General features: G+C 51.4%; 1 long non-coding RNA gene across 3 annotated transcripts; it reads left to right on the top strand.

The window, feature by feature from the left end:
• The first annotated feature begins 16,507 nt into the window (after window positions 1-16,507).
• Window positions 16,508-40,657, top strand: LOC118584785. 3 transcript variants are annotated; one of them, XR_004945059.1, is made up of 3 exons: window positions 16,508-16,605; window positions 16,771-17,049; window positions 31,332-34,270. It is a non-coding gene; the product is annotated as an uncharacterized LOC118584785 (long non-coding RNA). The 3 variants fall into 3 exon arrangements; XR_004945058.1 differs by lacking the exon at window positions 16,508-16,605 and adding an exon at window positions 39,716-40,657 and having other exon boundaries at window positions 16,706-17,049; window positions 31,332-33,986; XR_004945057.1 differs by lacking the exon at window positions 16,508-16,605 and having other exon boundaries at window positions 16,706-17,049.
• The last annotated feature ends 30,671 nt before the right edge of the window (window positions 40,658-71,328 follow it).

The raw sequence follows: 71,328 nt of genomic DNA, 5'->3' as shown, positions 1-71,328 counted from the left end.
CAGCACCAGGACAGCAGGCAGAGCTGGCCTCTTCCACCTTCCTGTCCTTGACTTGGTGGATCCCAAAAGCTTTTCCTAGTTTTCAAGTCCTCGATGGACCAAGTGTGTACCTGCATCAGGAGCTCAGGTCGGTGGCACAGACTCTGCTCTAATCACTCCCACGTCAGGCACAAAGCCCAAAGGGCTTTCCAGGAGGGAGTGTAAGTGTCCCCTGGGAGACAATTCCCAGGAGCTCCAGGTGGGTGGGCTTCTGCTTGGAGACCAGCTCATAGCCTATCCAGACAGGATCTCAGTTTCAGGGAGACCTGGATTCTGGGTCCAGCTGCTGTTGGGACCCAGTCTTCCTTATGTTGAATACAGGATTGGATGGTTTACCTGTTTTTAGCACATTCATAAGTCCTCCTTCCTGAATGTCTTCCATGGAGGTCCAAAACTCATCTATTCCAAACCTGTAAACAGAACCACTCAAGTTCCTGGAGACAGGTTGGGAGTTTGCTATCCCCAGTGCATGAAGAGAGAGGTCACAGAACTACCATCTCTACGGAACCTATTTTGAGACAAGGAACAGACATTAGAGCCTCCCCAGATCACATGGTTCCCCAGGAGTGGAGGGGCTGAGTGGCCACTCAACGATGCCATGTGCAGGGTCCCAGAATATGACTGACCAGTGTTGCTATTTCAAAATCATGTGACCTTGGACAGGTGATCCTGAACCCTAGTGCACTTGTCCAGAGTCAGTGGCTTCCAGCCAAGGGCTAAATGACACCTATCACCTATTCAATAAATAAGGCCATACCTGCCAAAATCCCAGTGGCCACCCTGGGTGTGATGTAGGCTGATGGCTCTGGTCCCAGCCTCTGGTGTGCATGGTTGTGGTAGTTTACATGACAAATGTCCTTTATAAGCCAGGCATTTGGGTACTTGGTCCTCAGTGGATGGAGATGTTTGGAGAGGTCTGGGAGATATGGCCTTGCTAGAAGAATTACTTTACTTGTGGGGAGACGTTGAGAGTTCAAAGCTGTGCTCCACTTCCAGTTCACTCTCTGCTTCTTGCTTGTGGTAAAGATGTGATCTCTCAGCTTCCTGCTCCTGCCAACCGGCCTGCTGCTATGCATCCTCATCCTAGTGGACTTGTTATCCCTCTGGAACCATAACGAAGTCCTTTTTCCATAAGTCACTTTGGGCCATGGTGTTTTATCACAGTAACACCAAAGTAACTAATACAAGGGTATTTCATTTTCACCCCCTCAGCCATTGGCAGGGAGTGGAGGCTGGCCAGAGATAGGGGCCAAGTGCTGTGTATCCTAAGGGAGGGCTGTGTGGGGTTGAAGCCCCAGTGGGCTCTGCATAGCTGTCCTCGGCACCCAAAGGTTTCTAAATCAGGACACTTCCATTTCTACAAAGCTCTGATGGATGCTATGACTGGTCTTGTCTCTGCTTCTGGCTTCTAACCTGAGTCGGGTTGACAGTATTGCAGCCATTTCTCCATTCAGTGCTGAGCAAGTGTTCACTAGGTCCTGAGGACAGTGATAGTATCACATGCCCAGGCCAGTCGCCATGGTGCAGAAGCCAGTGTGGGAGAGTAACACCCTGTGTGTGTACTGTGACTGATGCCCATCTGATTGACTATTGTGCAGAAAATTGCTTCTCCTGAGACAACGAGGTGGCGCAGTGGGTACAGGTACTTGCCAACAAGTTTGACGACCCGAATTGGATCCTTAGGACCCAAAAGTGGAAGGAGAGAGCCAATTTCTGCAAATGACTGCCACATGCACACTAGAGCACATGCACACACACATAAACAAAAACACTTAAATAAAACTTCCTTCACCTCAAGGGCAGACAGCTATGCTGTGTGTGTCTATAGTGGGTAAGTGGGGAGAGGGTCTCAAATCAACCAGCTTCCAACATGTTTAAGAGGCAGTTTCTCCCTCTTCAGCTGACACCCAGTGCCCCCTCAGATGGAGTATCAAAAAAAACAAAAACAAAAACAAACAAACAAAAAAAAAAAAACAACCTCAAGATGAGGAGGATATCATGAAACATGAAACTCAGGCTGCCACACAGCCCTCTGGGTAAAGAGGCCCATAAGCTAGTACTAACACGTGTTCTCCACTCCAGAGTAAGATACCTAGGGCATAGTGATGTTTATATGTAACTCCAGGCAGATGGATCATGAGTTTGAGGCCAGCCTGGGCTACATAGCAAGACATTGTCTCAAAAAAAATTCAAAAGAAAAAGAAAATAGACTGGCCTTTTTACCTTGATAGTCTTCCGAGTGAACTCAAATACCCGAGCCAGCCACACCCAACGCAGACTGAGCAATTTCACTTCCCGGTCCCCGAAGTGGGTGGCAGCCGGCACTGCGGTGGAATGTTCCGACACCCACACACTGAACACTTCTGTTCTGGCACAGCTGTGCCGACCTCTGGGAACTGGAGGCCCCAGAGCCAGAAAAGTCTGGCTCTCAGCATGTCCTGGCTGGGGCCTGCAGCATGTCCTGGCTGGGGCCTGCAGCATGGCCTGGCTGGGGCCTGCAGCATGTCCTGGCTGGGGCCTGCAGCATGGCCTGGCTGGGGCCTGCAGCATGGCCTGGCTGGGAACAGCACCTCTGCTGTTGTGCACCTGGCTACAGCTGCAGCCCAGAAGTCTCAACCCTTCAGTGGATGAAGAACTACAGAGCCAGCTCACAGGCTCCTTGCTCACCTTGGTGCCATGGGGGTTCTATGCCAGCCCTGGCTCTGTGACACCCTCCTTTGGCACTAGATAGAAAAGGCCTTTCCATCCATGGGGGTAAAAAGGGGAAAAATATTTCTGGAAGGAGAGCCAGCGTGGTCTGGCAGAGGTAGAGCCTCTAGCAGGTTGTGTCCCTGGTTTTCCTTATACTTGAAGCTGTGGGTGCTTCCAGAAGAGGATTGTAAAGGCCACAGGATGGCCTCTGGGGGCAAGGCTGGTTCCTAGGCAAGGTTGGCCTGGACTTGCAGTGACAATCTGAGGCAGCTCTGGAAAGGGTGTCCCGGAGGAAATGTTGTACCATTGTGTTTTGCTTACAGCAGCAGATTTGTGTAGTTGAGAGAGCTGGGATGACAGAACACAGTGTTTTCCCCAGGAGTGTCCACACAGCTGGGCAGCTTGCTTCTGGGGAGAGGGCAGGATGGCTGCCTGCACTGGGAAAGGAACAGGAACCTGTAAATGTTCTCACTGGCAAATGAGAGGACTGAGGTTCAGCTGTACTAGGTAGCCATCCTCAGGAGCCATCTTGGGTCCCAGTATGTGATGCTCTACTGACTGTCTCTTGCTTAAGGCCAGCAGAGTCAGTAAATCAGGGGTGGCGTCTTGTATGCGGCATAAGTAGAGTAGACAGGTCTGAGCTATGCAAACTACAGGATGTGAGACGAGGTTAGAGCCAGAAGGTGGCCAGGGCTCTGAGGCTCAGCATATGGGCAGTCCTGTGTTCTCTTCCCCCACTGGGACATTGACACTTGGGTCAGGCTAATGGGTGCATGCCTTTCTGTAGACTAGCCCTAGGTGACCTGTGTCTCCCATGCCACACAGCTTTCTGTAGTCCCGTGATCTAGGATGGGTGGGCGGGGAAATGCAGGACAAAAGCTCAGCCAGCTCATGTGAAGTTCATCTCATTGTCCCCAGGCCACATCTCCAGGTCCCCCTGGGAGTCTTTCCTCGGCCTAGCTTGCTGGAGCACACCTGGGGTCAGGGTCTGTCTACTTTGATGTTATCTCTTACCACACCTCTGGTCTTCTACAGGGACTCTATGGCTGCCCCAGTTCCGTCAGAGTCCAGGAACTGTCATCTTCTTTTCAAAAAGCGGCCTCTGGTGTGGAAACCTCAGACCCTGATGCTCATGATGCATTAAGAAGAGCTCAAGGCCAGAGCAGAGAGGACAGCGGCCCTCAACTACACATGGGGTCACTAAGCTGCCAGCTTCTGATGTCTCCAGCCCACTCCCACCTGTGCCCTGGCAGGCGTGAGGCACTTTGTCACTTGGTGAAGAGTGTGGTTCTTGGAGAAGGTAGGATGTGACTTCAGAATCCAAGTCAATATCTTCTAAGATGGGCTGCTCTGAACAGGGGACACTTCTGGGAAAGAGGGGAGAAGGGAGAGACACCAGAGCTGAGCCATACTTGGTCCCCTCAATGACCAGAGGTTTTTTTTTTTGTTTGTTTGTTTGTTTTGGGGTTTTTTGTTTTTGTTTTTGTTTCTGGTTCGCGTGCGGGGGTGGGGGTGGGGGGTTGTTTCTTTGTGTAACAGTCCTGGCTGTCTTGGAACTCACTCTTTAGGCCAGGCTGGCCTTGAACTCACAGAGATCCGCCTGCCTCTGCCTCTCCAGTGCTGAGATTAAAGGTGTGCACCACCACTGCCCAGCTGTTCTGAGACTCTTGATTAGGAAGGTGAACATGGGTCCAGGGAAGGCCATGGACTAGGACTGGCTTGAAGCCAGGGATGTCACCCTCTATCCTTCCCAACACATCTAGCTTGAGGGAAATTGTTTTCAGACGAGCTCAAGAATAGCAAAGGGACATTTTGATGGGGACATTTGAATTCCAGCAGCTTTCACACTTTTCACCGTACGAACACCCTTAGGTGTCCATCCGCAGAAGCCTCCTGGGTGTCCCCTCTCTTTACCACCCACCAAGCTCATGTGCTTACTCCATTACAGCAGACCAGTCTGCCTTTGATTGGCTCTGCGGTTCACAGCACTTCCTGCTTTCCTGTCTTCTGGAGCCCAACAACCTCACTAAGTCCCCTTTAAGATTCTGCTCCACCCACTGCCATCTCTCCCAGCCTGATGATGGGACGCACCAGCAAGTGGCACCAGCCAGCATAAGCCACATGCATTACCACTGTCCTTGGCTCTGTGACTCTGGCTATGAAGAGCATATCCCGAGAGCAGCAGCCCTTAGAACCCATCACCATTCTCTCCAGAACAGACCTCACAAGCACACAACCTCCCTGAGCTGAGGGCATCCGTGCACTCAGGGCCCCAGAAAGGACTTGCTGAATGGTAAAGATCAAAATCTTGGTCATGGGACAAGAAAGTTGGGGCTTCTCTAGAAGGGCTGTGTCAGAGATGTGTTTTACTTCCTTGTTTTTAAAATCACAGAGTAGTTCTTCCTCTCTTAAACATTTCCCTAAGTGTTACCTGTACTTTCATGTAGGGAAAAGCACCAACAGTGAGGCAGCAGGGGACAGTGCCGACACCAGGCCCACAGTGAAGGAAATACTTGGTGTTTCCAAGCATGCATTTCCGGGGTACAGACTCTGCAGAGCCACGCTGATGTCTGTCCAGCACCTTCTGAGTACTGTGTGGGTGAAGACAGATTACGGAGGTGAGGGATCTTGAATGGGGGCACACAGGGCACTTCAGAGAAAGTTCCAGAACTCCAGGAAGGAGGAAGTGTCTGAACAGACTCTGGAGGCCTGTCCAGGGCTTCCCTGCTGGGCTGGAGTGGGGGCAGGGCAGCATGGCCAGGGATGGGGCTGGGCTTGGCTCTGCATATCTAATAGGCACACAGCAGCTACTCCTCACTGGGGGATCACTGGAGGTTTCAGAAATAGGGTCCATGTACCTAATTTTTTTTTTTTAAAGCACAGACAATCCTTTTAAATCTCTCCTTCACCACACAGGAGTAAGCAGGAGAAATGAGGTACCCTCCCCTAGACGGCTCATCACAACCCAGACTCCACATCTTCCTGTCTTCAAACTGTGCTCATGGTGCCTTCCTTCTTCATGCCTCTCAGGGGAACAGGACACAACCTTCAGATACAAGTCTCCAGGGGATCCATGAGAAGGCTCAAGGTAGGTGTGTGAGTGAGTGTGTGTGTGTGTGTGTGTGTGTGTGTGTGTGTGTGTGTGTGAGTGTGTGTGTGTGTGTATGTGAGTGTGTGAGTGAGTGAGTATATGTGAGTGTGTGTGTGTGTGAGTGAGTGTGTGTGAGTGTGTGTGTGAGTGTGTGTGTGAGTATGTGTGTGTGTGTGTGTGTGTGTGTGTGTGTGTGTGTGTAGGGGCTGACTTCTGCATACTCAAGACAGTCCTCCTGCCACAGAAGGTCAGCCTGATATGAGACTTCAATCAAAATGATTTATCTCCCCAAACCCTGAAAATATTTCTGTTACTTCCAGAATTTATTGTTTGAATAAATTGACATATTTAATGCACAATGCTTTAAATGTAACATTTAAACAAACTTATTAATCTAACATAATGCTTGAACCTTTTCTTCCTGCCTAGAAGTTAGTATAATTATTTCTTTATTCTCAATATTTTAAATATCTTTCTGATTTTTTGTTTTTATTTTTCATGACAGTGTTTCTCTATGTAACAGCTCTGCTGTCCCAGAGCTCACTTTGTAGACCAGGTTGGCCTGGAACTCACAGAGATCTGCCTGCCTCTGCCTCCTGAGTGCTGGGATCAAAGGCCTGTGCCACACACACACACACACACACACACACACACACACACAGCCTTCCTTTACTAATTATTTAAAAAATGAGTTCATTCTGATGTACATTTTCATACATGTGGTAGCATATTTTGTAGCATTGTTTTCCTCTCAGATCATCTAATTTCACCAGATGAACGATTTTCATATAAATGGAGGAAAGTTTTCCCAGGTTATATCTTAGGTCATTGCTCTGTCCCTCCAGGAACATCAGCTGCCTGGGATGGCCACTGGCTTCTCTGCTTTTCATTTCCTGTAGCCATTTCTACAGCTGTGGATTCTGATTTGCATTCCAGCATAGCTTTAGGTTCACTTGTTCAGCCACTGGCACAAAGATCCGCCTGCCTCCGTCTCCTGGGTCCTGGGGTTGAAGGTGTGTGTCACTCTACTCTGCCTGGCATCACTTCCTAATAGCTTGTTGGAGATGTGGCTGACATGTAACACAGAGCACGGATTTAAAGTGTGGAATCCAGGGCTAGTGAGATTGTTCAGAGGTAACCGTGCTTGTTATGCAAGTCTGAGGCTCTGAATTGGATTCCTGGACTCCACAGTGGAAGGAGAAGACTGACTCCTGAAAGTTGTCTTCTGACTTCCGTTTGTGCACAATGGTGCAATGCACTCCCCCCTTATCCATAAGAACAACAACAACAATAATAAATAAAAACAACTGAAAAATTAAAGTACAAATTCCAAAGTTTGACTTAGTGTTCAGCCACAAAGCCATAGCTGCCATCTGGTCCCTAGCAGAGCCAGCATCCAGGCTTTCTCCTAGTACTCTGTCCACTGTGCTAACTGTGCTGGCTAGTTTTCTGCCATCTTGACACAAGCTATAGTGATTGAAGAGGAGAGAGCCTCAACTGAGGAAATGCCTCCATAAGATCAGGCTGTAGACAAGCCTGCAGGGCATTTTCTTAATTAGTGATTGACGGAGGAGAGCCCAGCCACTGTGGATGATGCCACCCCTAGACGGGTGGTCCTAGATTCTATGAGAAAGCAGGCTGAGCAAGCCACGAGGAGCAAGCCAGTAAGCAGCACCCCTCCACTGCCCCTGCATCAGCTCCTGCCTCCAGGTTCCTGCCCTGTTTGAGTCCCTGTCCTGACTTTCTTCAATAATGAACAGCAATATGGAAGTGTAAGCCAGATACAACCTTTCCTCCCCAAGTTGTTTTGGTCATGGTGTTTCATCACAGCAATAGTGACACTAACTAAAACACTATACATCCTTGTCACTTTCTCCTGTTCAGATGCACAATAACCAGTAAGTGTATCTCCCTCCCCACCGTGTGTGTGCATGTGTGTTACAAGCACATGCACATTCCTGTGTATAAATGCAGATGTGTCCGTACTGCGGCAGGTGTGTGGAGGTCAGAAAACAATCTCAGGTATCAGATGTCAGTTGGCGTCAGTCCTTGTCTTTCACCTTGTTCGAGGCAGGGTTTCTGTGAGCTTTTCCATTGCATCCACCAGGCAAGTAGCCCTCGAGCTGCTGAGGATTCTCCTATCTATGTGTCAGCTTTTACATGGGTTATGGTGCATCAAAGTGTCAAGAGAGACCCACCTGTGGCTGTTTGGAATCACCTTTGGCTTTGGTCATGGAACGATGCTAGCTTCACAAAATCTGTCAGAAATTGTTCCTTCCAATTGCATTTTCTGGAAGAATTTCAGGGTGACTGGAGTTCAATGTCTCCAGAATGTGTGATAGAAGGTCCCAGTGAATGCATCTGGGATTGGAGATTTCTTTGTGGGGATCCCACAGGTGATGCATTCCACCTTCCAAATGGCTGTATGGTGTGTAGATGGGCCATTTCATCTTGGTTGAGACTTGGTATGTTGTGCTCTGGGGCAATCTACTCACCTTCCCCCAGTTGTGGAGCATGGGAGTGGGACGTGGACCGTGGCATGCCTCTGCTGCCTTTTCCTGCCAGCAGGATCCTCCAAGTCCGTCCTGATAGCCCTGATCTGTCTCTGCACATTGAGCTTTGTCAAGCCTTCAAGAAGTTTATTAGTTCTATAAAAATCTCCTAAATGAACAACCATTGCACTGAAATCTATATAAAGCTTATAAAGCTAAATGTCTCGAAAAACTGTGGATAAAATCGCCCAACTCAAGGTTGGAGGTGACAAACATTTCTTACATGCTTCTATCAGGCTTTGACTAATCAAATTAGCAAAAAAAAAAAAAAAATTAGAGGAACTGAGAACTATTGTTAGCTAAGTTAAATAAGTAGATCCAAATTTAAACTCTGTACCCTCCCTTCAGGAAACACCTTTTCGAATCCCCTTACAGCAAGCTTTATAACTGTTCACGTTTCAGGTGGCTTTGGGAGTTTTGGAAAATCTCCAAAAGCAGGATGAGATCATCAAGCCTGGTTTGCTTAGGACTTGTCCAGTAAGAGTAGCAGAGGACTCATGTCCTGGGAAACTAAGCCTGCATGACCATATGTGCCAGAATCAATCAGGTTACCTTCTCACACCCCAACATACTAAAATCAATGGTTAACAGTCTGCTATGAGCCGGGCAGAGGTGGCGCACACCTTTAATCTCAGCACTCAGGAGGCAGAGGCAGGCGGATCTCTGTGAGTTTGAGGCCAGCCTGGGCTACAGAGTGAGTTCCAAGAAAGGTGCCAAAACTACACAGAGAAACCCTGTTTTGAAAAATAAAACAAAAAACAAACAAACAAACAAAAGAGTTTTCTATGACCCCTAATTTGGAAGGAAAAGCACAATCTGGTTGGTGATTTTAATAAAAGGAAAACAAATACTTTAATTGCAAGCTATCCAGAAAGAATGCACAGGCATCTAGACCTTCATCTTGTACAAACTGCCAAAAGCTGTAGCTCACACAATGTCTTTGTTCTATGTGGGAAAAATAGTATCAAAATGGAAATTAAGCCAAAAGTAACAGGTAATGAATATAGGTGAAGCAGGAAAAGTCAACTAGGGTAAGGAGTTATGGCAGAGGTGTTGGGAGATTTCCTGATGAAAGAGCAGCCAGGACTGGAGAGATGGCTCAGAGGTAAGAGTCATCTCCCCAGCTGCTCTTCCAAAGGTCCTGAGTTCAATTCCCAACAACCACGTGGTGGCTTATAACCATCAATAATGAGATCCGGTGCCCTCTTCTGGCCTGCAGGTGCATGCATGCAGAACATTATATACACAATAAATAAATAAATCTTAAGGAAAAAACTCTTAGAAAAAAAGAAAGAAAGGAAGGAAGGAAGGAAGGAAAGAAGGAAGGAAGGAAGGAAGGAAGGGCAGCCAGCAGTGAACTAGTCCAACACTTCTCCTTAGTGTAACCCAGAAGAGAAGATCCCAGGACATAAAACAGAAGTAACCTGGGGGTCAGAGATAATAGCAAGCCATAGCAGAAGCTGGGCATTGGTGGCGCACACCTTTAATCCCAGCACTTGGGAGGCAGAGCTAGGCGGATCTCTATGTGTTCAAGGATACAGCCAGCATGGAGACACAGGCCTTTAATCTCAATACCAACCATAGAAGACCTGGAGGTCTGTATAGATGGGCAGTGGCGAGGAGGTCATGTGGTTGGGTTTACAACCAATGAGAAGGCAGAACAGAAAGTCAATAAAAAGGACAGGCACACAGGAAGTAGGTCTCTTGCGGAGAGGAAAGACAGCAGCGGCAGTGAAGGGTAAGGTTTTGAGCTCTCAGCTATTGCTCTGACTTCTTGGGCTATTAACTCTGCATTTGGCTCTGTGTTTCTTATTTTAAAAGGACTGTTACATCTACATAATCCCAAGCTTGCAGACAATTTGGAGGAAAGGAGTGAAGAATGGCCCCATTTCCCACCCAGATTCTCTCAGGATGTGCTACCGTCCTTTTGTATCTCCCTCTTCAGACACAGTGCTGGACATCAAGACTTTAAAATTACACTTATTTGTGTGTATGCATATGCCTAAAATAGCTCTGTACAGCTCCAGCTCTAACAGGGTCAATGCCCATCCATCAGCGGCTTTTTCTTTTCTTTTTCTTTTTTTTTTAAGCTGAGGATCAAACCCAGGGCCTTACGCTTGCTAGGCAAGCGCTCTACCACTAACTCCCCAACCCAGCAGCTTTCTCAAGAGTCCTCTAGCCTCAGTGTGTGCAGGGCCAGAGTTGGCATGGCACAGAACCTCCAGGAAGCTATCAACAAGGCTTGAATAGATAGGTACCAGATTTTCAGAGGAAGAAATCCCATAGTTTCTGGCAACCCCAGATGGCTGGGTACCTCAGACGTCAGTCAGGGCACCTCTAAAACCAAGTCATAAATGCAATGCTTTTCTGGTAAAACTTCCAAAGACATGTTTTAAATAAGTCTTCCAAGACATTCACATGATTCTGACATCTTCTCTAAGGTAGGGAAACCTGAGAGAGTCATGGTATACCAGATGAGCCAGTCACAAAAAGTATACTATGATTCCACACACTGAGGTCCCCAGAATAGTCTGATCCACAGAGACAAGTGGGACTGGGGTTCTGGTTGCTCACAGTGTGCTTAATTTGGGATGGCAAGAAGGTTCTTAGTAGTGATGGCTATGCAGCAGTGTGAATGGCTTAATATCACACTGAACATTCATAATCCACTAAGAGAGTATGCTTTATATAATGCATATTGTACCACAACACCATATTTTGGCCCTAGAGTGTCCCCCAAGACCCATGTGTTAAAAGGCTTGGTCCCCAATGTGGTACTATTGGGAGGTGATGAAAGCTTTATGAGATGGGGTCTAGAGGGAAGTCTCTGGTAGTGTGCCTGTGAAAGGGATAGGGAGCCCAGCCCTTCTCTCTTGCTCCCTTCATACTGCTTCACTTGAGGCAAACCCATCACGGTCATGAATCTCCAAAAGGTAAGGATAAATTACTTATCCTTATTAGTCAGTTCTCTAACATTTGTTACAGTAACAAAAACCCACACCTAAGAAAACAATGAATTAATGTCTATTTCTTTAATAATCATAATGGATCCTAATAATGGGGCTGGCAGAGTTGTTATGCAAGTAGCAAGTTATAAAATATCAAAGAGCAGAATGGCCGATGTGCAGACAGAGGGAGACCTTCAGATAAACAGAACAGAGGAAACGCCAGAAATGGGGTCAAGCTCTTGTTCTGCAGCAAAGAAAGAAGAAGATTCTCTCAGGAGGAAAAATCAAATAGGTGATTCTGGACCATTCTTTACCTGAGTCAGGCACCACTGTGATTTGAAACGTTTGCAGTAGAGACAAACATGAAATTGCACACAGGCTCCGGGTGGTGGTGGCACACGCCTTTAATCCCGGCACTCGGGAGGCAGAGGCAGGCGGTGTTGGTTAAGCGGTGGCCATGCCGACGGAGCAGAGTGCTGGATGTATCGGTCGGTCATGGAAGAAGCAATGCACCATAGTTACCTTTCTAGAGCTTTATTGAGAGAGGGAGGGAGGGAGGGAGGAGAGAGAGCGCGCATGGAGGGGGAGTACAGAAGGAGAGAGTGAAAAGAGAGAAAGCACAGAGGGCACGCCTGCTTTTTAGGCTGGGATACTGTTGCAGGCTGGTGACATAATTAGGGACATAATCCTTACAGGCAGATCTCTGTGAGTTTGAGGCCAGCCTGATCTACAGAGTGAGTTCCAGGAAAGGCACAAAGCTGCACAGAGAAAGCCTGTCTTGAAAAACAAAACAAAACAAAAATTTACCAAAAAAAAAAAAAAAATGCTGGAGAGATGGCTCAGAAGTTAAAAAAAACACTGGTTGTTCTTCTAGAGGTCCTGAGTTCAAATCCCAGCAACCACATGGTGACTCACAACCGTCTGTAATGAGATCTGGTGCTGCCTTCTGGCATGCAGGCATACATGCAGGCAGAACATGGTATACATAATAAATAAATACATCTTTTTAAAAAAGAAGTTAGAAATTGCACACAGGCCTGGGGATAACACAGATGGGTCCTGCATTAGCTGAGGCAGGCAAGGATGTGCAACACCTAGGGACAGTGGCAGGGGATAGCACTGAAGGAAAGGTGCTGTTCTCCACCCCAAGCAACAGAGTCGAGAAAAGGACAGAAATGGTTGGTTGTGTGATGGTGCTAATGCCTGGAACACACAAGGAATCCTCATCAATCAACAGCTAAACAAAAGGCCAGTAAGAAAATGAGTGAGAAATAAAATATGATTGTAAGATTATGTCCTTAATTATATCACCAGCCTGCAACTGCGTCCCAGACTGAAAAGTGGGTGTGCGAGTGTGTTCTCTCTCTTTCCACACTCTCCCCTCTCCCTCTCTCTCTCTCTCTCTCTCTCTCTCTCTCTCTCTCTCTCTCTCTCTCTCTCTCCCTCTCTCAATAAAGCTCTAGAAAGGAAGGTAGCCATGGCTTGCGATTCTTTTGCCAACCAGCACTCTCTCCAGGCCTCAGGCGGTGGCCAGCCACAAGTGCCAAACTGGCCAAAAATTGATACTTGGACGCTAAGAAGCGCTGAACTTCCCAGAACTAGGATTTAACATTGCTAACCTCACACCTACCCATTTGCCTGTTGATCAGGTGCATGAGAAAACTGTGACAAATAGAGACCAGTAGGTGGGGGAAGGGACAGCTATTTCCATAAAGGAGCACCACAGAAGGCGTGCAGGCCACATCCATGGGTCACACATGGCTCACACACATATATCACAAGCACTAATCACATGTATGGATTGTCGGGGCTGACCCACCAGGGGCATATTTTAGAAAGTTATCTTCAGGAAGTGTAGAAGGTTTACTTAAAGACCTACCTAGGAGCTAACTAAATAAACACAAATAGATGAGCAAGGCCTTGGGCCCAGCCCAGTCCCATGTCAGACCTAAGGCCATTTGGATACCCTAGTTGGTTCAGCCACCCCGCACTCTCCTACTTAGCTCTAATTGTCAACTTGGCATAGTCTAGAGTCAGCTGCAAGTTGAGCCTCAGTTGAGGAATGGCCTTGATCAAGCTGGCCCATGGACATGTCTGTGAGGATTGAGGTAGAAAGGCCCGCTGTAGGCGGAGCCATTCCCTAGGCTGTGTAAAAAAAAAAAAAAAAAAAAAAAAGCCCAGGGACAAACCAGGAAGTGGGCCAGTGAACAGCATTTCTGTTTTGGGCCCTGACTTTTCTCAGTGATAGACCCTAACCTGGGAGCTGTACAATATAACAAGCCCTTCCCTCTCATAAGTTGTTTTTGGTCACAGTGTTTATAGAAGCAACAGAAACTAGAATGCCCATCAAGGTCAGGGGTGGGTCCTCTCTCCTCCACTGTTCTGCATCAAGGTCAGGGGTGGGTCCTCTCTCCTCCACTGTCCTGCATCAAGGTCAGGGGTGGGCCCTCTCTCCTCCACTGTCCTGCATCAAGGTCAGGGGTGGGTCCTCTCTCCTCCACTGTCCTCCACCAATGTCATCACTTGGGTCACTTTTCTGGGAGCCATGCTGGTCCAGGCTTAGGTGCAACAATTCCCTTGAATGATCAAGGACACAGTATGGGCACAGCCAGGACTTTTCCTTCATTCTCTTGGTCCAAAGAACATCCATCTCAAGCTAGACGCACCCTCAGAAGCTGCTGGGTGCTAACTCTAGATGCCCCAGGCTTTGCAGGCCATTGAGGCCCCATAAGAATGATGGCCAGGTCAGTCCAGGAATCTTGAACATGGGGACCTCCAAAGGCAGAGAGACGGCCCCTGGAGCTCTGGACCCTTCTTCCTAAGACAGGAAGCCAACCTTCCTTCTGTATCCTGAACCCCAGGCTCGGGGTGACACCTGTGATACAGTCTCCTGGAGATGGCCCTGAAGCAGGGTGTACCCCAGCCTGTGTCCTGTTCTCTCATACTTAGGCTCTCTTGGGGTGACACATGCCTGACAGGACCACCACCTCAGAAAGCTCAGCCTAGGTCTACTTAAATGTCTGATGTTTCTCTTTGACAGTGGGGTTCCCAACCCATGCCCAGGACATGCTTATGTTCAGTCACAGGTTCAATGACAGTGGCTGCTTCGTCCTCTTCATGTTACTTGAAGGAACAGGAACTGTCAACACCACGAGGCAAGGTAGGAGATCCTGGGAAGCTTTTCCCACTTAGTTCTAAATGTGCACAGCCATTGTTTGTTTGTTTGTTTGTTTGGTTGGTTTTTCGAGATAGGGTTTCTCTGTGAAACAGTCCTGGCTGTCCTGGAACTCATTCTGTAGACCAGGCTGGCCTCGAACTCACAGAGATCCGCCTGCCTCTGCCTCCCAAGTGCTGGGATTAAAGGCATGTGCCACCACCGCCTGGCGTGCACAGCCATTCTTGCTGGTGCACAGACACCTAAGAAGATGCACATACTCTCTAGGCTGCTCCACTGTCAGAGGACAGAGAAAGCTTGGGAGCCAAGGGTCTTGGCGAGCTTGCAGGCATATACTGGAAGACTGAAATTGGTACCTACTTGGATTAGAGCACCCATTGCTGGACTTAGACTTGGAGGTGTGAGTATGAACCAAGATGGGATGGTTCCTGATCCTCATTTTGGGGGTGTTTCAAGGATTATTGAAGCTAAGTTTAGGTCAACTACTATTACTATAGTGAGTGAAGGAAAAACTTAACTCCTCCACCAAAAACCCCCAAAATAAGAAACCCACAATGCCTGAAAATGCAATTATGCTGAACAACTAGGTACAGACTGGTCTCCAAGTGAAAGGGCCTGGGATGACCGTTGACCCAGAGCCAGCCTGGTCAAACAGGCTGATGGCCAAGGCTAAGAAGACAAGGGTAAGAGAAGTAGATGGAGGGAAGAGGCTGCTTGTTGGCTGGCCTTGCCCCGCTGACCTGGGCTGGTGCTGTGTGCATGTCTTCCTGCCTTTGATGTCCTTACTGCCCAGGAGATCTGGTGAGGAGGCGCAAAGGTGAAAAATGGGTAGTCAAGGTTGGATGGTCACTGAGGAGGGACAGAGTCCAGTTCTTTCCTCTCCTTGCTCCCTCTGAGAGGGAGCAACTCTCACGACTGTTTGCAGTACTTACAAGTAAAGGGATTGGTTACCGGATCCGGGAGAGGTGAGGCGCAGTCCCTCGGTGTTCTCTGGAGAACTCTGCTTGGTCTACCATCCTGCATCCAGGATCACCAGGAACCAAGAGAGCCAGCATATCTGGATCTTGGGTCTTAAGGGCCCCTGTCTCGGCCCCACCTCAGGGGCAGGTCATAGGTAGGCATGACAGTTACTGGAAGCCTCACTGGGGGTAGTACTTCCAGGTCAAAGCTGGAGAAGCTACCCACTACAACTGGCCTCAATTCTGGGCTCCAGATCAGTTCTAAGAAAGGAACGGAGCAGGTCAAGGGAAGAAGACCATGTGACCAGAGTCTGCCTTTCATCACAGAAGCCACACTGTCCTGAGGCCCCACAGAGTCTCTACCACATCTCTCAGAAGCATGTTCTAGTGAGTGGACAAAACTGAAGTCCTTACCCACAACAAAGAAAACAAATGCCATCAAGAAGGCAGGAGTCGGGTTGGGGATTTAGCTCAGTGGTAGAGTGCTTGCCTAGCAAGGGTTCGATCCTCAGCTCACAAAAAAAAAAAAAAAAGGAGGCAAGAGGCTCTGATGGTCTCACTGCCCTGGGGTAGCTAGCTGGAGGTCTGGCCGCTTCCCTTTTTTTTCCATCTTCTGTCCCCAACCTGGGGTTGGCCTTGGCTCTCATATCCCCTGGGTATCTCTTCTGGCACCCAAGACTTAGTTCAGGACGTGAAGGTTCACCCAAAACACCCAGAAATCTCTGTCCTGTAGCTACTAGATTCTTGGCCAGTAAGCAGACCAAATCAGCGTATGTTCCAGAATTGGTCTCAAAAATCAATACCTTTCCAGGAATGGGCACCAGGGGTTGGATGTGGTCACTGTGGCACAGGCCAGTTGGGGGTATCCAGCTGTATTGGACAATGATGAGGGAGATGGGTAGCAAGGCAAGGTTCAGGATGGCTGAAGCCAGAGCATACTTGGAAGGACCAAGCCAGTTAAAAGGTGTGCCCAATCAGGAAGCTCCAAAATGTGACATGGGTTTGCGTTTCCCTTTGATTCCTTCCTGGTGGTTTACGTAAGCGGCAGCGTACTGGGGCCAGGAAGGGACGGAACCATGGGGCTGGGTTTACACCAGCTATGCGAAGCCCCTCCGCTCTGCCCCCGCCTGTGAGGGGCTTTCTTGGCTAGGTCTGTTCCTGACAGAAGGGATGCGTGTTGTTGGGGGTGGGGGGCTTGGCATGTGTGTGTGTGTGTGTGTGTGAGGAGAGAAAGAGTGTGTGTGTGTGTGTGTGTGTGTGTGTGTGTGTGTGTGTGTGTTTAAAACACAGAAAAAAGAAGCATGGCTTTCCTCAGCTGCAGAGGCGGGCCGGGCTCTGTCCGTGCCAACTCCCTCAGAGCGGGCACCATGGGGACACGGGAGGCACAGGAAGACTGCAGAGGTGAGGGACGGGTATGGAGAAAGATGGACGCTTGCCATCTCGAGTGCCGGCGGCTGCATGAGGCCAAACCCCATGAACAAAACCCACAGCAGATCGCTGGCAGCCCATGTTAGGAGGCAGAAGACAGTTGGCAGCGCTGCTGCAGAGGACAGCCTGGGAGCAGGTGGATGTGGGCAAGGCCAGCATGGAGCAGGTAAGGACAGAGTGGGGCTCGCTAAAGTGTAGGCACCTGGTATCTGTGTTGGGGTGCAGGTGGGGGCTGAGTCTGACCTGGGTGCAGGTCCCTTGGCATGGCAGCTTTCAGAGAGGGCCAGATCTGAGGGAATCTGGCTGCCTCATATCCAGATCATCTCCGTGTAACCTCTGGGCCCTTTAATATGTCTTGGTGCCCGCTGCTTCCCCATGTGTGCTTGACTGGTGTTCTTAAGATGTGGGGTGGCTTGGCCTGGGTGGGCCATCTGGAACTGTGAATACAGCAGCCACACCTCATGGTGGTCTCAAGGCTGCATCATCTCCACCAATGTCCGTACTCACAGGGATGGTCCTCTCCACCCTGGTTATGCAAGGCCCCCTGACCATGAAGGGATAGATCTGTTTCCTTCGGCAGCTGGGTCAGGATGAGCTGGGGTTATGCTGGAAGGTCCCGGAGCATCCAAAGAAATGCACCCCACTCTCTCAATCTTTCCAGAGTCCCCATCCTTGCCCACAGCCAGGCTTGGCACCTCAGTGCCTGTGTGCAGATCGATGGGACTGAAGCCAAATGTGTCGTCAAAGGGATCCGGGTGCCAGTGCCAAGGAGCCAGCTGCTGAGGGCACGGGTGGGGTGGGCTCCAGAGGGGAGGAGCATGTGGCTAAGCTTTCCTAGCAGCTCCAAGGACAAAGCCCACTCCTTCCTTCCTTAGTGGTCACAGGCTGGTCAGAGAGGGCAGGTCTGAGGAGGGGAACATTCCATCTGGTATGGCATGATCCCAGGTGGCCAGTGAGGATCAGGCAAAGATATGGGTGCTGCTCTTGTGCCCAGGTACCTTTCCTTAAGTGAGGTTCCAGGCAAACATGGAAATCAGCCTCCGTCCTTGCTCCTCTTCCCTTCTTTCCCTTCCCCAATAGAGGCTGCCATGGGCTCTGGGACTGGCGCCTCAGGCTGAAGGGACAGCAAGAGGGACTTGGGCCACTCTGTTCCAGTGTCATGCTCTAGGAAATCACTTTAATCTCAGAAAGGTGTCGTTCAAGGAGGCCTGGGCACTCAGGCTCTGTGGTGCCTGCCCAGCTTCCTCCATCAGGTTGGTCTAGGCTTTGGGACTGTGGAGAGTGTAGTCTAGAGCCCAGCTGAGCAGAGGAGCCTCCGCAGAAGGATCAGGGAGGAGCCTGAAGGTCAAGAGACTGAGAAGCATGATTCAGAGACTGGGAAGCACATTGTCTGGGGCAGGCCATGGGGAAAAGGGAGAGATTCCAGGGGAGGCTCAGAGCCCAGCAAAGGCTGAGCTATAGATGTCCCACAGGCAACCCCGTAGGAAAAGGCTACCAGACATCAGCACTGCATAGCCAATCAGAGCTCTCTCCTTACAGCCTGGGGGAGGCACTGCCACAGTGGGCTACAGCCTTTAGACAGATGATGGCTAAAGCCTTGTGAGAAGAAAGTTCCCTTTGAAAATCCTGGGAGGAGCCAGTTCCTGGTACGGCTCTGCACAGGGCTGGGGATGAGTAGGCATGCGCACACTGGGCATTTGAAAATATTAAGGTGAGAAGACAGACCTGCTGTGGTCACTGCGACACACAGGGCCAAAGGGTTGGTTCTCAGCTAGAAGGAAACAAGGTGACTAGCTCAAGGGAAGGGCTCAAAGGGGACCCCAGTCAGGCTTCCTGCTCCAAAGCACAGACTCAGCATCATCCACCCCCTCAGAGCCCGGGATTCTCAGAAGCAAACTTTGGGACATTAGTGCTGGCCCAGTCTGATCTAGATCTGGGCTCAGCTGATGACGAGGACCTGTCTATAGTCACAAGGCCTGTTTGGTTGGCCAGGGTCTGGGTGGACCCTCTTGCTGTCCTGCTCTGCGGACCATGTCGGTACAGTAAGAATGGGTGTGAGTCAGAAAGAGCTGGAAAAGGCTGTGTGGACTTAGTTCACTGTGCATGCTTTGCCCTGGGGAGTCTGGGTTCACTCAGCTGGGCAAGTTGCCATTGGTCTGATGTTCCTCTGGCAAGGGAATATGCTGGCCTGGTTCAGAGTCCCAGGAGTCTTCAGGTGTTCCTAGCTGTCCACTGTGACCCTGTGGCCCTCAGCACAGCCTCAGTCCACAGTACAAACATACTTATGAGGGGAGATACCCTAGATATGCACTGGGCCTTCCACTAGCTTCAGGCCAGTGTAAGTAGTATACCTGTCTGTCTGTCTGTCTGTCTTCTCTGCCTATGGAGAGTATTAGCTTGTCTCCAGTATGGAACTCCAGTATAGAGGCCCTCACATTCAGAGCTGCTGTGTTCTGACCTGGAGGGTAGGTATAGGGTGGTTGATTACCCCATACTGGGCAGGTCTTTGCTGATGTCGACAGAGGTAAAACAGCAGAGCTGGGGGCCCTCTGGATGAGGAAGAGCTATGTACCCACCTGCCCTTTTGTCCTGGGCTCTACAGTGCCTGAGGATCAGGAGGCAGGCAGGGAGGTTGGCATCCCACCTGCCTCCCAGCTCCTTCCTCCCCCTCTGCCTCCCGAATTTCACAGTGCCTGCTTTCTGCGCTGGCCCAGCTCCCTGGAGACTCCACCAGATGTTCCTGGGCTGTGCATTGCTCCCTAATGAAAGATTCATGCAGTCGCTCTGCCTCTTGACACAAAAACCTTCTGCAGCTTCCCTACCAACAGGAGCTTGGCAGCTAGCTCCCCCAATGTTGAGTGTGAGCTGGCACCTACCAGGAGCACCCCATGGGCTCTGGACCAGATCCACCCCTTGTCCGGAGAAGAGTCAGGGTCACCTGTGGCTTTATCCTTCTCCCTGCCCCAGGACCGCTCTGACTCCATTCTGGACTCCCAGGGCTCAGGGTCAGCAGCTAAGCATATCAACATGGTCTTGGCTTTGAAGGGCAGGAGAGCTCATTCTGCATGGGACAAGCTACTCCATGGGGGACAGACACCCCCCTAAGAGCATCCCACTTTATCCAGCAAGTCTAGAGATAGTGTACTGCCCATGTCCTCCATTGTCCCACACTAACATGTCAAGCCTATGGCCCACCCATATTCCTCTTGCTGGGCGTGGCTGACCAGTCTGATTCCTGACATCCATCCACTGGCTTCTCTGAGAGAAAATCTCCAGGTACAGGCTCTGTAGCTGGGGGCTGAGCTTGCTAATGTGGAGCAAAGGACCCGGCTGTGCCTTCTGTGTGTCACGCTCCCCTGCAGCCCTCAAAAGCCCTCAGGAAAGCCTAGCTACCGCATTCAACAGAGAATTGGCCTACCAGGTCTGTAAACATGGTGGACAGAAAACAGTTCATGGCCACTCCCAGCCATGTCTACAGGAGGCCATAGACTGGGGATAGTCACTTCCTAAGGTTCACATGTGAACTATTGGCACAGGTGGGCAAGGCACCCATACCAGCCTTAGATTGGGGCAGGTTCCTGTGGCCAGTTTGTGGCCCCCTTTCAAAGTCAGTGGCCAAAGCAAGTGGCACAGTCTCTTGTCCCTCTACCTTTGTGTTGTGCTGCTTGTCAGGACCTGGACCTGGTTCCCTCCTAACTGCAGAGTCTCATCTTGCGGGGTTGGCCACATAGGAACTCTGTCTAGTGGAACTCTGGGTTGTCATTCCTCTGGTGGATTGGATTCTTAGACTATCCCAAATCCTGGGTACATCCAAAGAGCTCTGAGTCTGGCCTGCCTGGACCTCATGCCCCATTCACTCTTCCCATTGGCCTTGGTCTCCACATTCCTGGGCCTGACACTGGTACCTTTGCTAGGCTAATAAATATATGACACCTGAATGCCACCCACTTACTCCAACCTCCCTAATAGCACAGATAGTTCACCAGGTACAGGGCTCCTGTGTTTGTGGAGCATCCTTTTCACAGGACTCTTCTCACCTGGTGGTGACTGTTCCTCTGCTGTCAGGAAGACTCTCAAGTGAGACAGAAGGTCCAGGAACCCCTTTACCAAACATCATGCTTGGGGCCTGAACCTCTTTACCAAACATCATGCTTGGGGCCTGAACCCCTTTACCAAACATCATGCTTGGGGTCTGAACCCCTTTACCAAACATCATGCTTAGGGTCTGAACCCCTTTACCAAACATCATTCTTAGGGCCTGAACCCCTTTACCAAACATCATGCTTAGGGTCTGAACCCCTTTACCAAACATCATGCTTAGGGCCTGAACCCCTTTACCAAACTTTATGTTTAAGGTCCCACACAAAGTCAAGGTTCTGCTGGTCCTTCGGAGGGTGGGAGCAGTGTGCCAATGTTTCACTCACTCATCATAGAGGCGGATGACTTGCTGAGTGTCTGTGAGCAGAGCCATGGAAGGGCTTCCATGGCCCCAGGCCCCAACCTCATCATTAGTTCTCTCTGCTTATGGTCCTTGATGCCCTGCTCATAGGATGCTCTGATCATGGTTCTGGGTGGGAAGAGATGGGTGGGATTGAGAGAGAGGTCACAGGGAAGAGTTACATGCTGAGAGCATGGCTGAAGATCACTAGCCCTGGATCAAATGTGTGTAATATGATCCCCGTCACAAACTCGGAGAGAGTACTTGGCTCACTGCCTGCCCAAGTCTCACCCTCCAGAATGGCAGCTGGTGATGACCAGGCGCATTCTGCTATTGACAGTGACTTCTTAGGGTTTAGACAACCCCATCCTTTCACCTCTTCCTTGGGGCCAGCCTCATGTAGGGCCAGGAGATTCTTGGGGCTGCAGGAGTTTCCGGTTCAAGCCTTTCACAAGGCTCCAAGGGACTTCTGTGTCATAGTAAAGAGGACCTGGAGCCCCTGAGAGCATGATTCCTGGCTTTCAGAGTGTGGATCTTGGCCCCATGGTCCTCCTGATGAGCTGTGAAGTTGTCTGCCTGTTCTGTGTTGTAAAGGTACAATGGAGTGCTGCCCTGACACCCTCAGGACACTGCTGAACTTGAGGGCCTGCAATGTGTATCTGAGGAGAAGTAAAGGGCCTGGGTGGGCCTTCTACAAAGACTTCCATACCCATCCCAGTGGGATTGCCAAATCCCTGGTCAGCAGATAGGCAAAGTGAAACCTAAATCTTTTACCAAGGGGTAACAAATGTCATGAGTCACTACTGTGGGGTTGTGAGATCCTGGAGCTCCTGTTCATGATTGTCAGCACAAGAGGTTGAATGAAAACTCATATCTTCTTCCCACCAGCCTGGGACCAAGGAGCCCTTTGCTCTACTCAGGCTCCCATGGGAGTAGCCCAGCAGGCTCACTGAGCCACCAGGGCCATCCACTTCTATTTGGCCTTGGGTCAACTTTGTCTCTGTCAGTTGCCTGACTTAGATGATTGTCTCTGACCACAGCAAAGTAGGAACTCAGCAGGCTGTGGACCACAGAGCTAGGAGCTGTACTGGTGGATCTCCTAGTTCAGTGTCTCCACAGTTAAGAAAGGAAATAGCTCAGAGAGGTCACAGTGCTTCCCTGAGGCCATAAAGCTGCCTGGGGCCAGAGCCAGGATTGAAGAGGCCAGGACCCTTACCTGGAGCCCTGGCCTCCTTTTGGAGACCAGCCACCAGGAACTAGAGCAGTAACCTCTCTCCCCCAGGAACTCCTCAAAGAGACTCCCAGCCCTTCCAAGTTCACTGAATCCAGGACTAATGCCCTTCCCCCACACAGGCAGTAGGTTTGGAAAGAATAGGTTGGAGTCAGGAAGGGTCTGGGCCATGTCTTCCCTCCCTTCCCTGGCCCCCGCCGCCTCTCCCCACGTTGCCAGCGAGGTAATAAGCTATGCGTGTCGTGTAGAAATGAAACATGTTCTGTAGAACAAATGGTGTTAATTTGCAGCAAGCTCCACAGCCCAGCATTACAGAGCGCCTGGAGGGCGGCTGCAGCAGCTGCGCCAGAATTAACAGCCTCGTGCAGCGAATTAGTAGAGCCATGCATCACCATCAGAGGGACAAAGCCCCCCGAACCCCAAGACCCCCACAGCTCTGTGCTCCAGGGAGGAAGCTGGTTCCTGGTGGTGAGAAAGGAAGTTGTGGGTTTCTTCCCTTCTGGAGGTTCTACCCCACAGGAGTCAGTGGCTCTACCTAGGCCACATATAGCTGGCCTTCCAGAACTGGGGTCACTGCATGGCCAGCTGTTGTCAAAATACACCTGGGGCCTGTCCTAGTTGGGAGCCTGAGCTCTCAATGCCCACTGTAGAGGACTCACAGGATAACACCTCCTCCCATCCTTGCCTACAGACTGTGCTCCAGGCCTTTCTCTCACCCCTCCCCACCAGAGGCCTAATTAATCTGCCTGTCTATTTACTTCTACTTATTGCTCGAATATCGGGCTGCTTGGAGCTGCCGGTCTGTATTGATCGCTCTGAGATGCACCATCTCCCTGGCGATTCGTCTTCCTCTGCGGCCCGCCATCCATCCCGCTGACGAGTGTCTGCCCTGGGTGTTAGGAGAAAGCTGCAAATTGCACGTTACATCTTAATGGGCAATTCCAGTAACTTCATCGCATCTGATGAATATTTAACATCACCCATCCATCCCCATGTCGCTACCCAAAGAGGGGGGGGGTTTTGGGGAGAGTCCGGGACTTCCACTTGCTGTCTTCTGCCTTGTACCTTCTGAATTTGGAAATCTTGGCTATTCTCCCTGGACAGGTGGGAAGATGGCAGGTTGTGGAGGGAGGAGGGCATGTTCATTTGTCTGTGCTGTGCAGAGCTCAGGGTACTGTCTCTTGTTTTCCAGCATTGGTCTTGCTTCAGCTATAGGTCCCTACCTCCCTTCTCCTCTGTGAGTTAGAGGATCATTCTGGAATGTTTGTCTTCTCTTGGGGACCCGAGGTATGATTCTGCTTTTGAGACCCGTGCTGAACCCTGGAGGCTTCCCATGAACACTTGTAGAGTGATGGACCGATGGGTAAATGAGCCAACAAGAACCTGGACCCAGAATCATAGAACTTCAGGCAAGTGTCTAGAAAGTATCTACCACTCCGGTAGTATAATGGGGAAACTGAGGGCTGCAGAGGGGAGATTATTTGCTCAGCCACAGCCCTGGGTTACACACAGCTCTTAGGTAGGGACATTGAGGAGACGCCTATATTCCTCTCCAATCTTGGGATAGCTTGCAGGTCCTGAGATCACAGTCTTCCTGCTGGAAAGGGTACCTGTGCCAGGTTGTATCCATAAGACTGCAGCTGGGTCTCACTCACTCCTCACAGCTGCTTCTGGCCCTCCACACACACACTGACAGAGGTAAAGGCATCTGTAATTGCAAAAATCATTCTTAGTTTTCTTGATAACTAAGAATACTCACTGTTTCACATCCCACAGGTTGTGAGTTTGGTGTATCACCGACTCTGCTGCTTCCACGGTTAGGACACATACTGCTTTATCCCTCATCCCTAAACTGGAAGGCAAGGTACTGACTGATGAGAAGCCGCAAAGTTTAGAGCCTTTAACTTGGGATGCTGGTGTTGGGGAGATCTGGATCAAGCTCAGCCTCGGCCTTCAGCTATGCCAATTTCTTTATCTGTAGACAGAGACTTACTGTTATTCAGAGTGTATGTGTCAGGATTCAATGTAAGAACATAGTTTGTACTTCTGGTACCAAGTCCGTATTGTGAAGATAATGGTGGTGATAAGGGTGATGATGTTGAGACTAATGACAGCTAGTGATAATAAAGATGGTGATGATGGTGTTGGTGATGATGGTGTTGGTGATGATGGTGTTGGTGATGATGGTGTTGGTGATGATGGTGTTGGTGATGGTGGTGTTGGTGATGATGGTGTTGGTGATGATGGTGTTGGTGATGGTGGTGTTGGTGATGGTGGTGTTGGTGATGATGGTGTTGGTGATGGTGGTGTTGGTGATGATGGTGTTGGTGATGATGGTGTTGGTGATGATGGTGTTGGTGATGATGGTGTTGGTGATGATGGTGTTGGTGATGATGGTGTTGGTGATGATGGTGTTGGTGATGATGGTGTTGGTGATGATGGTGTTGGTGATGATGGTGTTGGTGATGATGGTGTTGGTGATGGTGGTGTTGGTGATGGTGGTGTTGGTGATGATGGTGTTGGTGATGGTGGTGTTGGTGATGATGGTGTTGGTGATGATGGTGTTGGTGATGATGGTGTTGGTGATGATGGTGTTGGTGTTGGGTTGATGATGGGTGTTGGTGATGATGGTTTGGGATGATTGGTGTTGGTGATGATGGTGTTGGTGATGATGGTGTTGGTGATGATGGTGTTGGTGATAATGGTGTTGGTGATGATGGTGTTGGTGATGGTGGTGTTGGTGATGGTGGTGCTAGTGATGGTGGTGATAATGATACTAACTGGTGGTGATGGTGGAGCAGTAGTGATGAGGGTGATGGTAATGGCAACGATGGTGGTGGTGCTGCATGGTAGTGATGGTGGTGATTGACGATCGCAGTGGCCATTATGGTTGTGACACTGCCTGCAGTGTGAGTGGATTTAGATTGCTGAACCCTTCCAGGACCTCCCACCCTGTTTGGCTCACACCTCAGAAAGGAGCTTCCTTTTCTGCAGTTATACAACCTTCAGTGCGTCCAGCAGATCGGGGGCAGCCTCATTAATCCTCCCACCAGCCTCCTGACTGGCAGATCTCAAGCAGGTTGAGGCACAGGCCTGGGACCATGGTTGCTGCTGAGATTACAGGACAACACAGTTTTGTAGGAATTTAGAGAGGAAGGGAAAGGTCACACTCAGACTCTTGGAACAGCAAACATCTAGGCTCCACGGGAATCAAAGGGCTACGGTGAAACCCGACACGAAAAGCAGGCGGGAAGCACCAGGAGGAGACCACGCCCTGGTCTCACGTGGTCAGTCTTGTGGGGATCAGCAGTCAGTTCACTGAGATGGAGCCCAAGGAGAGTCTGTGCCAAGATAGGGCTCCATGTTCATAAACCAAGGCCGGAAGGGACAGCTAGCCAGCCTCTGTACAGCAGAAACTGGGAGGCTGTGACTGACAGGCAAGGAGGGTGGGCTTCATCAGTAGATTAAGTAATAAAGGGTTCCAGGTCTGGACCCACCTTCTGCTTTCAGAATGGTCAGCTCCTGGGCCCAGCTCTCCTAACCTTCCTATCCATTGCTGGCACCAGGCAACCTCTGTCTGTTATTCAGACTCCCATTTTTTCTGAGAATCGCCATCTACTCTCCACTTCAGATCAATATTTACCTACAATGGCAGCACAACACGTCTGGACGGTGAATGCTATGCCTGGGCTCTGCTGACAGTGCTCTACACAGCATCCCTGCTGTGGTGCTGGCTGTGGGTACCAGCAGTGTGGAAGGCCTGCGGGGGAGGGGGCTGGGGGGGAGGGTCTTGTTTGTCAGGGCAGGAATAAAGGTGCTTAGCTGGTGGGGAATTGGAGAGTAGATGGCTATTCATGGTCTCTCCTCTCCCCCTAGAGCAACAGCGCGGAGCCGCCCCTGGCCTCTGAACCCACCACCAGACCAGGGGTGGCTGGCGGTCACTGCCTGGTTACATCTGCGGTGCACGCGAGAGCACTTCCAGATGTCCCAGAAGGACCCGCTCGAATGTCAATTCCATCTTCTCACAATCATTTTCCGCATCCTCTTAGCGCCGCAAGAACGCAGCCTGCTCGTTTGAATGCATAATTAGCCCAAGCATTCTACCTCGCTAATTTCAAGGCAGGGGACGCCAGTGGAGGGGGCTTAGGAATTTGCATATTAATTTAGCCGAGGGAGAGAAAAATTGTTTACCACTTTCTCGCAGTTGCTCACAGAGGACTTAACTCTTTGTACTCTCCATCTGGAGCCTCCGGGAGGGAGTGCATGGGGGTGCAGCTAACCCTCCTCCAAAGACCCTGCCTACCCAACTCAGCCCACCTAGGAGCTACTGGACCACTCTGGGGTGCCCCTGAACACACTGTTGGGTTCAGCTAGCTGTCCCTGACTTTATGGGGCCATGTTTCTAGCCACTTCAATGTTAGACAGTGTGGGGGCTCACAGGTGACCCCAAGTACCCCTCCTTAGCTGATCTTTGGGAGCCAGGCGTCTGAGTCCTTTTGGCCACCTCACTGCCTCTATCTATTTGTTCTCTGGTTTGCTCCATGATTGTTCACTGTGTCCCACGTCTAGGGTCAGTATAGTGCTGGGTATATAAGAAGTGGCAGGTTAGCCATGGCTGGCCTGCCTTCCTCACAGGCTAATTACTGGCTGCGGTGGCCAATGATGACAGACATGCTGCAAATAGCTCCCAGCATTCCCTGGAGTAAGCATCCCCTGCAGAGTCCAGTACCTGGAGGAAGCACCATTTGCCTTGGCTCTTGCAGAATGCGATGCTTCTCCAGTTGATGGAGCTGGTGTGAGGAAGGAGGCAAAGGGACACTGAGGATACAGGAATGGGCCAGTGGTCCCCACCATATTTAGGGGCGTGTGATGTGTCAGGTCAGGGCTGAATGGTGGACTCAAGTGTGTGTTTTAAAGACAGCCAGACCTCCCTGAGCCTGCTCGTTGCCTGGTGTAGTGAGTTGCAGTGATTGCAGGCGACTCTGGTTCCCATCAGGACTGTGTTTCCACAGTGCAAAAATGACGGTGTGTACTGTGCATGATGACTTCCTGGAGGACTAAGCCGCGGCAGCTCTGAGTACCGGAAAAGAGTTGCATGTGACTTGGTTCTTCATAACAGAGACACTTTGCTGGAGGCAGGTTTAGGCCCGCCAGGAAAGGCCTGTGGAGGGCTGTTAGGGTCCTGAGTACCCATGGCAGGCAGAAGGCTAAGGTCTGAGAACAGAAATCAAGACGTTGGGAATCTGGAGTTCTGGGGAGCCATAGTTGAAGTCTTTTGGCCACAGGGAAAGGATGAACACCAAGATGTCCTCCAGCTGAGGCCCTCTCTAGACAAACATGAACCATGCAAGTTCCCACAGAGCCCACGTGGCCTTGGCACTGACGGCCACTTCAAGCAAGGAGCCAAGTCCTCTTTGCAATATCAGTGGCCTAGAGACCCAGAGGCAAGCTGCTCACCATCTGTGGCCTTCCTGGGATTTTTCTCACTGCCCTCAGTCTGCACATTTGCAAAGTGGCCCGGGGTGAACCCAGAGAGCCTTGTACTGAGCCTGACTCTTGGCACCTGCCCAATGAGACCAATGCCCAGATCCTGCGGTCAGTAGACAGGGCTGATGACTACAAGAAGCCTATCATTCAACTGCAGAGTCACGGTCTTGGTGACCAGACTGGAGGCTTGGCAATTCGAGGGGCATGGCTGAGGTCTGAGAAACAAGGGTGATAAGGACACTCTGGAACAGGACTGTGCCAGCTATCTCAGAAGCCGATTGTGGGCCGGACGGAATAGTAGAATTGAAGCATAAAATGAGACCTAGAACTGGGAAACTGCAGGCCATGATGGAGGGGCTGCGAGTGAGGGGCTGCTGGGAACCACACACTGACGGGCCCCTGCAGGAGCAGGTGCTGAAGACACACTTGGTCCCCATATAAGGCTTCAGAGCCCCTGACCCAGCTGGACTTCTGGACTCACAGACTTAGAGAGCTAGAGGCAGGGCTGAGCCTTTTTGTGGTTTAGCCAAGTTCAACTAAGATGTGTGCCTGTGACACCAGAAGAGGCACACAGTTCAGCAGCTCATCCCAAGCCCCACAACCATCGGCAGAACACTCTCCCAGTCCCTCAGGGGGACCATCAAGTGCACGTTTAAAGGGGGAAGTTTTATAGGATAAGGATTTGATAGTGCTGAAAGACCCTAGGGACACATCCCAAAGCTCAGAGGGCACAGAGACAAACTCCTACTACCCAGGGAGGAAGGTCCAGCAGGGAACAGGTGTGAGGCTAGTTCCATCTGGGAAGTCACAATTGCTATTCTGTTTGATGGACAGATGGGATGGACACACCTCCCCCAATCGTGTATACACCTCACCTGTGCCCAGGGCCACATCTCTTCTTCCCTGACTCCATGGGGCCTCCCGCATAGGAAAAGGTAAGGCCCATGAACTAAAGTGTAAGGCTTTGTTAGGGAGTAGAGAGCAGAGGCCCAAGGATCCCAGGTGTGTAGCCAACACAGGTTCCTAGGCCAGTGTAGATCCAAAGTCCAGACTCCCTTCATGAGCCTGTCTAACAAAGTGCTCACCCACCTAGCGTCTCAGAGCTCCAGGGGAGGCAATAGAGGTTCCATATTTCACACCTAGCCAAGCCCAGTTGAGAGAAACTTGGTATTGGCTATCCTCTCTGGCTTCCTTCCCCCTGTGGGCTCCCTCACTCCGGAAGATCCCCTTCCTTGGCTTCCTTCCCCCTGTGTCTCCTTCTTTCTCTGAACCTCAACTCTCCAGGGTTTATAGTGACACACGCTCTTCTTTCTCCTGCTCCAGCAGGTGTTCATCGGGGACTTATGAGATGAATGGCTAATGGATAGGAAGCTGGTCTTTGGGCAGGGGACTTGGCTGTGGCAAGGAGGGGGTCATGTTCATGTGAACTCTAAAGGCCAGGGCAAGAAGTCTGTAGCCAGGCAGCCCGTATTGCAGAGGAGGGCAGGCACTGCCGTAGCAGGGCGGGAGCCCTGGGGAAGCAGGAACAGCTTGTTCAGGCCCCCTGCCGTTCCTGCTCATCCAAGTGAGGCAGGCTGGCTTCCTTTGTGTGGATGTGTGGGCGTTGTGGGCTGGGTCTGGAGGTAATTTGTCTGCCTCCTGCAGCTGGCTGTCATCTCACATCTGTGAAGCAGCTTCATTTCACTGTCATTAAAAATCCCAGGTCTGACAGGTAGCAAAAACCTAACGTGAAAACAACATCCCAGGGACCAGCCTTGCCTCTGGTGGGAGTCTTGCTCCTGACCAGTCTACTCCCTCAGGGAGGCCACATGGGAGTTGGCCTTCTGCTCTGTCCTGGAGAGGGCTGGCTGGGTTGAAGAGGTGTTCCCTGCTGCCCAATACAGAAGCAGAGAGTGAAGGGGCAGGGGGGAAGCTGTGGGAAGGCAGAGACCCATCCCAGCCATTTGCTACCTGGGCTGTGCCACACAGCCATCTGGAGGGGCCAAGTACTGCCCATCCTTAGATAAAGCAAGGAGGTCCCAGAGATCCAGGCACACACACCAGGCCATACTACCATGGTTTCAGCCTCTGCTGGAACCTCCTGGGAGGGGACCCTGCCAGGGGTCAGGCTGGCTGTTTCTGATAGGTCCTTTTTCTGCTCACTTGACACCTCTGTTTTTCTGGGTAAGGGCAAGAGCCCCATTGGGAAAGTCTGACAGGATCAAGAGAAGTCCCAATATGTCCCTCTCTCTTTTCTGATGTCTCTGAGCCCTTCAGTGTAGGGTCTGGACTCCAGGAGCTGGGCCAGACTCCAGGCCACCTCTTGAAGCCTCTCCAGGAAGTGTGGCAGCGGCTGTCTTCTCTGAACCTCCAGGGCTTCAGCCCTAAAGAGTAGTGAGTGGACGGGATGCATCCAGCCCTGGCACATGGAGTGTACTGGACTTTAACCTCAAGGGGGAAGCAGCCTGCAGAGGGACTACCACTCACAGCTCTACCGTGGCCTGTTGGAAAGCACTTGGATCCTGGGGAAATGGTAGTTGCTTCAATCTCTCCTCTCACAGGAGACCAAGCCCACAGGAGATACCAGGCCCCACCATACATCTGGTACCTTACCTATCCACCAGGAGGCAGGCTCAGAGTAGTCTGCACAACGGTACTGAGCCTGTCCTGGGCCACGGTAGACCTGTGTGCACTTGTCCCCACTGGTTTTGAGGCCTCATCACTTAAGGCTGTGAGCTGGACCTGGATTGGGCGGAGCCTGCAGTCTTACCCTCAGGTCCAGTGCATAGGTAGTGTCACTGTCTAGAGATTTCCTAGGACTCTGAGCATTGCTGAGTCCTCCTGCTGGGGAGTCAGGAAGCCCTCCCGAGGCCTGGAGCCCCTCCTGGAGCTGAGAAGCCCAGCACAGGGAGGGTTAAGCGCTGATGATAGCTTTGTCTCTGCATCAGTGTACATAATGTGCTGTGCATTTGCATACTGCAGTGTGCGCTCAATTAAAATGAACTTTTAATTTCTTCTAAGTAAATTACTTCTTGCCGGTACGTGATGTGCACAAATGTCAGAATAATGGGAGAGCCTTAATGAGCTGGGGAGTGGATCTGGTGGGGGCTGCCTGGAACAACCCCTGAAACACACAGGTCTACATGCCACACCGACATAGGGCACACACTGTCCCTCAGGCAGGCCACACGCCAACCTGTGCCTGCTGGTTGTATCTTTTCTATCCTCGCCGTACACACCTTGGCTGGGTCATTATTAGTGTGGAACTTACACTGTCTCTGCTCAGCAGTGGTCTTCTCCCTGTGTGTTTCAGATGCCTGCACACCCACATATGGAGGATCCCCGCCCCCCAGGAAAGTGTGGATTCATTCAGCCTCACTTTCCCCTTCTACTCCTTACTTTGGCTGGAAACGATGGTATAGGTGTAAAGGGCTTGAAGCAATCGGAACTGAAGGCAACCGGAAGTCGTCAGCAAGCAGGCTCCCTCCACCCTCAAGGGGCCAGCGCCTGAGGGCAGATCTGAAGCACGCAGAAGGGCAGGTGATCCTGTATCTGGTCAGAAGGGGAATGGAAAATCGGACCAAGACGCGCAGCAAGTGCAGGGGGAAGACTGTCACCCCAAGGCCTGACCTCACCCATTTGATTTCAAGTATCTCTCAGATAAGGATATAAGGAGCATCATCAGTTTTCAACACAGCTGGCACGGATGGGCTGAGGGGGAGCCCAGCGGAGCTCCCAGGCCCAGGCTCGGGCACAAGGCATTAGCCTCACTCAGCACTTGTTTCAGTACCTTGGAGAGGTCCAGAAACAGGCGTGGCAGTGGACCTCCCCCCATCTCGGTCCTGTTAACCAGGCCCTGCCCTTTTCCACAGAGGCAGCAGGCCAGAACACCACTGTGGTACCACAAGTCTAGGTTCAGCACTGGCTTCAACACCCACAGGTCTCACGGCCCTGAACACAATCACTTGGAACCTCTTAGCCTCTTGTATGTGCCTGGGCCTGAGGGTGCCCCAGGCCACATTTAAATGCCTGCTCTAGGAGCCAGCAAGATGGCTTCGAGGGTAGAAGATGCTTGCCGCTAAGTCTGACAACCTGAGTCTGATCCCTGGGATCCACATGTTAGAAGAGAACTGACTCATACAAGTGGTCCTCTCACTTCCATGTGTGCACAGTAGCATGTACATGCCCACATGCACACACGCACGCACACGCACGCACACACTCACACACAGTGCAAGAATAAATAAGATATAACCCTCCATTCCAAGTTATGTTGGAACTACTCCTAAGTGTCTCTGGGACCCTAGACCACCTGCAGAACATAAATTGGTCTCACTGGGTCTGAGGCCACGTCTTGACATCTGGCAGCACCACTTGTGCAGCGGAGGTGACAGTGCCTGCCACTACTCTCCTTAGGTGTGCAGCTGCTATGAGCCAGACTTCTGACAGCCACAGCTTGGCCTCTCATATCTATCTCCCCGAGCCCCTTGGGTCTAGACTTGTCAACAGAACCTTCTGTGCCAGTAGCAACTGTGCCAGGAGGGGCTGATCTACAGACTGTGGCCTTTGTGGAGGAAGGTGGCGCCAGCCGCGCAAACCTTGGTGATAAGGCCTCACTGAACAATGTGGCTGCGTGTATCCTGCTCCACAGAGGGAAGTCAGGGAGGGTTTCCTGGAGGAGGGAGGTAGCAAATTGATTATGGAGGGTACACCAGGATGGGTGACCCTGAGAGGACACAGGGTGAGGAACACAGGCTTGACTGGACTGGAGGAGCACGTCTATCTTGGGCTTCCATCTGGGTTACTAGAAGATGCAGTTACCATGGAGAGTGGGGGTCGGGGAGCATCAGTGAAAGGTGCAGGCCCCATAGCCCACATGGCTGGAGAGACAACCATATGGGGGTAGTCCTCACAGCTACGGCTGCTAAAGAACACAGGAGAAGGAACAGATGGGAAATGATGGACGTGTTGGACAGACAGAGTGAGGGAAGGGATTTAGGAGAAGACTCACCATGGAGCAGAAGGGGTGGGGACTGTGACTCGGGTCCAGCCCCAGGATAACACACTGAGGTTTGAAAGATAAAGCTGAGTGCATCATAAGTGAGTCGATACTGTCCCAGTCAAGGAAGGTGACCCTGTGTGGAGGCCAGTGTAGAGCAAACCTTCAGAGAATCCCCCCTCCCCACCCCCCGTGACCAGCCCAGGGTGACAGATGGGGAGGCCAGCAACAGTCTTCACTGGAAAGGTGTAATAATTAAGCACCAGCAGGTCACATGGTCACTGAAACAGAAGAAAGGAGGCAGTCCCAGCCTGGCAGGGCTGCCTGTGTGTGGTCCCTATGAAGTAGTGAATGGTGCCTCTGCATGTCCACCTGCCCAGCAACCCCTGCAGGCTCACTGGAAGTCTCTATAGCAGTGCTGAGCAGGCAGTGCTGGGCAGGAGGCTGGCTCCATGGGATGTCCTTCTCTGCTGTACCCACCTTGGATGGGCACCCACCCTCTAGGACCTCTGACCAGCCAAGCTATACATGTTGGCCCTCCCCCCAAAGATTTACCAATCCCCTCACCCCACCTTTGCCACAAGGTCCTGCCTCTTACCCAGCCACCAGACCCCAGAATGCTCTCTCCATTCTGATCTGCCCTTGAGTGATAGCTGGGGGCCGAGTCAAAGACAGGCCCAGCACACAGTGAGGAACAGGTTGGTGAGGCCCCAGCTCCAGCTTTATGTGCATTTGAGCTATAATAACTGTCACACTCCAGCTCTTGTGATGCCCAAGGACCCATCCAGTTCCACTAGCCGTGCTGTTCCCACCAAGTGGGGGAGGGGACGCATCTCCAGCAATCCCAGTGGCTGAGCTGACAGGCTGAACCACTCTCGGATCTCTTCCTTTCTATTTTTCATACCCATCTTTCCCCTGAAGAGGCCTGAGAGTTGCCACTCCCCTGGAATTTGGGATCTGCATATTCAGGTGTGTACACATAGGTATGTGTGCTCACGTATGCGTGTGGGCATGTCAGGTATGTGTGCCCACCAGTGTGCACGCATGAGGTGACTAGAGCTCAGCATTCCCCCCATTGGTGAAATTTACATTGAACCACAAATTAATTTCATAATTTTTTCCTCTCTAATTATGCCAACATCTGTTGCAAGGCAAGCTGTGCGTGTGCATTTTAATGTTCCTCCCCTGCCCGCCTGCTCACAGCATCGCTGTCTGTCTCTGACTGAACTTTTCAATAATGATCGCCAAGAGAAGATCTCAACTTCCATTTCTCTTGCTGCTCAAGAGGGGGAGGAGAGATGATGGGGGAGGGAAAGAGAGAGCAGGGTGAGGGGGGCAGAGGGAAAGGGAAGGGAAGGAAGAGCCAAAGGGAGTCACGGCACATGGGTGGGTGGTGGGGACCTCTGTATTCCTTCAGGAAGACAGTGTGGCTGTGAGGAGAGCATAGGGGCAAGATGGGGAGAGCAGCTGGAAGTCACATGTGTCATGGCCAGAGACATAGCTGCTTTCTCAAGGCTGGGAGGTGAAGGTGTAGCCCTTGGTCTCCTGGGAGCACTCCACACTCACAGAGTCGGTGAGGAATCTAGCTTGGGAACCCTGGTACCTCCTCTGTGTGGGGTCCTGCATGGGTCCCTGAGACAGCCTCTGGTCCTGACAGAAGGCTGAGTCTGACACCTGTATGTGGTACCCACACTTAAAAAGAAGGTGCTTCTGAGTGTCCTGAGAAAGAGTATTGGCACCCCTTGCCAACCTTCCCAACAGCAGCCACCTACTGGCCTGAGGAAGAGGGTGACCCCAAAAGCATCAGAGACAAGGGATGCTCCAGAAACAATCCTCCATTCTACCCTTTGACTGAATGTACCCATTCAGTGCCTGAATGTGTAAGAGTATGTGTGTGAGCATGTTGTATGTGTAAACTTGAGGGCTATGCACATGTATATGCATTTGTGCTCAGGCATACATGTAAGCATGAGTTATTTGTGTTTATGCACACGTGCGTGCCTTTGTAGACCTGCATATACTAACTTCTGCTTAGCCCTGCCCAGCAAATGGATCCCAGAGAGATTGCATGCATCAGGGCCCTTGTTTGCTGTCAAGCCTGAAATCTGGCTCTATATCTTATGTGCATCTTGTGAAGCTAGGCAGGCACTGGTCCTCTCCCATGAGTTTCGGTCTCCTCAGCATTTAACAAGAGTCAAACATCCAGCATCCACAGAGAGGTCACTTGCATGCAGCAGCTGTTCCCTGTAACAGGTGAAGGCATGTGATCTCAGCTCTGGTCCTTCTGTGGAGATGGAGACTAGCACTTCAGAAGTGGGTCTACATGCCCTGAACCTGTTACTTTCTTTCTTCTCATTGCTGGAAGAGTCCCCACTGGTCCCCTTGCTGCTCAGGTCCTCCTTTCTGCAGCCCATCCACCCAACAGTGGCCACAGTGGAACTTATGAGCATAATGCTTAACTTGAAGCTGCCCGTCACTCCTCACTGACCTCTGGATCACATCCACCATCCCGTGACAGCACTCTGGGACTGATCCCTCATCCTCAGTACTTGTGAAGTGCACCTGAGCTCCACTCTCTGGAGAGCCCCAGCCCTTTCACATGCCCTCCTTCCCAACCCTCCTCCTGGTGACTTATGGCCTTGCTTGGCATCTCCTAGGAGGGCTTTCAAGCTTGCTCCAGGTGGGCTGAGGCTGCCCAAGCTCATGCCACACAGGCTTCCTGGTAGGCATCATTTGCCTGTTTCTCTGCTCCCCCTACCTTTATTCCAGGCTCATAGCTTTTCCAGGGCAGAATATTTCATCTCAACCCCAGGGCCTGAACCATGGTTGATGTTTAAGGACATTCTGTTAAATACTGAACAAATTCCAAAGCAGAAACACATTTGCCAGCTCCCTTGGATCCATTTCTGGGATTGTGGCGTCCAAAGACCTTTGCATTCTTTGCATTCTAGACATCCACCCTGCCCAGCAGACAGCAAGCAGGGGTGAGGAAGAGCAGCCACCTCCCAAACCCATGTCTGTAGACACTGTGTGCTGACATCAACAAGGTAGCTACTAAGCTCCAAAGAAAGCCTGCACACTTTCCTCAGGTGAAGTGCTAGCCTTCGGCACCTGTGGGGCATCGGCAGGCTCAGAGTGAGACTCTTCCCCCTGCAGAGACCCCCAAATGTACCCAATGACAGAGCATCTGATTGGCTCTGGGGGGATGGAAAAGGCTCTAGAGGGACCAGGGTACTGAAGGAATCCCATCACAGATGGAAGGGCGGGAAGTTAGGGAAGGAGGTGGATGGTAAGACCGCTTCTGGCCATGATTAGAATAACAGACGTTGGAAGTACATGCCTGCCAAAGACAGCTGCTTAGCTGCACAAACCCTGCGCATGGTGGTTTAGCTATAGAATGTCTTCTGGAAGGCTCTTATGTGGGATGCTTGGTTCCCAGCTGTGGATCCAATCCTTGAGAGGTGACTGGATCCTGAGAGTTCTGACTTCCTCAGTGAATAGACCCACTGAGAGATTCATACTAAGATGGCACTACCGGGGGTGGGGCCTGGTGGGAGATGGAGCTCGCTGCGGGGGGTGGGGGGGCATCCCTTAGCGGGTATCTTGTCCTGGGCTCTTTCTTTCTAGTCTCTCCGCTTTCTGTTCCTCCCCTTCCCCCACCCCCCACATCTTCCAGGCTGCTGTGAGGTGAGAAGTTTCCATCACACTTACTGCTGTATGATACTCTACCTCCCTCAGGCCCAAAGCAGTGGGGCCAGTTGACCTCTTACTGAAGCTGGCGAAACTGTGAGCCAATGTGACTCTGCCCACCTTTTAAGTTGTTAGGTCTGACACAGCAGTGAGAGTGTGACCGACTGAATGGAACAAGCATTTTCAGGTGCTGCACAGACAGCTACAAATCACGCCCAGCTTTCTGCCTGGAGAAGGTTCTCAGGCCTCTGCTGAGTGATGTGGAGACCAGTACAGTGCACTAGTCTTAGTAGATAGAGGAAGCAGGGGTTGGTGTTCAAGGGTACTGAGGTGTCTGCAATTAGTGGAGTATAGAGAGAAGGAAGCTATGCAAATAAGAGGCCAGAGCTGTACACAGGAGTTCCCTGGAACCACTCATGACCAGAGCAGAAATGCAGAGGCCCCATGAGAACACTCATGGTGGAGAGGTGAGTGGCACCAGTGTTCGGCGTAGGCAGATGGAGTGCAAATACTGGCTGATGGCCCTGGAAAGGCAAGTCTTGAGAGCAGGGTGATGATGGCCCTAGCACAGAAGTGCCAGGGAGCCGTCTTTGTTAACAGGCTCAAAACAGCTTTGCTGGGTAAAACTTCATGGCTGGAACCAATATTATCCTCTTTATAGAAAAGATCTTAGAGGACAAACCCAGAGAGGGGCGACCCAGATGTTGAAATTAGAAGAGAAAGATTTGAGTGAAAGACAGGTGAGCAGACATTTGGACCACAGAAAAATGATGAGTAGACACGAATATGGATCCATTTTTAAAAATACAAGTTTAAGCACAATTGTAAAAACTCAACAGGACTATAGACATGCTTCAGCCCTTGTTTAACAGTCATGACGCCCTGGATTTGATCCCCAGCACTATGTAAACCAGGCATAATGGTCGCTTGTACCTATAATCCGAGAACTCACAATGTGTTTACAGGAGGATCAGATGTTCAAGATCATCCTCAGCTACTGACTGAATTGGAGGCCATCCTGGTATGCACGAGACCCTGATTTAAAACTAGAACAACAAAAATTCCACCTGTGGTAGAATTCCAAGCACTATCACATGCATGTGATCAGAACCTGGAAGGAGAGGGCAGAGATTCAGATCGGATGAAAACTATCAATCCACAAATCAATAAAGGTCATGTAGCATAAAACTAAAAAGCAGGCACATTGTGGGCAAACAACTAACACCAAAGCTAAAGAGACCACCCCAGAAGCAGGTAGAGAAAAACAGGTGTGTCACAGACAGGGGCACATGGTAAGGAATACTGATGACTTCTAATCAGAAGTGATGCAAGCCAGAGGCAGCAGGAGAGTGTCTTTAAAATGTTGAAACAAACCTATAAACAAATAAAAATGAAACATCCTTCAAGAATTAAGGTGAAATAAAGCATTATCAGGTAAACAAAATCTGAAGAAGTCCATCATAGCAGACATGTGTGTAAGCACCGTGGAGAAGTCCTTCAAGACAGAGAGGAGATGGTCTGGAGAGCCTCAGACCAACCCAGAACAGAAGCCAAGGGAATGCTGTGACACAAAGTCCTCTTCGGATGACCACAAGATGGAAATAATGACGTCTGGTGGGGAGCATGGTATTTGCAGAAGGAGTGTGTGATTTCAACTCAGGACAAGAGGGAAGAGGTACCACAGCAGCATCCTTCCATAGCATCAGATCAATTCAGTGTAGCTGTGATAGGAGCCCAAAGCAAAGACATCATAATCCTCAGAGCAGCTGCCAAAAATAAAGGAAGCTTAGAGGTGTATCTCCTAAGTAAAATCAATAGCCAAATGATTCAAACGTAGGCAAGAAGGAAAATAGGAAACAAAAAACTAAGTTTCTATAAAAGACAAATAGCAAGATAGGTTAAACTCAATCATGTTAATAAATTAAATATAAATGGGTTAATATTTGGTTTAAAAGCAGAGGTTGAAGGGCTGGGGAGAGTTGGTTGGATCCCCAGCACCACAAAAGAGGAAAGGAAACAAAAGGAGAGCCAGTGAGATGGCTCGGTGGGAAAGGCACTTGTCCCTAAGCCTGACAACCTGAGTTTGATCCCCCAAACCCACACGGTGGAAGGAGAGGACTGACCCCTGAAAGCTGTCCTCTGACCTCTACGCACATGCTGTGATGTTTGAGTGTGCATGCATGTGGGTGCTCCCCGCCCCCCAACACAAACATAATTTTTAAAAATTGTAGAGGAAAGGAAATCAAGAGTGGGTACGCTAATAGAGGACAGAGTAGCTGCAGACAGTGTTATTAGAGCTGAAACGCATCAGCTATGAACTCATGAGGAAGACCCATGGTCGTACATGAGTCTGCTGAGTTCTCAAAGTCAGGTGGTGGTGCTGCACACCTGTAATCCCAGCACTCGGGAGGCAGAGGCAGGCAGATCTCTGTGAGTTCGAGGCCAGCCTGGTCTACAGAGTGAGTTCCAGGACCGTCAGGGATACACAGAGAATCTTTTCTCCAAAAAACAAAAAACAACGAGAGAGAGAGAGAGAGAGAGAGAGAGAGAGAGAGAGAGAGAGAGAGAGAGAGGTTTCATAAAACATGAAGCAAAACTAGGCAGATCTAAAGGGAAACAGACAAACTCAGTCTCAGTTGGAGGTTTCAACATCCCCATCAAATATATAGATGGAAAATCAGGAGGAGGGGAGGATGAGGAGAAGGAAGGAGCTGAGGACAGTATTTCAACCACTGTGGCCTCATTGATATAAACAGATCCTTCACCCAACAGGAGCAGAATACATAGGAATTGTCCCTAAATGAAATAAGAGGAAAATGGCAATATTTTGAACAACTTTATTCCAATCCATTGGACACCGGAGGAGCTTGGGTAATTTTGATACAGTCAGAGAATTTACTTAGACTCTTTCTACTACACTCCCATGTCTCCTACCAAAAAAGAAAACAAAACCCTGAAAATCTGAACATACAACTCACAAGTCCCTCCTCTTTCCCTTGTCCCTTTAGGTGCCAGGACGTTCAGAGAGGAGGACCCTGGTCTCAACAAAGGACAGCCATCTATGCCATAGACAATCTGTGGTTTCTACAAATGCTATTTTGTTTTCTGACATTTCTCAAACTTGCATCGGAAGCAGATGTATACATGTTACAAATAAAATTTCCAGAAGAACCAGTCTTTGTCCACAAGGGGCCTTGGCATCTGCTGGCCTGTCTGAGCTTGGCATTCTGAAGACCATTCCACTGGAGTGCCCCCAGCTGTGGCTTCTTCTTCTCTAGCCACCTCTGGAGTCCGAACCTGCAGAAGCCCCACCCTTGCTTTGCCTCTCAACCTGGTTCAGGTAGCCCCATCCTCCATGGCTACAGCCACGCTATGGATGCTCATGGAGCCAAGCACAGAGTTGAGAGCAATGGAATTCCCAGACACCAGCATGCTCTGCTCTATGCACTCAGGGGCCCTGCAGCCAGCACCACCTTGGCTTACAGCCCCAACAGGACATGGGAACACTGAAGGGGGATGTCTATCAGCTTCTTCTCAGGCCAATCCATGGCTCCCCTCTGCAAAGTCGCTGTGTGTGGGATCCTTGGTCTCTGCTCATATGTCACTTGCCTGGACCCTGGGGACCACAAACATGCCTATGAGCTGGGTGGCTACAGGGCCACACACGTGGCAATCCTCAGCAGACACACGGTGGAAGGCTAAATTGTGGCCTCCAGTAGCCTGAGTCCTCTCACCTTGGAGGGGGAAACTGGCTGCCTGCCCTGCACAGAGAAGGATACAGACACTAGGCTCAGACCTACCATTCCTAGACTGGCGATACCTTCCCTGGACTCAGTTATGACAGTATGCATCCAAGGGCTGTCACAGAGGAAAAGGCAGAGGCTAGGATTCCCAGCCCTGTTCCCACTTCTGGAAAAAAGCGGGTGGCCCCAGCCCACCCCCTCTTCTGATGTTTGCTGTGTTGTTGTTGTTGTTGTTAATTCCTCACCAGGTGGAACCAGCACTGTGGGGCTTAATTAAGCTCAGCCAGCTGTTGCTGAACACGGGGATGCAGTGCACAGCCGAGTCAGCCCGGAGCCGTGGAGCAGGGGGGACTGGGGCCGCAGAATCCCAGGCCAAGATGGAGTGTGGCCTGAATTCGGGGAGCAGAAAGCTGGAGATGCCAGGGGGACTCTGTGGGGAGGTCCAAGGGTGTTCAGCTGCTGCTCTCCCTCTCCTCCCCTCCCCTATGCATTGACCGATCTCAGATCCTGAGAACTGGGACCCACCCACCCTCACAAAGGACATGAGAGAGTCCAGGGAAGGTCTTCAGGACACGCTGCTCAGCACTGGGGCAGGAGTTCTGGAATGAGGATGAGAGAGAGAGAGAGAGAGAGAGAGAGAGAGAGAGAGAGAGAGAGAGAGAGGTGGTGGATATATGTGGTATTGGGGGCTGTGTAGCAGAGTGTGCATATGTGTGTGTTGGAGGGGAAATGTGTATGTGGAGGGGATGTGTATGTGTATGCAGTGGTAGAGAGCATGTGAACACATACACTGGGATGTGTGTACGGGGTGGGTCAGGGTGAGTGTACAGAGGTCCTCTGTTCTCACTGGTTGTGGTTAGACAGGCTCTGCTTTCCCCTCAGGTTTCACAGAACTTTACTCACCATTTCCATGAGACATTAGTAGATATTTCAACAAAAAGGTTGGCAGTGCAAAGCTCTGGGCCAAACAAAGAGGAGCTGCAATGATGCTGCAGTCCTTCTCTGGCCCTTGCAGCCCACCCTTGCAAGAGTTGGGGCACCCCAAGAACCTTTTCTCTGAGGTGTCAGTAAATTGAACACGCGCTAGCAAATGTCTGGTCACGGGAGTCAGGTGTTGAAATCGGAGGGAGCTAGGAACTCACATGAGGGTCCCTTCCTTTATATCTAGAGCAAGAACAGAAAGGGACCACGCCCACACCTCAGACCCTGACTCCCTCCTAGCAAACTGTCAGAGAGAAAAAGACTCTCTAGACAGAACAGACATCCCCGTGACCAGCAAAGGTAGCCAGCCCTGGGTGGGCCACTGCCACACATCTGTCTGTTCACATAACAGTGACAACCACAACAAAACCATATAACCAGGACCAGTGAGGACTAAGAGTGACAGGCACACTTGCTCACAGGCCACGGGGACTAACTGTGTCCCTCCATTCTGGGAAGAGGAGTAACGGTGGCCCATGACTCCGCCTGTCCTTCCTGTAGACAAGGACCTCTGTGAAAGCATGGGGTGAAGTGAGTTCACTTCTGTGGCTGGGTAGGAAGGAGAACACAATATCATTCTGCGGGTAGACTCCATTTTCCTAAGTCCGTCAACAAAGCTGCACCCTCTGGGGACAGAGGCAGGCAGCATTGCCCTGAGGAATGTGAGACCAGAAGGAGGAAGGAAGGGCTTCAGATCCTGTGGGTTTGGATGAATGAAACGCCATGCAGCGTCTCCAGGGAGCCTAGGCTTGTGCCGGGGTCATGGTTGGCTAGCATTTCCCCAGGGTTGTGTACAGCAGTCACCTGACCCCAGCTTTGCTCATTCTGTTTTTTCTGACTGTCGTTACCTGGTGCCTAAGGTCTTGTTTGGGATCAGATGAAGAGCAGGTATCTCCAGAGCCCACACAGATGTCTTTGTTATAGCTAAGTTCAGGAGTCCCCCTGGGTTCCCAGCACCACCTGAAGACCATCTGAAACCACTGTTCCCCAGCTGCCTGTGGGGAAGACTGAGGGCAGGTGAGGAACCAACCCCTCTGTCCTGGCTCTCACAGCTTGGCTTCACCTGCTCTGGGCCTCACCTGAAACCACACTTGAGCAGGTGGCTCAGGCCCTGCCCACCAATGTTGCTTGTCCCCCACCCCATATTACTTGTCTACTACCTCATTCCCAGTTGATGTACAAGCTCCTTAGGTGATTGCCACATACCTCACCCAGTGAGCTAGCAGGTCCGTTTTGACTCCTGCTAAGGAAGTGTCCCTGAGACTGAAGTAGTTTAGGGATGCACTGTACGAAGTTGGGGGCCCTTGGCTCCCTTGATTGGTCCGTGGGTGGATTGTTCTGACCTTGGGAACTTTGTTCTGGTCAGATGGGTAACAGGGGGGCTCTCCAGATGCCTTCCATATTTGCTCTTCTTTGTGTCTTGGGATTTTTTTTCAATGGATCTGTACTGCTGGGATTGAATCCAGGATCTTGTGCACGCTAGACAAGCAATCCAGCACCAAGCCATGGCCCAGCCCTTTCCAGATTTGCTCTTGTTGCGCTCCCCTCCTTTAGGAAGATGCCCAAATTGTGGTGATTTTTGCAGGGTGGCCCTGCAAGGAATAACATCTTTGGCGAGGTCAGAGTGCAGAAAGCTACCATTCTGCCAAAATGCTGTGACACAGCCGCAGGAGTTTTGACACAAAGTTGACAATGGCTGAGAAAGAGGAGCCAGGAGACCAGGTTGCCTGGAGTAAACCCAGCCCCCATCTGCCAGCCACAAAGGTGGGGCCTCAGATTCCCCTGCTCCTGCCCAGCACCCGTGGGGCTGAAGTTCACTTAAAGTTGCAGGCCAGGAGCTCAGAATATCCCAGGCAGGCCTCATGACAGCGTGTATGCGTCTGAGAAATTCTCATTTGGGGAGAGCAGGACTTAGTTTGTACAGACTGGGGATCCCCTGGTGGGCAGCAAAGGGTAGCCAGAGGCCCTTGTGAGTGGGTCCCAGGAGTGTATAGCCACAGTGCTGGACCCACCTAAGCTCCAGGAAGGGACTTCCAATCAGAAACAGTCAAGGACTATGCAAAACTCTGCACCATGAGTTATTTATAATTTGATTTAACTGTTTCCCATTTCACTCTATTTCCAAAGTTCTCCCTTTGGGGTTCTTGATCTGGGTCTCCTCTTCTTTGGTGGCAGAAGCTCTGGCCACAGTGGCCAACCAGCTGGATCTGTCAAAGTCTGTGATGACACCAGAATCCCCAGGAACCCTCCAAGGTAGTGGGATACAGCACCCGAGGGAGCTGGGAGCCTGGGGATGCTCCACCAACCCAGTCACACCTGTTCCACTCACTCATCCCCGCCACCTTGTTCCAAACCAGGCCTACCCGCCCCCCCCCAACAACATCTGACCACATCACTCTTCCAAGAGGTCATCCAGATGCTCACCTCCTCCTGGCCCTGGTTCTGACTCAAGAGGAGCTGATTCCTGACAAAAGGAGCTAGGGGTGGCTTTGCCCATTACCTACTCAGCTGGCCTGGGCTACATTCCATGGGTTTCAGGGTCAGGCCACATGGGAAGTCCTGTGGAGCTAGAGGGAAGGTGGTCTACAGTTTCTGCCTGCTGTGCTACTATTACACCTTTGTGCCTTTTTGGCTTCTCAGAGTCAGGTTACCACCCTCATGAGGTCACAGGCACCTCAAGAGGTAACTTTCATCTGTGCTTTGGGGGTAGCCCTCAATTCATAGATGCCTCTCTCACGCACTTGGAAGCATCTCCAGCATGGACCACCAGAGCAGGACCTGGATACACAAGACAGTTTGAACAGTGCCTGTCACAAGCCCATGAGCAGTGTCACAGTTTGGATGTGACGTTTCCTCCAGAAGACCCCTCTTGTGATAGGCTTGGCTTCTAATCCGGCAGCATTCAGAGCTGGAGCTTCTGGGAGGGAACAGGATCACCAAGACTGATGATATTAGCAGGAAACAGTGAAAGGTAGGAGACAGGATCTGGATGGAGGAGACAGGGAACTGGAGACACGCCTTTGGAGGATATAGCTTTTCCTCCGTGGCTTCCCCTCTGTCTATCTCCCACTGCCTCTTGCATGCCATGAAGTGAGCAGCTTTGCTCTGCCACATGGTCCTGCCAGGGTACTGTGCCTCACCTCAGACCCACAGGACTACAGCTGGCTGATCACAGACTGGAGCCTCAGAAACCAGAAGCCAAAATAAACCTTTTTAATTTTAAAATTCTTATCACTTATTTATTGATTGTGCGTGTATGTACCCATGCATGGCCCGGCACAAATGTGGAGGCAAAGAACAACTCGAGGAAGTCATTTTTCTCCTTCTTCCATGTAGGTCCTGGGGACTGAACTCAAGTCACTGGACTTGGCAGCAAGTGCCTTTAACTGCTGAGCCATCAGCCCCCAAGTAATTGTTTTAAAATAGCTTTTCTCAGGCATTGTCCCAGTGAAGAAAAGCTGACTAAATAGACAATACACATATCCATATCCATTTGTATATGTAAGTTGATGCATCCTAGTTATATACCCATATATCCCAATCTCATATATATCCATACACCACCAGGTATACCCTCAGATAGCCCAATTGTATACGCCCATACATCTCCAATCACATACCCAATCATGCATTTAAATGTGGTTCCACTTCTCTGAGTTTTAGTGGATATTCATGCCATCCTCCCCACCAGTGACCTAAAAGGAGTCCTGGGAAAGAGATAGTGGGGAATAATCAAAGGAAAAGTATACTCCCTAGAAACATGACTGTCGGGAAATGATGTCAAAACAAAAGTCCCCCTCCCTCTTCCTCCTTCCTTGTTTTTTCCTTCCCCTGTGTCTCTCCCTGTCTCCCGCCCTCTCTGGGCCCTCTCTGGTGACTCCCATTCCCCTCCTACATACCCAGGCCTCAGACCTTCTATGGGTTATCATGGCGACGAATGCAGGGTAGATGCCATGCTTCCCAGCCAATGAAAGATCAGTGTCATGGGTAGAACAGCAGCCTCAGGCCCCACCTTAGACTTCTTGCAACTATATAGAGCCCTTGACACATCTTCCAGGACCCCTTGACATTTCCATTTATCCCAGGCATGGATAAACCTGAGATATCAGGTTTTATCCCTGTGTCTAGAAACAGAGTCTAGACATCCTCTGAGCCCACTGCATATGTTGTTCCTTTCAATTCCCTGGTGGCCGGCAGGTCCCACAGCCATAATGCACCCAACCTGGCCACCAAACCCCCATTTGCTATGTCTTATTTGCAAAGCTGAGGTGCTGGGGCTGGTGGCCAGCTCTGGAGACCAGTGTGCTCATCAACCTGTTTGCTGATCCCTGAGGTCATCTGTCGTGGGAACCACACCCTTTGAGAACTGTCTATCCTCCAGAGGCAGCAGTCCAGCCAGGGCACAGACTCTGGCTTAGTTTTGTTTCTTGTTGCCATGCTAAAATATCCTATTAAAAGCCATTTAGGGAAGAAAGGATTTATTTTAACTCATAATTCCTGGCTATAGTCCATCATAGCAGGGGAGACACAGAGGCAGGCGCTTGGTAGAACTGTCACGTTACACTTGCAGTCAAGAGCCAAAGAGAGCAATGGATTAATGGATGTGTGCTAGCGCTCAGCTTGCTTTTCACACGCCCTGGAATAGTTCACCCACAATGGACAGATCTTCCCATCTCAATTAATGGAATCAAAATAATTCCCACAGGCCTAATGTTGACAGTTAAAACTGACCCTCACAACATCAGAGACTTTGATGTGGACATGTGGGCAGGTCACTGAGCCTCTGACATCTCCATAACCCACTCTCAAGAGAGACCCTCCTGTTTGCATTCCCAACCATCTGTTAATTATTCTAATGAATGACAGCATGACTGGTATTTACCTGAGCCTTCTGGCCCTTTTTCTGGTGTTTGGTCGTCAAGGAGCCAGTCCTAAAACAGACTCATCCTGGGGGAGATAGGTGGTAGACTGGGAGTGTTGAGGGGTGGGGCAGCCACTAGATTGTGGCTGCATTCAAGGCCAGGATCAATCCCTCCAAAAACTGGGAGGATCCTGTCAATCAAAGCCACACTTCAAAGATGAGGACCTCAGCATGTTCCTGCCCCTTATTCGAAAGCCACCTCTCACTGTACTCAGTACATCTTCCTGAGGTGCAAAAAGGCCTGACCCCGTGTGCTGTTTGCTCCCTGGGATTAAGAGGCAGCAAGGATAGCAGAGTGTGGCGCAGAGGACAGAATGATGCTTCGGCCCGTTTGTACCCTGTCCTTGCTGGGAGTTTCTGTGTCAAGCTCACAGCTGACAAGACAGGCTCAGTGGTGGGGCGACATGTCTAAAGCCATTCAGGCAGGGAGGGTAGAGCCAGTGTGTGACCCAACTTTGTTTATTCCAAGGTCCAACTAAGTTCAGACAAAGCAGTCCTCTGTGCCTCTGTTTCCCCAGGTATGGTAGGATTGTGGGAAGCAGGCATGCAACTGTGCTCAGTGAGTTCACACATGCTGTATAGACTGATGAAGTTTGAGACTCCTCTCCTGCACCACTTCTTAAAGCCTTTTGTGACTGTGGTAGCTTGAAAGAAAATGACCCCCAAAGGGAGTGACTCTATTAGGAGGTGTGGCCTTGTCAGAGTAGGTACGGCTTTGTTAAAGGAAGTGTGTCACTGTGGAGGTGGGCTTTGAGATCTCATAGATGCTCAAGCCACGCCCAGTGAGACAGACCACTTCCTGTTGCTTGATGGTCAAGATATTGAACTCTCAGCTACCTCTCCAGCACCATGTCTGCCTACACACTTGTCCCATCATGATGATAATGGACTAACCCTCTGTCTGAAACTGTAAGCCAGTCACAATAAAATGTTTTTCTTTATAAAGGTTCCTGTGGTCATGGTGTCTCTTCACGGCAATGGAAACATAACTAAGACAGTGAGTAATGGTAGGACCCTTCCTGGAGAGGAGCGAGGGGTCTGGGGCCTGGAAGGTGGCAAAGGTTTCTCTTCCCTGGAGCAACACCCTTGGTGGGCCTATCTACTCATCCTGGAAATACTTTAATGTAGCTAGAAAATATTTGAAGCAGGAGTGTGAGACAAGAGCAGCAGGAGACTGAGAGAATCATGGCTTCCAAAGGGAGGGGTGAAGACAAGGCTTTTCCGGAAGCCTTATCTGGGCCCTTGGAGCTGAGCACATGCCAGCTACATGCTCTGCTGGGGACTGAACTCAGTCTACGGATGAGATGCAGCTCTGCCTTGTCCATTGCAAGACCTTGTCTCTGGCCATCCTGGCATCTCTTCATCTGGCCCTTCAAGCCCCCTCATGAGTTTGCAGCAAACCAGAGAGAATCCAGCATCTGCCAGCCCAAGAAAGCAGAGATGGGGGCCTTGGAGAAATGGTTCAGCCAATGGTTAAGAGCTCTGGCTGCTTTTCCAGAGGACCCTGGCTCAATTCCCAGCACTTGCATGTCGGCTCACGGCCATCTGTGACTCCAGCCCCAGGGGGTCCTATGCCTTCTCTGGCCTCCAGGCACCATGTACACACATGGTACAAAGAAATGCATGCAGGCAAAACACTCACACATATACAATAAAAATAAAACAAATCCTGAGGTGGTGAGAGGGATCACTGGAACAAGGATAGGAACACTGGAATCCCTTGTTCCACAAGTAGATCATGGGTGTATGGCGTCTATATCTCATGGCTTCCAACACCTCACCTGGAGTAGGCTCCAACATAAGCTCCCATTGGATCTGCCCCCTTGGACCTTCACCTTCCTGTCACCCCCCCTCAAAGGGCCACTTGCCACCAGATCCTGCCTCCGGCTATACAGCTAAGTAGTCAAACCAAGATATCCAAGCACGAGCTGTGACCAGGATGGTATGTTAGGGTGTTGTACCCAGAGGCAGGGGACATGCTGACCACATCTCTGTTCTTTTAAGCCATTGCACCATCCAGTGCCTCTGCCTGGAGCATCTTTCCTTCCATGTGACACCTGACTGGCCCTAGGCTCATCCATCCTGTATCCCCAATCCCTCACAGCATCTAAATTTTTCTCCTTCCTCTGCTAGTGTTTCCAGGAGCTCCCACACACCAGGCTCTGTTCTCAGATCTGGGTCAGAGACACAGAGGACATGGTGTTTCCTGGTGTGTGAGGTGAGGACCTCAGAATGAACAGTGATAGGCTGAAGAAGGCCTCTCTAGAGAGGAGGTATCTAAACAGATAAGACGATCAGCTGCCAGCTGCCTAGATACCTGGATCTTGCAAAGGCCACATACAAAAGAGACTGGACCAAAGTCAAACAAACCACAGAAGAGACCAAGTCAAGAGGTCTACCGCACACCGTGGAAGCAAGAGCCTTAGGGTCTGAGCAGAAGAGCAGCCTTGGCTGGCGCAGTTCCAGCAGTAACCCTGCTGCTCGGGCATGTCCCTGCTCTCCCTTCCTGTGGTAAATGCACTTGTGTGATCCAGCATCCAGCCAGGCTCTGACAGGCTGACGGCTTAAGGGAAGAGGTGAGTGGGATGCCAGCACACACTTCTCAAGGCGGGTGAGATCTGCCTTGAGCATACATTCAGAGCTCAGGAGGACTCCAGGGACAGCTGTAACCCCCTGGCATCCCCTCACCAGGTGTTTGAAACCTCCCCACCTGGTCCCTCCATCTGCATGCAAAAACCTCATCTCTAAGAGAAGTTGAGACCCAGAGACAATGCAGAGGAGAGGAGCTGTAAGGAAAGCATTTGATGATGAGTCAAGCTATTGATGTTGCGTTCACCCCCCCCTCCCCTGTATTTTCCACGGCCTTTAAATGCCTGCAAGCGGATTAATAAGGTCTTGGTAATAGCTGGCAGTCTATATTTATTCTATCTGCGATGCCAGTTGGTCAGGCCGTGTGAATATTGATGATGGCCGGGATTGAGGGCAGCGGCGCCTGGCTTTATCTTGCTCATGCAGGCTGCCAGAACCCTTATCAGCCAGACCGGCTGCTGCAGCTGCGTCTCCCGCAAGCCCGCCCCGCCCCGCCCCCACTGCTCGCTTTATAATCAGAAGAGAAGTTGCTGCCTTGATATTTCCATTTTTATCTCTCCTATTTACTTCATTTAACGTCTTTCAGGGAATATTTTCTCTGCAAGAAGGCAAGTCTGTGGGTCGCCTACATCTTGCTGCCCCCACCCCCACCCCTTGCCTAAGCGGGAGGAAAGGGGGAGAGGTGGAGCCCCCCCCCCCCAGCCCTTTGGTTCCTGTCCCTGCCTGCGGTGGAGGCTAAATTCCCCTCTGGCTCCATGCTCATGGCCTCTTCTCCAGACTTTCTGTCTTTGCTCCTCACCCAGGGCCGTGGTTTCACCCTCTCTGTTCCACAAGAGACCCATGGCCCCGCATCCACTTGGCAGTTAAGGCACCTGACCCACAAGCCCCTGAGGCTGAACCCCATGCTAGTTTGCGATGCAGACAGGGCTCAGAGGGTCCCCGAAGGGGCCCATGCTGCCTGCCTGTGGTTCAGAGCTCCTGGCCTGTCTCCTCACACAGCCCCTGATTTCAGGAGACGCGGTTATCATCTTTTCACAGACGAGGAAACCAAGGTTCTGGGAGGTTATCAGCTGTGGCCACTTGCTCTGGCTGGAAACTTGTGACAGAGAGGGAGGGAGAGCAGTCAGGCTGGGGCAGGCCATATGTGCACCAGGCTTCGGAAGAAGCTGGGGCTGAGCACAAGCCCTACTCACCTTTGGATTGTCTCACTTTTGCAGAGGGACAGTGCTGCCCTTAGTGCCCCCTTCAGGCAGCATGTAAGAGGTGCACCCTGTGGCTGACCCTGGGGAAGGTCTCCTGGCTTGGCTGCCCTCTGTGTCACACACCCCCAGCCCCGCAGATCCTAGGTCCAACCTGTCACAGGCCAGTGTCTTAAGCCTTGTACCGGCAAATATTGACGTTATTTTTTACAAAGGTCTTTGCAGGTGACATTAAGTGAAGAATCTCTGTGATGAGATCACTTGAGTTGGGGCCATCCTAAACATGCTGACAGAGTTCTTAGAAGAGGAAGATTCAGACACACATGGGCACCACCATATGAGACAGGCACTTCAGGAGAGGCAGGCACTTCAGGAGGGAGTCAGCCTGGCATCCAGGTAGTGGGGTGTGTGTGTGTGTGTGTGTGTGTGTGTGTGTGTGTGTGTATGTGTGTGTGTGTGTCCCAGAGGAAGGTGTTGGATGTCTTCCTTGATCGCTCTCCACCTTATTTTTTGAGACAAGGTCTCTCACTGAACTTGAAACTCTCCATGTTGAACCTCTTTCCCCACCTACCAATGCTGCAGTTATAGGCATACCCACCTGCCAATCCTGCAGTTACAGGCATACACTGGCATACCTGGCGTTTATATGGGTGCTGGGGATTTGACCAGTGTGCAGTTACAGGCATACACTGTCATAACTAGCATTTATATGGGTGCTGGGGATTTGAACTAAGATCTTTTTTCTTTTACAGCAAATGCTCTTACCCACTGAACTATCTGCCCAACCCGACTGCTGTGTTAAGCCTTTAGTATGGAATCGTCTGTCCCAGAAGTTCCAGGATGCTCTCACTGGAGAGGCCACTATCTGTGAGCCCTTCTCAGCTCCAATGGAGGACCTAGTCCACTTTGGATCCTCAACAGTGAATCAAGGGCCTCCTGCCCAAAGCCGCCCAGGGGATGTTTGTTGTATGAATGATTAACTTTACAGGGAGGAATTGGCCCATTGGCAGGAGGATCCAGCACACCTGGAGTCAGCCAACAGGTCCAGGGGTGCCAAGCTCAGGAAACCTAGAACCACAGGGTAGCCATGGCGATGTGTCTCCAAGCATGCACCCCTACTCCCTGGGCCTCACAGTTAGATGCCCCTTGTTCTGGAGGTTCTGAGCCTCAGAGATCTGAGCTGTGGCAATTCCCAAGTCATTCTTGGAGGAACAAAGCTGCCCAATTCACCTAGATGCTCTTATGAAGACTGGTGAGTCCCACTGAGACATGCCCTGAAATCTTCTGCCCTGGAATTAAAAAAGAAAGTCCTGGAGCCTGGCAGAACTCCATGTGATTTTTGTCACTAAAGAGAAAAGCCAGGGGTTAGGGGGAAGAAGGTCCCCCTCACCCTCTTTCTTTGAAGGTGGTGAAACTTTGGTAAGACCCTAACAGCTCAGTAAGACACCTGGGGGTCATCTGCCCTTTGGTCTCCCCAACACACACTGCTGGATCACATGGGAGGCACATAAGGGTCTGGCCATTCCCCAGTAGCTTTGAGAACATCCAGATGTTCAGGCCAGAAGAAAGAGAGAGAAAGGAGACTGGAGGAGGAAGTGGACACAGAGATAGCAAGGGGTGGGTATCAGAGGGACATGCTGGATCCTGGGAGGGGGCTCTGATGGTGGAGACAATAGAGATAATGGGTCTGTAAGATGGATACATAATATGGTCAGAAAGGAGAGTTTCTTCCCCAGGAGGCCCATTAAGAAGGTGCTGGGGAATCCCCAGTGTGGTTCCAGTCATAGGTCCAGGGAAGAGGCCAGAGGAAGCAGAGAAACCAGGTTTCTGTCCCAGATGCAGGTGGCCTGGCACAGGTGGGGACTGGGGGTTGAGGGGAGCAGATGTCATAGGCAAATTGAGCCAAGAGACCTGGAATGAAAGAGTCACAGTACACTGTAGTGGGAGGACCTGAAAGAAACCAGAGTCAACAGTGAAGGTCAGCCACGGTTATATAGGTGGTGTTGTCAAGGGCCATTCCTCCCGGCAATAAAAAGAACAACTGGTTATACACCCAAGAGGAGTACGTCTGGAAACGAGCAAGCAGAGTGGAAAAGCCAAATGGAAAAGCCCATGCTGTGACTCTATTCTCATGGAGTCCCCAGCCGGTGAGGTGAGGCAATGTCCCCTCTGAGTGACTTGGGGGTGGTGGATTCCGAGGAGGTGAGGTGCTGATAAAAGAGACAATGCATCTGACAGGACCCTCCGTTTGTCCAAAGGGATGGATCTGTCACCTTGTGATATGCTGACTTTGCTGCATGTAAATTCTACTGGGTGACACTGATTGCAGTAAGCGACAGAGTATTGGGGTGGGGGGGGCGCAGCATAGACACTGACTGCTGACTGTTGCCCAGTGTGTCTGTCAGCTGTGCCTCGGGAGCAAGCGTCCTGCCATGACGGCTCTCTGAACTTCCTGCACAGTTATTGGGACAGCCTTGGACTGGCCGTGTCTGTTCTTCTCATGAGGGATGCAGGATCAACCCCTAAAGGCCTTTCAGGAGCTGGTGGTGGGAGCTCACCATCTACAGCTGCTGCTCCTACATGTAGATTGTAGACCCCACATTCCACAGGCATGGGGCTTAGGAGGCAGCCTTGCAGGCCCTTCCCAGAGAGGTGGTGGGGGAGGCCCCTCAGGCAAAGCAAGGAAGGCTTGGGGTCCTGGTCAAGCTGGCACTGTCTGACACCTGGGAGGTACCACAGGGCTCCAAGGGAAGGGCTGAGGGCTGAGGCAGAACCCACAACAGAGCTCAGATGAACAGAACCCCTGGGTGGGCTGGACCTATGGCAGGCACTGGCTACCCTGGGCCCTTGATGTATTTCGACTCCCTTGATCCCTACATGGCCATTGTGGAAGAAAAAGAAGCATGGGTAGGCAGGTCCATAGCTCCCACAGGCATGTGGGAAGAGACGGGTCTGAAGCAAAGCAGCCCCGCTATGGGTTTTCTGCCCCCTCTGAGTATCTGGGATATGGACAGTGGAGGGCAGTCTAGGGCTACCTGGGACCTCGAGCCTCTGCTCTGAGACCAGCCTCATCCTCAGTCTGCAGCCTCCTTTGCAGAGGATGCTCCATTTGCTCTTCCTGCCAGCCGGGCGATCTGCCAGGCCGCACAGCTGTGTGCCAGATGCAGAAGGCCAGGGGGCAGCTGTCCATCTGCCTCTTCTCTCAGGCAGCACCTATTTTTAGAGGCAAAGCCTTAAAGCTGGGATTCAGGCAAGCCTGCCAGCTGTGGGTGGGCTAGAGAGGGCTGGCCAGGACCACTGAAGTGAGAGGCAAGCAGCCACCAGAGTGTGTGGCCAAGTTCTCAGCCTGGGCCCCGAGGCCTGGACCGTCTGCTCCCTTTCAGACTTGCTTTTCCTCACTCCCTTCTCTCTGGGAACACCTACGCCTGCCTGGCCTCCGGGGTCCAGCTTTCTTGGCACTTCCCCATCTCTTGACTCTCACCCTCCAAAAGCAAGGCCCCACTTTGACCTCTTCATCTCCTTCGCCCTCTGTCCCTCACAGCTCTAATCGCACGTTGTGACGGAGGGAACAACCACTGGCCTCTGCCCCACCAACCTACTGTCTCGGGGTTCTTAGGGGCAACTCCAGTTGCTCTTCCACCCAGGATCGTCTGGACCCTGCCCCCACTGCCAGCAGATGCCTTGGGTGGTTCCCTCGGCACCACCCGTCCCGGAGGCCATCAGTTCTCACTCCCGGCCCCACAGCAGCTACCTTGCTCCCCCGGCACAACCCAGTCTCTCCACCTCATCTGCCTCTGGTCTCTTCTGATGATGACTTCACACATACAAGGCCTGCCACACCAGTCATTTCTGATGGCAACTCCACTCCAGCCACACCGGTACTGAACACCAAGACCTCACTACCCTGGTGCCCTTTTGTCTCCCCTGATCCAACTGGGTCTCTGGCTCCCTCCCTTCCAAGTCCTTGCTCTAATTTCCACAGCTGGGGAATCCCTGGCCAACACCCAGCCTCCCCTGACCACTCCTGGCTGTGGTATTTCTTACTGTGTGGTCAGAGGTGTTTAGCTGTGTTCTCCAGATTGGACGTGACCGTCATCATCTTGAAGAGTTGGCCTGCTGACAGTCTGTGGTTATATCAGAGATGAAAGGATGACCGGGCAGGACTCTTGCCCATAAATTGTCTGGAGGATTCTGTAGAAGTTCCATAGGTATAGTCACCTGTGTGCCTTCCATGTGTCTGTAAGGAACTCCAATAAACTCACTGGTCCACCGTGCCAGACTGAGGTGGAATTCTTTGGTCAGTGTGTGTCCTCTCTATCTGGAATGAATAACACTTCTTTACCTCTCCCGGGGCGGGGGGAATCTTAATAAGGTAAAAACCAGGCTTTACTATTACCTTCCGAAGACTGGGGGAGATTGGCACTACCCTCAAAGACAGAGACCTGGGGCCGGTGACCTTGTCACATCCTCATTTAATTCACCCACTGGTCTAGGCCTTATGAAAGCCAGACCATCGCTAGCAGATGAGAATGACTGGCACCAACATAAACCAGATGCCCAAGCTGTAGGTGCTGTGCCAGTCCTGGGCTCCCCCGTATCCATCCCCAACATGGGATCCACATCTGCCACCTACTTTTCCCAGTTGCTTACCTAGGGGTGTCCCGGAGGGCCCCTCCCTCATGGTCTGTATAGAATGACACCAATAACCACGTCAATTCAGGATATAAGGCCTGTATGTTAACAGAGTGTCACACGTCCTCATGTTGGAATACCAGACAGGCAGGCAGAGAAGGTATGCGGAGTGGTAGAAGACCATGCCATCACGATGCTGCAGCTATCCAGACAGTAGTGCACTGGAGTGAGTCCCTTCCTAGGCCCCTGGGACTCAGTCATACTTTGAACTCAGCTGTGCCCATGTTCAAGGAAACAGTGGGATGCAGAGCACCTGTGGTTATGAGTTAGGCACTGGGATGAAGAGGTGTACAAGGGTGGAGTAAAAGCCACAGCTGCCTGGCTGCCTCATACCCATGACTGACCATGTTCAAAGTTGACTTACACTAAGGTAGGTTGGGCATGATCTGGTGGCATCCCGCTGAACCCTGATATGCCCCAAGCAGGCCTATCCAGGTCCCATGAAGGCTCAGAAATCATCCCAGTATGGCATGTGGCCTACATTGTGGCTTGAGCCAGTCCATCTCCTGGTCCCCCATGGTATCAGATGAGACAGAGGAAGCTTGTCTCCAAGTGACCACATTGTCACAAAGCCAGACCCTGCAGCATCAACCTGTGCTTGGGATCTCTCTGGGTCGCTGCTGGCTCTGAAGGGCTTTGTTTAAGGGCCTTTGGATATCAGTGAGCAGTGGTCCCAAGCCACAGATGTATTTTGACTCAGTCTCAAGGCCCAGTTGGGAGTAACTCAGGGGTCTATCTAAGCCATTTAAGTGAAAATAACAAGAAGTTCAGGTGCAAGGAGCAGATGTGTGTTCCTCTTTAGACAGTAGAAAAAGGCTCAACCAGGGCAGGATGGGAAGGCAAGGCAGTTGGCTCCTAACAGAGGAGGCAGAGCTGCGTCTGGTCCTGGTCAAGGGAAGAGTCAGGCTTGTATTAAGAGGTACTCACATTAGTGGAAAGTAGAGAGAAAGGCAGGAAATGGCCCTGGTAGGGGAGATGGTAGAGAAAGCTGATGGAGGCCTGGTCCTGAGGGTGAGCACGTCACAGCTGGAAGACCAGGCCAAGACAAAGATAAATGAATAAAGATGTCCAGGTGTGAGGATAAGTGCACTCTGCAAGGGACAAGTGTAGACAAACTCTTTGTGGATGCATGTGCCAATCATACACATGCTGTCTTCAAAACAACCTGGTTTAGAGATTGCTGGCTTAGGGGCCATGACTGCTTCTGGAATGTCACAGCTTGGGGACCACATGGTCAGGACTGAGTCCATAGTGTAGCCATCTGGGGACTAGAGGACAGTGATGTCTAGCACTTGATATGGTGCTGGGTTGGAACACTTGCTCTACCTTGTCCTGAGGAAACTCCGGGTCCTGGTACACTCATATAACTTGGGAAGGGGCTGTAGAAGAAAGTTTCTCAAAAAGAGATTGACCTACCCACCTACCCACCCACCCACAGTCCCCAAGCCAGAGTGTAAACCCAAGATAAGAGCCGAGGGAAGGAGGACAATGTTGACAGGCCTCCTTGGGGGTCTCCACTGTTCGGGGTGCAATGTCCTCCACCCCTGATCAAACCCATGTGTCTCTAATAATCTCGTTCTCCAGCCTCAGGGACCTGGTTCCCTCTGGGCAGTCCCTGGCTCCCATCCAGACATCAAGACTTCAGCCACCCCTAGAACTGAATCACAGTAACTACAGAGAAGCCATGCACATACCGGGCACCTGGCAGAGCAAGGGTGTGGCATTGGCAAAGCCCGGGGGAGCCTAGGAAACACCATAGCCTCTGGGACATTGAGCTCACTTCCAGGAAAATGCTGTCCTGGTTCCTTCTACCATGCCTGGCACCATCTTCAAAGCATATCATGGCCTTCAGGCTGCTCTTCCTACTTCTACTATTGCCATCATGGGGGACAATGTACCCACTTTGTTTCCTTTCTCTTCTTGAGACAACACTAGAAAAGATGCTCTGTATGTGTGGACCTCTCTTCATATGAAACCCAAAGCAAAACACAGACCATGAGATTGGCTAAGTCCCAGCCAGGCATCTGAGCAAAGGGCTGAAGGCAGCAGGGGAGAGGGCCCCTGGGGAAGGTGTTCCAGGAAGAAGGAGGCAGGTGTAAAGGCCCTGGGGTGGCCATGCCCCACATGCCCACCTGCTGTCTGTCTCTCTTCAGAGCTACAGCCTCCAGGCCAGGCTCAATGTAGGAGCTCAGGTCAAAGGCCCCAGCTGGACCCCTAACCCTCTACCCTCCCAGATGGGAGGTGAAGCTTTTAGTAGGTCAGCCTCAGGATGTTCCCTTGGCCTCTTCCGGAAGCTCCTGGGGCTGGGGGTAGGGCAGCATGGGGAGCTAGGGCGCAGGCAGCAGGTGCTGTTTCTAACAGCCTTGACTGTCTGCCAGTCGCCTCTGAAATCCACAGCACATCTGTGCTCCTCAGTTGGCGGACAGATGGGCCCCAGCCTAGTATTTCTGGATTCGGTTAGACTTGGGGGCTGACATAAGTAAGACATAACACAGGTGCCCTGGGTGGTCAGGCAGGAGAGGAAAGTAAGCATGGGAGAAGGGACGGGGTCAGATGCCTATTTTTCTTGGGGCTGAGGACTGTACTCAGGCCAGAGATATTGCTGGGTACCTGGGGAGGACTCTGCTTGTGCACCTTGGCTGTGGATTCTTGTAGATATGCCCTGTAGAGATGACAGTGAGGTGACTGTCACCCTCAGTTCATCTCAGTTGTGACAATGGCAGGCTGAGCCCTGGAAGATAAACACAGAGAAAGGCAAAGCTGAGCCCGAGGGCGGGTGCCTTGGCTGATTCTGCCCTCAGCAACTGCTGTGTCCTTTAATCAAGTCGCAGCAGGAAAGCCCTGACCCACACCCAGTATCTCCCCCTGCCCCATGCCACCTTTGGGGCTGGCCTGGGGAAGTTCCCAGGAAGGAGATAAGGCTGCGGATGTGGGTGTGCCCAAGCTTCAGAGTTCCAACCAGATCCTGTGAGACAATGACCCTGGTGACCACACAGGGTAGGAAGTGGAAAAGAGGATGCTTGGCTGTGAAGCCTGGCACAGGAAAGTGGCCTGCTCCTGTGGCTAAGGCCTCCTGGCTGCCACACTGATCCCCTGGGAGCTTCTGCACTCACATTTCCTTCCCTCTGGGGAAACTGAGGACTTTTACAGTAGGGAGGCTGGCCCAAATCACAGACATGACTGTGGAATACTAAGCTCTTTGTTTTGCCTGTACACAGTGACACTTTTGCCCCTTACCAGGGGTACCTAAGAGACCTGCTGGTCCAGCCTGTATCTTGAGCCATATATGTCACCAACCATGGACGATAATAGGCACCACACTCCTACCCTGGAGGGTTCCAGGAAGCTGGGGGGGGGGTGTGAAAGGCACTCCAATAGTACAAAACCCCAGCAAGCAAGCTGAGCCCTGCGTCTTCAAGCCACTGCCCTGTGTGGTTGAATGTGCAGCATCCAGCTGGTCACACTTGGTCCTGGACTAAGACACAGACCATCATCTCTTTTCTGCATTACATGGAGATGAGCTGAACACCAACTACACATCAGCCATGACCCAGGATCCTGTAGACACAGCAGCAAAGAAGTAGAACAGAGTTGTGTTGTGCTGAAAGAGAGGATTGAGACTCAGGTTCAATGGCAAGAACAGCCTTCATCTGGGCTCCTCATATGTTCAGAGATAGACTTGCAGTCAAGCCCCATAGAAAACCTCATGGTGTTCAGAAGGGACAGTGGGACTCTGGAAATGCTACCTGGCCCTGGCCATGTCCCCAACATGCACACAGCTGGCAGCAGGGCAGTGTGTATGATGGGCACCCCAAAGATCCAGGTGTTTGTAGTTCTGGGCTTTGCCCAGGAGGGAAGCCCATGGCTCTAGAGGCCTGAGCTGCCCTCATCGTTGTATCTAGGATTGGCAAGGCAGCCAACACAGCTGGAGCTCAAGTGTAGTTCATGTCCAGGTGAACGACAAGGTGTTCCGTGTTGGGGATGGGGTGTCACTGTGGCACACTGGAGATGCATAGGTCCACTTTGCTCACTCTACAGCATCCCACTATTGGGGGTGGGCAGTCAACATGGCCCGGGCTCTTTCCCAACCTTGGTCTCTTCCTCCCTTTCTCAGAACGGCCTCCTCAGCCTCCTCCGAGTCTTGCTTTTATCCCGGCTCTCTTAGATGCACATGGTACTTCTATGAACTGCCCAAAGCAAGGGCACTCAGGCCCTGCTAACCTCCCTGGAAAGCCATGTACAGCCATGATAGAGTTAGTCAACATTTAGACCTTCCCAGAGGTTTCTGGGAATGATTTTCTTCCCTGAATGTAGTGGTGAGAAGTTATGATCGTTGTGGGGCTAGAGAGATGGCTCAGTGGTTAAGAGCACACACTGCTCTTCTAGAGGATCTGAGTTCGATTCTCAGCACCCACATCAGGTGGCTTACAACTGCCAGTACCCCCCAGCTCCGGGGGTACCTCACACCTCTGACCTCTGTGGACACTTGCACTCATGTGCACATAGTTAAAGTAATAATAATAAAAAAGAAGTTGTGAACGTTGAAGGCTTTAGTGGTCATCCTGGAGCATGAGTTGGCAAGCCAGTTGACCAAGCACATTCAGAGCATGTGAATGGAAAGAGCTAGTGTCCCTAAAAATACCATGGCCTCCACATACCTCATCCAGAACTGTAGGCTAGTTATAGACATGTGGGCCTGCTCCTGTTCTTTGCCCGCTCAACATTAGAGAAGGCATTAGATTCCATGACTGCACTCCCATAGGAACCATTGCTCCCAGACATTTCTGGGGGTTCATCATCTCAATCCCAGGACCTCATGTCTGTCTGGAAAGACTTTAGACAGACCATGAGGAAAGAGAAGAGCCAGTGGGTGTTATGGGCACTGAGGGGGCTGTTCAGCCTCAAGCACAGAGCTTGGGACTTGGCCTTGATTAGAAGGGAGAAGGAGCAAGTGTGTTTTATTTTATTACTTTACTTTCTGCAATTCTAGGCAGGAACTTCGGGTCCTATGATGCCCGAGGAACACTCACCACTAGGCCACACAACCCAAAGCACATTCTGAGTGAAGATGTTATGGGTACTATCTGTTCATGTTTTGTCCCTCAGCAGTGCTCCAGATCTTCTAGAGGACATTTAGTACTTAGCAGGGACAAAAGGCAGGAGTTCTGAGATGCCTCACATGACCAGGAGAACCCTGCAAGAGCTATCTAGCTACCACACCAGGCCACCAGTGGGCACCTATTTCTTCCTAACCACAGTCTCACCAGGGTTGGAGAAAAAAGCGAAGAAAAGGATGAGGCGGTGTTAAGGGATGTGTGCAGCACCCTCACTGGGTTGCCAAGGCCCCTCCTTAAATGCGGGCTCGCTTATTCTTCACATCCAGGGCAGCAGATGCAGCCTGTAATAGGTAAGGGAGGTGGGTGCATCCAACCAAGGGCGGGCTGGAACCCAGGCCTGTTTACCAGGCTCTCAGCAGCCTGAGCACAGGGAGCTAACTCCACAGGCACAGCCTGGCCTCGCCACCCTGCCTCACAGCCTCCCGAGGATGGTGGTACAGCTTGGGAGGAAGCCATCTGGCCCTGACTCCAGGCTTCCACAGAGACACTCCCGATGAGGCCTCATCTCCCAGCTGCTCTCTCTGCTGAAAATATTTACATCCAAATATGTCCCAGTGTGCCATGCTTCTGCCTCAAGCCAGCCTGGGCGTCTGTCCTCACCACCTGGGAGGCACGGTGTGACTTCAGCAGCAGCAGCTCCACAAAGCCCAGAGTGAACAAGAACCCAGGGCTGGCTGGCCGCCACCCACCCTGCAAGGCACTCTGCCTCGGGGCCTTTGCACCTGCTCCTGGCTTTGCTCCAATCTGCTCCCCACAGAGTATGTGTAGTTCACATGGGTCACATGGGGCTGCAGACTCATGTCACCTCTCTAAGCCTTTCCTGCCTAACACCATCTCTCAGGCTACACCCCAAGTCATTTTCTCTGCAGCCATCTTGTGCCATGCTATTTCATCAATTGCTGGAGTTTTTTGTTATTGTTGTTCGTTTTTTGTTATTGTTGTTCGTTTTTTGTTTTTTTGTCTCTCTTGTGATATCTGACCTCTGGGACAAAGATTATGCCCTCAGCAGCTTCCAGTTTCCAGCTTCCTGATAGGCCTTTAGAAGTGCTGGTCTGAAGGGTGGGTGGGCTGAGTGCACAGGGTATAGATACTTACTGACCCTGGGTTCAGACACTTACTAACCTCCAGCGGTCACCCATGCCTCTAGTTTCCCTTTTCAAAGTGGGGACAAACAGCCACCACCACAGGGCCCTGTTGTGAAGATGTCCTGTAGCCATCATCATGGAGGTCCACAGCTTTGGAGGTATGGGGAGACAGCCCAGTCTGAAGTCATGTCTCAGATCAGGACACCCACCCTTGAAGGTTTGGAGAACAGTAACACCTCTGCTGAAGTTGCCCCAGGATCTCATGGGACCTACTGTACATAGAGGAGGTGTGTGTGTGTGTGTGTGTGTGTGTGTGTGTGTGTGTGTGTGTGTGTAGAGGACCTCTAAATATGGAGACAGAGCTTCTAAGTTAATGAAGTTAAAATGGGGCCCATGGAAGCTGGACAGATAGCCCACTGGTTAAGACTTCATACTGCTCTTGCAGAGGACCTGGGTTCAGTTTCCAGCACCCACACTGGGTGACATACAACCTCTTGTAAGTCCAGCTTCTAGGGAATCCATTACCTCTTCGGGCACTGCATTCACATATGTCCACACACTTACACACAGTTTAAAATAATAAAAAATAAAATAAAATAAAATAAATAAGTCCCACAAGGCAGCGACAATCCAATCCAACACAGATGTTTGTAAGAAGACATTAGGTGCTAGACAACATCTGGCTATGGGAACACAGAGGAAGAATCCTAAGGATACACCTTCCTGCCCCTTCCAGGTCCCAGGAACTGCCCTGGTGATCCCTAGATTACGGCCACATTCCTGCAAACTTTGCCTCTGTCTTCTGAAACCCACAATGTCTTGTTCCCTCCACTGTCACGGTAGCCCAGGCGCCACCAGCAGCCCAGCAGGTGCTGTGCATGCCATGCTGGGGGACACTTGTGACACAGGCTATGTTCTGCCCTGGATTCTATTCAGTGGCTGGCAGGGGCCCCACCCTACCTTCCTTCCAGCAAAGCACATGTGTGTGGCCAGGGCAGCCCTAGATGCTTGCTGGCTTGTTTCCTTATTTCTCAAATGAGACATGGGATAATTTCCAAGAGGTCTGAAAAACCTTTCCTTGAGATTTGAAAAGAGCCAACAAGCCTCTGCCACCCTGTCTGCTGAGTGGTGTGGTCAGTGTCCCCCAGCTTCTAAGACAGACCACAGCAATGGGATTTCCTAGGTCAGAAAGCACAATACAGGGCTAGAGAGATAGCTCGGTGGTTAAAGACGCTTGCTGCTCCTCCAGAGGACACAAGTTCCATTCCCAACACCCATGCTGGGCAGCTCACAACCGTCTGTAAGTCCAGCTTCCGTGGACCCAACACCTTCTTTCATCCTCCTCAAACACTTGCATGCACATTGGCATACACATACAGAAACACACGTACACGCACACGCGCGCACACACACACACACACACACACACACACACACACACACACATGTACGCACACATGCACGCACACACACGCACAGAGGCAGGGGAATAAAAATAAATCTAGAAAGAAAGAACAGCATCTGGGACAATCTAGCACCCATTTGTCACTCAGCTGCCCTGAGCTGCAGGTGGAGTCCTGACACCTTGGTCATATCAGAATGCCTGCTAGGCTGAAGAGACAGTGGAGGAAGGGTGTGGGGAGGGTTGGCCTCGAGGAGGTGGTTGAGAAAGCTGACTGAGGAGCACTCAAGAGGAGAGCCCTGCCAAAGCAGGGGGAATGTCCCAGCCCAGTACCCTGCATGTGCAAAGGCCCTGGGGCATGCTATACCTGCCTGAGTCCTGAATAGCAGAGAGTAAGTGAGATCAGGGTGAGAGTAGAGGAGGTCTCAGACCCTCAATTAGGAAGATTCCCCAAGTCCTGTCCCCCTACCCACACACCTGCAAGCCTCTAAAAACCCAAAGGTCTGGCTTTCCTGAGCCCACTGGAGTTCCTAGGAGTTCCGGTCCTCCGGGGACCTTACATGAGTGCCTCCTGGCACTAAGCAGACCAGACTGGACATACACAGGGAGAGCAGAGTGCTGAAGGAAGCAGTGGCCAGGGGGAGGGTCCTTGGACAAGGGAATGGCTGAGAAGAGTCAGCTGGCTGCCCTGAAAAGCTAACACCCTGATGGATGCCTGTCAGACAGAATGGAGGACTGTGGGGTGAGAAGAGTCAGCCCCCTCCCCTTTCCTCCCTTCTGTCCCTTCCCCCATCCTCCCTCCCTTTAGCCAGGCCATCAGAGGCCAAGCCTCGTGTCCCCCAGGCTCAGTATTCTAGCCTAGTGCACCACAAACAAAGACCCAGTACAATGGGGAACACCCATGTCCCTTCATGGTGTGGACACGAGCCCTGAGGTATGTCCAAATTTAATATAGGACAGATATAGGCTCCATTGCTTCAGACCAAGAATAGGGCCAAGAGCAGGTGAGAAGGTCAAGCCAAAGTCAGCCTGCCCACAAAGATGGTGATATAAACAGTGGTTTCTAACCACAGGTCAGCACCTGCCCATCCAGACTGTCTTGGCCGCAAGTGTCCACAGCATACATACATTGGTCACTCATAGGGGGTGGGGTTGTTCAACATTAGAACACTAACATCCAGGAGTGTTTCAGACATGATTGTTTCCAGCGAATCAGTGTTGGCTCTGGTCCCCTTGTTCTACAACTGTTCCCCTGGCGCAGCAGCCAACTCATCCCACCCTACTCCTGGAGGAAAAAAAAAAACCCAAACTTTCCTACAAAGGCTTGTAGGCCAGACTGGACAGATGGGCCACCCTGTGTCACTGCAGTGGAATGCGTGGACAGAGCAGTTAGCCACTCCGAATGAAGTTCTCAAAGGCACAAAGGAGCTGGTGGGAAAGCAGACAGGCAGACGCAATGCCCTGCTTTCTGCTTGTTACTCAATGTTGTGCTGTCCTGGGAGGCCAAGGAACCCGAGGAAGCAGGAGGAGGCCAAGAATGCAGGGGGGGGGGAGCCAAAGAGGAGAGGAATAGGCAGAGGAGGCAGGGGAAGCTTGGGGAGGAATCACTCTGTAACCTCTGTTGACTCCCCACCCCAGGTCAGGGATGGGAACAACCCGCAAAGAACCTGGCCAGGGTGCTGAGGTCCTCATTTCTCTGCCAAGTTGGAAGCTTACACTACAGGGAGTCTGTCCTTCACATTAGCTGGGATGGGCTGTCGGGGCGCCATGGCAAGTTTCTCTGCTGTCCTCACATGATACATGTTCACCTCTCTCAGAGTCCCAGCAACCTAGGACAGGGTAACACCCCAGAATCCATTGCATCACAGAGGGTGGACACTGGCTGGCCATAGGCCGGGTCTTATTCCCAGAGGCCCAGGACAGCTGGGAATACCTCTAAAGGAAAATGAACAGTTTCTTAGGAGGCTTGGGATGTGGATGTCAGGGTGGCCACCTGGGGCTACAGGGAACGTCACCTCCAGGGCAGGTTTGTGATGGCTGTTACATCGGAGCTTTGGTTTCCACCAGTGAAGTTGAACATAGGGATGCTCAGTCCCTTTGGCACAGAGACCTTTTCTTTCAAGGTGACCAAAACCCCAAACCACCAATATCTACAGATGTGGCACAAAACATAGTGGCCCGTCACAGAATACCACTTGACCCAGAAGAATAAAGAAAAGGAGGCCTCTCAAAGGAATTGAGAGAAAGAAGCCAGACAAAAGGGATGTTCAGGATAGGGCCACTCAGTTGGTAGAGTGCTTGCCTGTCATGCACAAGGTCCTAAGATGTATCCCCACAACTGCATAAACCTGGCATGAAGCACACAGCTGCCATCTCAGAACTCAGGGAGTGGAGGCCAAAGGACCAGGAGTTCAAGGCCAGTCTAGGATATATGAGACTGTAAAAACAAGAGAGGAAGGAAGGAGGGAGAAAGAGAGGGAGGGAGGGAGAGAGAGAGAGAGACTTGGTGTTGATTCTGATCACAGAAAATTCTAGAAACTACAAACAACTCTGCAGTGGCAGAGCAGGACCTCCCCTATAGTGGGAGGGGAGGCAATTCGGTTGTTGGGGACTATCCCAGCATAGTGTGAGCTGTCACAGTACCACTTGGACCCAACTCCAGGTCTTTCCTCTCTATACGGAGAGAGGTTTGAATAAGAATGGCCCCTTTGGCTCACACAATTGAATACTCAGTCACCAGAGAGTAGAACTCTTTGAAAGGATTGTTGGAGGAAGTGTGTCACTGGGGGTGGGCTTTGAGGTTTCAAAATCCCATGCCAGGACTAGGCCCTTTCTCTCTGTCTAGGGATCTGGATGTAGCCACCATGACGATTATGGACTAAACCTGAAACTGTAAACAAACCCCCAATCAAATGCTTTCATTGATAAGTTGCCTTGATCATGGCATCTCTTCACAGCAATAGATAAGACAGGTGCAAAGTCTGGCTGCCTTCGGCCCACATGGTCTCCTAAGGAGAAGGAACTGGGACAGAAGAGACAAGAAACTGAGCAGCCTGCAGGAGGAACATCAGGCATGAGGGAGGATCCGAGAGCAGGAGGCTAAGAGACCAAATCGTGCCAGAAAGGGAGGTCCTGACGTCCCTCTCTGACACCTCACCCATGTAGCCCTGCAGGTCCATCCCTTGAACCTCAGCCCCTGAGGGCTCATGGGAACAGATTCAAATGCCCCCAGGGTCTACCTCAGCAGGGTTTCATGACAAATGCCCATGGCCAGGCACACCTTGGGGTGCCTGAACCTCCCTTCTGGCCCTCTGCCTTCATCCCCCTGCAGTGTCTGGAACTTGTACTGAACAAGATGGGGTAAGACAGGGGTTTCAAACCTTCAGAATCTGAGGCTTCAAGGTGGTATTGGCCTAGGCATACCTCAAGCCCTGTGCAGGAACACTTGGGGCACGTGGACAGTAAATGCGCAGGGAGCAGAACCATTGGCTGGGCTGAGCTCCAAGGGGTTCAGAGAGTAGCTTCTTTGGAGAACTCTACAGCTGAGATCTGTATGCTAATGAGAAAGCTTAAGCTGAAGAGAAAAAGGAAAGTAATTTGCAGTCTAGAGAAAGCAACCCTCTACAGCCTCACTAGGATGAACCTTAAACTCTGAAGTTAAGCAAGAGACACCAGCAGCAGGCAGGGGGAAGGGACATGGGGGTGGGGGTGGGGGGAGATGGGGGACGGGGATGGGGATGGACCGGGATAGGGACATGACACTGATTTAAATTTTTTAATTATATTTCTCTCTCTCTCTCTCTCTCTCTCTCTCTCTCTCTCTCTCTCTCTCTCTCTCTCTCTCTGTAGGTCACAGAATGAAAATGCACAGAGTTGGTTCTCTCCTTCCACTGTGTGGCTCGCAGGGATGAAACACAGGTTGTCAGGCTTGGTGGCAATTGTCTTTACCCACTGAGCAATTTCACCAGCCCTGCCTGATGTTTTAAGATGTTAAGTTAAAAGCAAGGCATGGTGGCACGTGCCTATCATTCCAACACTTGGGAGGTAGAGGCAAGAAAATCAGGAGTTCGAGGCCGGTCTCAGTTACGCAGCAAGTTGGAGGGCACCCTAGGTTCCTTAAGGCCTTATCTTAAAAAAAAAAAAGTTTACAGGTTTAGTGAAAGTGAGGGGCTGGTACATAAGCAGTACATCCTCTAAACTTGTATGTATAGCACAGAAAAAATGTTACTAGAAACCTCATTTTTAAAAAAGCGATGCAAATTTTTTTCCTGGCAGATACAGGTTAAGTCCCCTTCCATTTAATTCTGGGCCCGTGCCAGTGGCGGTGCTGCAGTTGTTAGTAGAAGTGCTGGTTGGCACCGAGGGGAGGACCTTCCTGAGAAAACCGGGCTACCCACATCAGTGACTAATCAGATTGTAGGGGTAACTCTAAGTCCCCCCAAATCCTTCCAGGTGCCTAGAACACCAGTCATCCCCTTGGCCAGGCTTGCTGGGCCCACCATGACCATGACACACCTGCCAACAGCCTACCCCCAGAAGGAAGGGTGGCACCCTTAGTGTATGCCTGTGAAGGCGGAGTCGGAGGCCCCAAGGGAAGCTGGCCAGCAAACACCAGGTTCCATGGCTGCTCTTTCACTCCACAGATCAGCCTAGAGGCAACAGAGTATTCAGAATGTTCTAGAACATGAGTACATTGCCCAGAACCAATCCACCCTCTTTTAAGCTGCCCCCAACACCAAAGGACGATAGATGGAGTAAAAAAACAATACAAAGGAAGCAGTGTCCATGCTTAAGGGAGGTTCTCCAGTTTCTGCCCCTGTGGTTCACGCACCTGCTGCCCAGGCCAGCTGCACTTCTGGCTTCCCAGACTCAAGGGAAGTGAAATTAGAGCAGACTGCTGAAGAGAGCAGCTCCACAAGAAGGGTGAGCCTCCAGCCCCAACCTCACAGTCATACAGAAACCAGGGACCGCCCTAAACACTGGCCCCTTAAAGGGAAAGTGGCCTTGGAGGGGCTCCCCCACCGATGGGCAGGCAGCACCCAGACTCTCAGGTTGCCTGCCTCTTGAGGGTCACTGAGTGGCGTGCTGGGTTGTATAGATGCTGGTCTCCCCCTTGGGGAGCCTTGGTTTCCTGTTCTGTAGTAGGGGCTGAGAGACCCAGTCTTGATGTAGCAGTATCAGAGGTAATTAGGACCTTGAGCCTGGAAGTGAGGGTCCAGATTCGCCAGCCTGAGCTCAGCCTGGTTGGAGAATCCCAGCCCTCTTACAGTGGTTGGGTGACCTCCCGTGATGTGGCGGTGACAATGAGGCTGACAGTTGTGTCTCACCAGGGGCTGAGTGGGTTCTACGAGGTCACAGGCAGGCCTAGCACATCCAGGTGCTCAGCAGATGTATTTCCTGTGTGGTTTGGTGGATTTATTTACGTTCTCTGAAGCACCTTAAGAAGTGGCTGGCAAAGGTATCATAAGCGAACCCCCAAAAGATGAGGACCCCGATTCTAGCCCAGTCCTCACCTGGGGCTAATTCCAGACTGTATTTAAGCCTAGGAACCCCCAAAGCAGGCTTGTCCTCTCCAGACGTACATCTGATCATCACAGTCCCGGATTTCCACGTGTCACCCAGACATGTGCTGCATCACCTGCTGTGTGGTTCTGAGTTTGTTCAGCCACACCCTGAGCTGGGCAGGGTTGGTGGCCAGCATGGGCCAGGCTCACCTGGCACTCAGGTGAATGGTTCCTGCTACGCACTCTAACTAGACACATCTCACTTGAGACCTGGAAGCAGAGGTTGATGGCCTGCTACTCAGTTCACATGGAGCTGCACATGAAACTGTCCTAATCTGGAGTGGCTGGGACTTAACAGCCCTCTTTCCAGGATTTAGTGACTGGAGACATCAACCTGCTGACCCTATCCTTTGAGACTTGAATAGCCTCATGTTTTCATCCATCTCTCTGTCCACCCATCCATCCACATCCGTCTATCTATCTATCTATCTATCTATCTATCTATCTATCTATCTATCTATCTATCTATCTATCTACCCAGTAGTCATGGAGTCTCATAAGCCAGGAGAGGAGACAAGAGTAAGCAGGGTGTCTACTTACCTCCTATCTCCACAGCCTCTGCACCCCTATTCCCAGCTCTCTGGCTAGACTGCAGATTCCCAAACACCTGGGAGGAAGCCTGCCTGAATCCCCAACCTGGAATCACTCAGCCACATTATCTTGGGGCTTTGATGGCCAGCTGTCTCCCACAGTACAGAAACAAGGCCGTCTTAACATCTTGCTACCCTTACATGGGAAGAGTGTGAGGGTACAGGAGGAAGCCCCCAAGCCATGGCCTGGCATAAAGCTCGGTGCAGACTACAGACAGCCATGGTTCCTGCAGGGAGCCACCGCCCCCCTCAAGTTCTCTGCAGTCACTTCCTTCCCCACTCCTTATCTATTGGACCACCCAGCTCAGAAAGCCACAGCCAACGTCTACTTCCCCACAAACATCAACTGCCCTCCGGGGGGCATAGTGAGCGGATGATCACCCCCAGGTGCTGAGGCAGCCCCCCACTTGTGGGCAACTTTCTTCTCTTTCAAACCCCACCTCTGTCAGGCCCGCTGATTGGAAAAGCATGAGGACAGGGCAATAAGCAATTCAGAGCCTCCTTTTGAAAGCGGAAGCGTCCCATCTGCGGGCCCCACAGGTGCAAGCCAGGAACATCTGCCTTCGAGCTGAGGCGGAGCTACCCGCTCCCACCAGCCGCACCCAGGGTCCACCCCTGCTGTCTCTTGGGTGTGGGGATGTCTATCCAAGCCCCTCACTGCCCCAATCCAAACCCCCTTGGCTCACTCACTTTGATATACTGGGAACAGTTGGCTCAGGTTTACTGGTGCTGTGGGCCATGGGCAGACACACCTCTCTGCCTCTGCCCTCCAGGGGCCCAGGAGCCTGGCCCAGCAGGACTGTTAGCAGTGCAAATAAGTAGACAAAATACCAATCCCTCTGTTGACCACACACTCCACCCTCATCAGAACACAGCAAGCACGGTGACACTCGTGGACAGTCCTCGCTCACAACTAGGTCCTCTCTCCCCAAACCCTGAAGAGAGAGTAGTCAGCCAGCATGGTAGAAAGGGCAAGCAGACCTCATCCATGGTCCAGAAGTCTCCAACTCAAGGCCTAAACATGTAGCTAGTCTACCCTTAACTTCAAGACACCCAAATGCCAAGACGATAACGTCCAGGGAGACCTGAGGACATGGGGTTTTTAGTAACCAACTTTGTACAGGTACAACCTAAACATTAAATCAAAGTGAAGCATAGAGATCCCCATGGCATCCTTAGGACCATGTCTAAGAAGCCCTACCAAGTTTAAGAGAACACTATTCCTTTCTGTGAAACCACCTAATAGCTGTCAACACCATTTAGTAAATGGCTTTCTCTGGAACCTAAACCTAGGATGGCATTATTTCTGCTAGGAGTCAACTGGGGAAGGGTCTGGAGTTCCTCCCAAGTAGACAGCCTTCCCAGCAAGTAAGTTCTGGGCTGCCAGGCAGAGGGGCCCACTGCCTACATGTGGCTTGTTTGGCTCAAGCTCCCCATGGGGAAGCTGGTATAGGACTGTGTTTCCACCACCTGGGAGACTGTGACCCTGATGCTGCTCAAGGCCAGGCATAAGGTGACAATGGAGTTTCTTAGAGGGCACAGTTGACTAGAGAACCCCTGATGGTGCAGAGAGCCCACCCGAGCCCTGCATGGGCAGGAGGCTGGTCAGAGTCCTGACCAGGCTCACTCCGGACTGTGCCCCCAGAGGCCTTTCACTGGGTGACAAATAGAAGGGGATTCTCGGGCAAAGTGGGTGGAGTCTTTGGACCTCCCAGGCCACAGGAAGGGCTATACCCCACGGGAAGATAGGCAGATGAGCCAGAGACTCTCCCTGGCCAGGATGAACACTACCCCAGGTGGAGGAAACACACTCTATGAGCCACACCAGAGTGGGTCCAGTGGGAGGTTGCCGGGTTGCAGGCAGGATAGGAGGAAGTTGTTGGAAAGTCAAACCGGAATGGCATGGTGGAGAGAGAACCAGCAGCCAGGCAGATGGTTCCTGCCGAGGAAGCACTGGGCACAGCTGCAGTCCCCCCGACCCCCACCGCATTATCACTGCGACACAGCTGGCTGCCTCACCCCTGAAGGCTGCAGGAGGACCTCCCCCATGCTGTCCCCAAGCCCGCCCCATGTCACATGAGGCCCTGCAGCCTCCCACCCTCTGTCCAGGGCTACAGCCCAGCTCTGCCGGCAGTAGAGACTAGAAGGGCCTAGGGCCTCTGAGGGACAGAGGCACGGACGCTAAGACACCAAAGCTGCCCCATCCCTCCAGTTCTTTCCAGACCCCAAGAAGTCAGAGAAGGTGCTTCAGGGTGGGGGTTCTGGAAGCCGGCCATCTCCCCCTATCTCCCAGCACCCATCAGTCTCCTGCTCTATCTGCAGCTCCATGTCCCAGGCATCCACCACACTGGAGAGTGGGGCATTGCTCTCAGGACCTCGGGGTCTTCGGCATGGCAGCCCAGGTAAGAGGCTGGGGTAGGGAATGGAGAGGATTGGAGACACAGCGGCTGGGACAGGTGGGGCGAGTGACAGGAAGGTGACATCTCCAAGCTGCTGTGCGTGTGCCCAACTTTGCTGACAACGTGGCCATGTTGACCTACCTCAAATATCAACACAGTCCCCCCACCAACAGGGAAGCGTCTTTCACAGCTGGGGCAGGTGGCCCCATAAGAACATGGCAGGTGCCAAGCCTAAGTCCTGGCCCCACCCAGAGGCAGGTGCCTGGCTCTGTATGAGAAGGAATGGACTGTTTTCTACATTGGGGGCTGAGGCTAGAAGTCGGGCTCACAGATGCTTCC

Source organism: Onychomys torridus, chromosome 5, assembly GCF_903995425.1.
Source record: "Onychomys torridus chromosome 5, mOncTor1.1, whole genome shotgun sequence".
NCBI lineage: Eukaryota > Metazoa > Chordata > Mammalia > Rodentia > Cricetidae > Onychomys > Onychomys torridus.
The sequence above is the reverse complement of the archived record's forward strand: the minus strand, read 5'-3'. Positions and strand labels throughout refer to the sequence as shown.